The sequence below is a fragment of the Amblyomma mixtum genome, chromosome 9 (genome assembly GCF_055824585.1).
Source record: "Amblyomma mixtum isolate Tamu chromosome 9, ASM5582458v1, whole genome shotgun sequence".
Taxonomy (NCBI): domain Eukaryota; kingdom Metazoa; phylum Arthropoda; class Arachnida; order Ixodida; family Ixodidae; genus Amblyomma; species Amblyomma mixtum.
The window spans coordinates 89790430-89857403 of record NC_143020.1 but is presented as its reverse complement, the minus strand read 5'-3'; the positions used below and the strand labels follow the sequence as shown (position 1 = coordinate 89857403).

Genomic DNA, 66974 nt, shown 5'->3' with positions numbered 1-66974 from the left:
TACAGTGTAATTAAGCGTAACTAACACTAAGATCCCCGAAATATTTATAACTTGGGTATATAGAAAGCCACGGGAAGGGTGTGATGTTACATTCACCGGAAGCCGTCACGAAATAGCGTTCTCGGCTTTCCCCTCTCAACACTTCAGTTGGCAAAGTGTCCTGGCAATTTTCTTTATATGTAGCCGAGTCTCAAAGTGCGCCAAATATGGGTTGACGTTCGCTTAAGTCTAACGCCACTATTTTTCGCGTCCTAAACGAAGAATTGATAGCAAAGTACAATGCAGTGTCAAACCTCGGCTTACGTGCTATCGGTGGAGTAACGGCACAAGGAGCAGCGGTGCCTTCGTTGCTGCATCTTCGGATGCTTGCTCAGCCGGTGCTCATCCAAAGCCTCTTTTCTGGGGAACAGGTCGCCGCATGTCTCGCAGGGGAACAAAACATGTGAAGCAGTTGAAGGGGTTCCATTCTTGGAGGGCAAACTCCCGCGAGTAAGAAGATCGAACGGACGACGAATATTCGACTGCTCTTTCATCACAGCCTGCATGCACTCTCAATGGCCAACGGCCCCAGGCGGCACATGCACGACAGAAGGCGCGCAATACTCGCCACTGCCTCTTTCCTCTCTTTATAATTTTAATGTTTCCTCTATCATATTACTACCAAAAGTACACGCGTATACTAGGAAAAGAACCGCAGATGGTCGAAATGCTTTGTCTTATCTATAGTGTCCAATTTTTCACAGTCGTCGTTTTCATTTCCAGACAAAAATTTTATCAAGTTATGAACAGTTTGTGTTGTCAGATGTTATCTATTGCATCATCAAAATCCCTTCCCCCGCTGTAACGCCTCAGCGCTCCAAGGTGGAATGAAAAGGAAACTCCTCAATGTTTGCTCTTTTATCTGCCGATATCAATTTTTAATGACTATGTGAAAGGGTCTATGCGATCAAGATGGCTGGCCGTTTAGATCTTCCAAACTATCGGGATACCGCTTAAAACTGCTCATTGTAAGAAGAAGATGGGGACAACTCAGCACTCTCGCGCCTCATCGTCGCCGCTGGAGGCTAGAGCGCGAGTCTCTGGCTTACCCTGCTACTGTGGCTGGCTGTATTCTACAGGTGCTACCTGACTGCTGCCTGCGTTGCTCGCCTTGACCCACCAACAATCAACTATTCACTTGGTGAAGGCGCCACGATCCGCACCTCCGACACCGCCCTGGAACTCCGCAGTCGCACGGTGTCCGTTCCCGTGGCGGTGAGAAGTCAGCAGCGCCGGGCCCCGCATCCGCCTGTCGCCTGTTCTTACGCCTTACGTCAGCGAGATTCCACTATCTTCAGTACCAGCTACGGCCAAGGTGTCTAGGACAGGCTTTCAGCGTCCGAACGGGGGATCCGGCAATACAACTGTGATGATACTCTCAGGCTTAAGCCCGTAATATTCTACTTAACTGATGTTGGCAAAAACGTCCTATTGGAACCGTGATTCAGGCATCACCACCTGGCCTACCTTCAAGACCAACTTTCCTGGAGTATCCGGCCGTCCTGCCGTTCGCAAATTTCGTGCTTCGAAGCGTCTACGCTCGTGATCACAGCATGCAGGCAGGAGAAAGCTTCAACAGTTACATCGAGGACAGCGTGGACTTATGGAAACGCTTCAACGCAAATATAGCGGGCGTAGATAAGATTAGGCACGTACTGAAAGGTACCGATGATGACGCCTTCAACACGGCCATTGCAAGAAGTCCGACTGCCATTGCGAAGGTCTACGAACTTTGTAGAGATTTGAGGAGCTACCCAAGTGGCGTGTTTTGATCCACCATGGACATTAAATCACATCGCCTTTCTGCCGAAATCAAGCAGTTTGTGTGCCAGGAAGTCGGCCGTCACTTGTGTCTGCTGCCCTGTCCACCGGAACCGCGATCATTCCTTGCGCCGCATTTCAGGCAGGAAATACAGCGACAGGTCTCGGAAGCTCTCCCTTCAGGCCATCTTTCGGATCCGTTGCGTGGGGCTTATGCGGCGTGCTGTTGTGGGTTCAACGATATATAAAACTTCTTAAAAGGTGCAGGAATTGAGCCCGAAACTTTAAGATTGCGAGGCGTGCATGCCATCCATAGGCTGCAATACAGCTTTGCTTCTTGGCGAACAAAAGTGAACACAGGATATTGGTATCGTTACAAGAGTAGCTTACAACAGCATGAGTCATTATCAAGGTAGATAAAAGATAAAACCAAATGAAATAAAAATATACCTCTAAAAATATACGTCATGAGTAGTTGAAGGAAGCAGAGATTGCAAATTAATATCAATGATGACTTCTTTTCTTGCTGCATATCATTCACCGTGATGGGAATGATATAGATGTGTGACATTTAGTTTTATTAGAGGGGCCATGAAATCAGTACTGCGCATTGTGCATCTGTAGGTTAACCAATAATATAATGTTCTTCATGTCCCCAGGTGTTTATTACAGCATGTCAGCATGTAAACTTGCTTACTTCCTCAGAAACTGAAAGCTCGCGCTCTAACAACCAGCGATGACGACGAAGCACGGGAGTGCGAATTCGTCCCTATCTTCTTCTTACAATAATTTTTTTAACTGGTATCGCGGTAATTTGGGGCATATAAACAGCCAGGCGTCTTGCTGGCTTATGTAACTTCGCATAGTCATTACAAAATTGATATGGGTAGAGAAAAAAATCAAACACTGTGCGAACAGCAGTACTTTTATTGTAGTTTTTGCTACAGCGCACCTCGGAGTGCTGACCTGCTACAGGAGGAGACACGATTTTGATGATGCAATAGTTAATATAAGACAACAGAAACTAATCATTCCTTGCAAGAATTTTTAACTGAAAATGGCAAACACGGCTGCGAAAAATTGCAAACTACAGATAAGACAAAGCGTCTCAAACATCTGTTGTTCTTTTTTCTATTATACGTGTGCAGTTATGGTAGTAACATTATACACGAAATATTACAAAGTATAAAGAAAGGAACGAGCGAGTGGCGACCACAATTGCGCTCCTTCTGTCGTCCTTTGAGTGCCTAGGATGATTGGCGATGCAAAGTTCAGGCTGTGATGAAAGAGCAGCCGAATGTTCTGCGTCCGTTAGATGTTCGTGCTTCTGTGCGTTTGCCTTCCATGAATGAAATCATTTCATCCGGTTCACCCACGGTGTTCCGCTGCGACACATGCGGCGACCTGTTCCCTAAAAAATGTCGTTTTGGAGGAGCAGCGGCTGAACAAGCATCCGCTGAGGCAGCAACGAAGGCACCGCTGCTCCTCGGGCCCTTTCTCCACCGATAACAAGTAAGCCGAAGTTTTACTCTGTATTGCGCTTTGCTTCTGGTTTTTCGTATAAGAAGCCTATAGTAATGGCGTCAGACTCAAGCGAACATCAACCAATATTTGGCACTTTCACGCACACGCTAGAAACCAATAAACCCACAGTACCAAGCGTTTTCAAGCATTTCGATTGCCCAAGCAAGTGCAGGCGTCTTATAACTTAGTCATCCTTTCGTTCGCGAGGGAAACGCGCTGTTAAATCTGATTTCATGTAACCGTTTTCCACAGTGCAGCTGTAGTGGCTATCGCCTTTCTTCAAAAGGAACAAACGATTGGACCTGTGTTTATACGGCTGCGATGGTTCGCATCGTTACTGAGACGCATCGACCAGCACTAATGGGGAGATCCCAGAAGGAACCGGAAATCGCACTCAGAAAGGAAAGTAGTGAAGTGGTGCCCGGGTGCTACACAAAGGGGCACCACTAGTGTTACTGCGCATGGAATCGAATCCGTTCTACCCTTGCCAGATAAGGTACACCATTCCTGCTGTTGACCGCAGCGCTATAGCACAAGCAGCCGACGCCATGATCTTCAGAATCATCCTAGGCATTGTGCTCTTCGTGGGCTTCAGTATATCGCTCATCGGGCTGTGCGTGGTGTTCAAGCGCTTCTGCTCGAATGCCAAGGGCTACGGCATGATCAACGCTAACTCCACCATCGGCCACCTCAACCCGGTGCTCAACTACAAGCACTGCGACGATGACGTGCGCAGTGGCTCCAGCTCGGCCACACGGTGCCTGGACAACCACGACCTGGACGTGCCGGAGATCAAGGTGCTCGAGAGTCCGGGCGCCGACCCCAATGAAGACCTAAGCTACATGTTGCTGACGGCGGTGAAGGAGCCGTACTACGCGACGCCCGTAAGCCTGGCCAAGCCGTACGGCGCGCCGCCGGCCTCGATGTCTTCGCAGGACCATGGTACTCAGGCCGCTGCGGCCACATCTTCGTCCTAGAACCCGCCCGAGGTGACAAACGCCGTGAGCCACGTCAACGAGGGCTTCCATGAAGGTCCACCCGAGTCCTCGACCGGCAGCGGAGGTCTCGGGTTCGGAGCTCGCGCAGAAATCACGACGCGGGCGCTGACGGCGAGGAGCGAATTCATCGAACGGAAGACACGTGGCGCGTACTAGTGGGTACGGATAAAGCGATTTTCATGTCTTTGTGTGGCGACCTTGAAAAGCTGTTGCATCATCCGATCGGAGCTAGGTGACCGGAGGCAACACACACCTGGGCCAATTTGGGCGTCCTCAGACAGGCGGGATACTCTGTCCTAATTATTTCGTTTTGACCATGCACACACCACCAGAAGCTGTTTGCCCTAAATGTATGCGAGTGGTTACGTCACCCAGCCGAGTTATCTCCTTGGCCGAAGCGGTGGCCTTGTAGTAGAGCATCCTCCTCGCATCCGCCTCGCGTTCGAACCCCGATAACGCCGGGTACCCACCGGCTTTCTACTGGGTACAAAATTTCCCCCGACCAGGTACTCGGCACTAGCGTCGCTGCGCATGGAAGCTAATCAGCTAATAGAGGTTCGTGTGTTCGCGTTCCCCCTCGCTTCTAAGTCCAATGGCTTGGCAAAGAACTCGAGCGCCCGACATATTTCGGCGGTTTCTAAGCACCAATAGATGCGTTGTGACTTATTTTGTAATTTTATCGGATACGTACGGTAAGAGAAGAGACAAATTTTTAAGCGCTGATCAGGGCTTCATTATCCTACGTCTTGTCAGTGGCCGCTGGGCCAACTGGCTGCAGTATACGCTTCTTTCGCTCCATATCAACGCTGCTACGCATAGGTTAACGGCCTCGTGTGTTTATGGAGCGGTTCCTCTTCCTCCTCTGAGCCGGCTATGAGGCTGTCTTGCTGAGTGTGCTACTTCTCCTCATTCTGTTCTCTTTTCCCTTACAGAGGCCATTTAAAAAGGCATGCACTGACCCACACTCGCGAGCGGCTTTTCCAGGGCGACCAATGCGGCCGGAAATTCAAACGGCGAGACCATCTCCTCCTCCACCAGCTGGTTCACTTAGGGGTGAAGCCACACCAGTGCGCTGTTTGTAGATGCCACTTAAGCAGTGCGGCCAAGCTGAGTCATCACCGCACACAGCAGCACACTTTATGTGGCACGTCTAGCTCATTAGTTTGTCGTCACTGCGGAAAGGAAAACGCGTCCCGAGGAGAGACCCCACGCCAGCTCGAATGCCGCTCCGGAAGAGGTTCCCCGCACCAGAGCCAAGCGAAGAAGTACGAGAGTGGGAAGTGTAGCCTCCGGTAGGCTCTGCAGAGGGCACACTATGATATGCGCTTATATGAAATCAAGGATCAGTGACGCCATACACGTGCGCTTGCTCCTCGGTTCGACCGGAAAAAAAAGGAAATGCAACGACCAGCAACGAAGAAGCCCGCGCATCGGAACCTCCGAAAAAAGATTGTGCTAGTGAAAGAGATAGTTAACGGAAAGATAGTGAACGAAATAAAATAAAACGCAAGAAACAACGGAGTGAAGCTGTGGTATTTTCTTTGCTGGCACAGAGAGTAATTCTAGAGGAACAGAAAGCGAGTCGAAGCCCATGTCTGCGCCTTTGGAGCACTTTGCCGCCTATAGGGTGTATGCACGAAAGGCGGCAGCGCGGTCCATTGTGGGTGAGCGGCCATCTCGTAGTACTCCTCAGCAGACGCCTGCTACCCGCTACAGTCACCGCAGCCGCTACGGCAGCATGCTGCGCCGATGCACGCATGATCGTGATAAGTTCTCGTAAATGACGCGTTACAAGTAGCCTTACCGTTTGGAAACAGGACGACTCGGGTTCGTGGAGATCATGCAGCGACGCTATCAGAATGCGATAGGCGACGTTATGAGTAGACAACAAAAACAATCGGTATGGACCCTTGCACGCTGCAGCGGGCAAGCGTCTGCGTGACTGCGTCAGCACATAGGCTTGTGGCCATGAGTGGATGCTTCGGACGTCCACGAATTCCTGCGGTTGAGGACATGCTTTACCATCCATTAGCAACTGAATTCTCGAAAGGAGCTGGAGGACCCTAAACTTGAAATGAGCGGCTGGGTGCACGGCGAAGGAAGCGTCGGCCGACACCGTACCATGATAACAAAGTCAAGGCTGCTGCTTTTGCATTTTAGCTAATGTTCTAGTTCACTATAAGTTTAACGTGCGGTGACTGCGCGTTTCATTCGCTGGTAAATCATTCGCAAAGCCTAAACCAGGCTCCTCTTACACCTTGGGGGCTTACCAAGAGCGACGGCGACATAATCGCTGCGCGCTGCTCCTGAACGGCGAAGCCTGCTCCTATGTTGATGCGATCCTTTTCTTCGCAGAGTACCGCTTGAGTGCGCAGCAAGAGTGTTCTTGCACCGACAGCGCGAACGCCAGGCTGGAGTCACCCATGAAAAGTGGAAGTTCTGCCCACTGCTGCCATGGATTTCCCGTCCTGTGCGCTGAAGAAACGTCGACTTGACAGTGAAGGCATCTCAGCTTGTGTGCCGATTGTGGCTTCTACTTTTCGTACACGGGCTTAAGCCAGGCGTTTGCGTCGCCGGTGCGAGAAAGCGTTTACTGCGCACGCACTCGGCGAAGAAAAGTACGGCAGTGCGGTGGTGGCGCTGCTGCAGTGGCCGGTGTGGCGAAGATGACGACGGTGTAGTGCGCGTGGAGTGCGCGTTAGTGTGTTCGAAAGCAGCGGTTGCGGCTGGGTCGGCTCCGGAGACCCGTGTGTGTGAGTGGACTGTGCCGCAGTGATATGACGGCTTCGGGCCGCCATCTCTCCTGGGTCTTCCTTCACCAACGCGTCGACATCGGTTCCCGCCTTCTTGACCACCGCCTCGCTTGGGCGACCACTGACCAGTGTCGCCGGCAGCGTGTTCGCCAAATGCAGCCGGTACAGCCAGCGATGACAGCGCAGCCCACCGGCAGGTAGCAGCCACATTAAGGCTGGTTATAAATATTCATTCAGAACGACGGCTTGACATCGCCGCTATGGCGCAGTGGATTAGAGGCACGTGTTGCGTATGGAAGGTCGGCCGTTCGACTCCGCTCTCTGTGCTGTAATTTTATTGTTTTTTTAATTTCATTTTTTTCCATTTTTTCCCTTTTAGGTCGCAAATCGTGATGCTTAGAATCATATAACGCCATTTAATAGGATTTATTATCCCTTTTAGGTAAGCCGTTGTGACAATTTTCAGTCACCGTGGTCAATTCACCGTGGTTTCAAGCCTTGTAGCTGTACAGGCTGCAGTTGGCGAATACGCCGCCGGGCAGACCAGCGCTCGGACCATCGACTCTGCCGTGTACTCAAATCGTGAGTGGCACGGGACATTTGTGGCCGCGCAGGCTTTGGGCCATTGACTTGAACGCCGTCGTGTTCCGTACGAGCCCCGCCTGCGTCTGTGAACACTCCTCGCGGTTTTGGTGTTGATGCGCAGCGACATATAAAAGTGTAATAGCTAACGGGCCCATTGGTGTCTTCTTTGACGGGCGCGGCGAACCACCACAGGCAGCAACATGGGAACAGACTGCGCCGTTCAGGTGCAGTAAGCAGCGATTATGTCGTCGTCGCTCTTGGTCAGCACCCACGCTGTTAGAGGAGCCTGGTTCAGGCTTTGATAATAGTTCACCTGCGAATAAAGCGCGCAGTCAGCACATATTACGGTGCAAAAGAAGCCGTCTTACCCTTGTTATCGTGACTACAGTGTCGCCCTGCGCTTCCTTCACCGACGGCTTGTGCACCGAGCCGCTCGTTTCGAAGTTGTGGTTCTCCAGTCCCTTCCGCGACTTCTGCGGCTTACGAGCGGTGAAGTTTGTCCTCAACACAAAGATTTCGTGGACCTTGAAAGTATCTACGCATGCCCACATGCCTATATGCTGGATGCACTCGCTTACCCGTGAAAGGGTGCATCCCGATTGTTTTTGTTTTCTCCCCATGACGTCATTTGTCGCATTCGGATAGCATCACTGCGTAATCTCTAGGAAACGGAGTCGTCCTTGCAAAAGGTAAGCCTACTTGTGACGCGTCATTTACGTGCAGTTATCACGTTCATGCGAGCATCAGCTCAGCATGCAGCCGTAGCGGCTGCGGCGACTGTAGCAGGCGTCCTCTAGGGACTACTACAAGATCGCCGCTCACCCATAATGCACCGCGTCACCGCCTTTCGTGCATACACCCTATATGTATGAGGCATGCAGAGGCCTGAGGTAATATAGGCAGACCAAAAGAACGGTGCCGGTATCCCCGACAGCACACTCTGGCAGAGCGGGCATGCTGTCCAGATAAACGCACAGTGCACCCTCCATTATATGCTGGCCTGTTCGCACACGCGTTTCTCTCGCGTGAGGCTTTTGCGAAAATTAAGCCGCAAGGAACCGCCACTCACTTCCGCTGCGGTAGGCATTGTGGGCGAGCGAGTCAGCGCGTGCCTGAGCCGTTTTATCAGTATATTTCTATTGCAAACCGCTAGGACGAGACGCTTTTGCACCCGCGTTCTGCTGGTGGTTCTGCGCGACTAATCCATGAAAGGCCGGGGTGGCGTAATATGTTCACGCTGTGTGCCACAGGGCAAACTGAGTTCAACGACACTATAGTTAATTAGTTCACAGGCACAGGCCTCGAGTTTTGCAGAAGTCAAAAGCTGTGCACGACAAACTGTCGCATTTATCTTTACTGAGTAGCACTGTCACTTCGGAATAACTCAAGTCAAACGGAAACCATGGGTTGCTTTAAGAAGCATGCAAAACCTACGCCCAAAGAGGTGCTATTTGAGCAATTTGCGGTACAGCCTGACTAATCAGCTCGCCTGTGCTAACTGCTGATGTAGACAGGCTGTACCGCAGATTGCTCAAGTAGCACACTACATCAAATAGAACCCTATCACTTATTCCTTTACGCGTGGGCAAGCTGTGCGAAATAAAAGCGAACCGCTACCATTTTTGCGAGCAATTGCGTCGAGGAATCCAGCGGTGACATGTATTTATTCCGAAGTGGGTGAGCTGGGCGCCGCCATCCTGTCAACGTATCCCGTAGCTTTTTTCATTTTTTTTCGTTTTTATTTTGTTTGTTGCCGTTCCTTTTAACTTGAATACTTCCACCAAACAGACACACTTGTGTAGAATGTTTTCTTTTCAACCCTGGCTAATAGTGCGACGGCAGAGCAGCACAGAATACAGGTTTGGGGTGGGAGGGAGGTGGTGGAGTACGGAGCTAGCTTTCTATTTACAGGAGTGCCATATAATTTAGAAAAGAGAACCGCTCCCACTGCTACGCTAATCGCCCTTGTCGTGCTTTTCACCTATGCACAGAATGACGACGCCCTCAGAATGCGCGTCTGCGGTTCCTTCAATCAAGGAAACTGCGTGCAAGCTTCGTGTGTGCAAAGCCTGAGTACATTGCGTCCGTGCAGAGCCCAGTATTTTTTTTTTTTGCAGACTCCGATTTCAAGAAGCGCTTTTGATCTTTTATCTGGAACGCGTGACGAACCTTCTTACCAGTGAGAAAAAAAATTGCCGCAATGACCCTCTCAGTACAGGCCAGCAACCGAAGGCAGTGCGAATGCGCAAGCGCCTCGGCGAGACCATTTTATTTTTGAAGTTTTATGCGTTATAGGGAAAAGGTTCTCGATCTACGCTGATTTCCTTCCGCCGTATTGCATTAACGGTTACGAAAGCGGTTTTCGGTGCAACTTGTGGTACTCTGAAAACTCCGTTCAGACTCTGTCATCCGAAAGGGTTCAGATATGTACTAACAAGTGTATAAGTTACTGTGTACTGCTTTAGCTAATGTTTTGCCCTGCAAAGTTTTTAAACTTCAACAATGCGTATCTTATGGAAAAATTTCCTCTGAATACTTTGTGCAAACTTAACTTAGATTAGACTTGAAACACCTGATACACCAATCTTTGAGGTGTAATTGCTTGTGCGCGCTTACGTTCTTTTTCTAATATTTCTTTCAGAAGGAGCCTCCTTTGTCGTCGTGCCTTCTAACCAACGATAGCATGATATTTTTGATACTGACAACGAAGTTTTTCAAGGCGCCCTCCTTGCCTGCTTGCAACAGTGGCATCTCTATTTTCATTCATTTGCGAGTTCCAAATTGGATAACCAAAGAGAGCGCGGGTCAAGGAAACACTGTTCTTCCCTACGGGGGACAAGGCGTTGGTTCTCCGAAAACATCGAAAGCAACATGCCGGACACTTGGCATGCCGGACAATTTTTTGTACACAATAAAAGTACTGTTTGAAATTCGTCACTGTAATTTCATTGACGCATTCATTCTTGAACACAAAGATCTAAATGAGGCTTCCACAGTAGTACTGCATTTCAAAATTGGCTTCTTCACCAAGTAAGGTTTACTGCTCTGGAAATCATAAATGCCACCTTATACTAAGGCAAACTGCTCCAGAAATTTGGAGTAAAAGCTACTTAAAAAGAACAGGCACACACTCCTGAAATGTACTATAAAGTCAGCTGCAAAAGAGTATATAATACTTCTATTATTGTAATGCTCATTCCCATGAGAGCTCAACATTTATTAAAAGATCAACTTCTCTAGAGAACGGTAGCACTTTACTCCTTCTAGCGCTGCCCCAATACATCCTAAACTTAGGAGTAGACTGTATACTCCTGTTTTGAAGAGTAGCTAACCACCCCTTCGGGATTGCGCTACGTCACGAGCCAGTTACTGCTATACGGGTGCTTTTCTGTTTACAGTTTAGCACTTAGTTTCGTGTCGGTTCTGCATGCCGTCTAAAGCAACCTGCGACTTCCGTTTCAATGTAGTTATCCCAACGTTAAAAAAGCTACTCAGTGAAATCTATATTCGACAGAGCCTCGTGGAGAGCTGTCGTCTCCTGTGAAAATCGAGGCCTGTGCCCGAGAAATAACTCTTTTGTCGATGGTCTCAGTTTGCGATGTAGCTCAAAGCGCGAACATTTTGCACCGCACCAGCCTCTTGCGGATTAGTAACGCAGAATTACAGGCAGCATATGCGTGCAACTTAGGTGTGACGTGCTAGAGATTTGTACAACAGGTATACTAATAAAACGGCTCGCGCGCGCTAACTTATTTTCCATCAAAGCCTGCCAAAGAAGGACGTGAGAGGCGGTTCCTTGCATCTTATTCTCGAAAACGCCGCACCCGAGGGAAATGCGCGTGCGTACAGGCCCGAATATTATGAAGGGTGCACCGTGCCTCTATCTGCACACCTTACACGCTCTGTCAATGTGTTGTCAGTACCGTGTTTGTGGTCTGCCCATTTTTCCTCAGGCCTGCCCATGCGTCATACATACAGTAGGCAGAGCGCTCCAACAGCGTAGGACTTCGATACGCTTTCTACTCGTCTACAATTACTCCCCATGCCAGCGAAGAAAATAGCAGGGCTTCACTCCGCCCTTTGTTGCATGTTTTTTTTTTATTTCGTTCATGTTGGCTTCGCAACCAACGCACTTGAGCACTGCTTCTTAATTGCCGCTTGTTGCGTATGGGTTCAGTTTGTTCGATGGAATCACGGTGCAATCACAGGACGTCATCTGCGGAAGCTACCGGAGACTGCAGTTCCCACTCTCGTACTTCTTCGCTTGGCTCTGGTGCGGGTACCTCTTCCGGAGCGGCATGGGAGCTGGTGTGGGGTCTCTCCTGCGGGTGCGTCTTCATGTGTCTCTTAAGGTGGTCCTTCCGGGAAAAGCTTTTTTTGCAGCGAGAACAAAAGGGCCTAGACGTGTCTTTAGAAGGGTGCTGTTCACTGCGGTGACGACGGAGGCTGCCAGAATCGCTGAAACGGAGACTGCAGACTGGGCACTCGTACGGCTTCTCCCCTGTGTGGACCACCTTGTGGGCGACGAGTACGTCTCGCCGTTTGAAACCCTTCTCGCAGATGTCGCACAGGAAAGGCCGCTCGCCAGTGTGGATCCGTGCGTGTCTCTTGAAATGGGTTCTATGAGGGCAAAGACAACAGAAGGAGGCGAAGTGGCACACTCAGCAAAACAGGCTCATCGCTGGCTAAGAGGAGGAAGTGTGAAATACCCATTCCATCATACAAACACCACAGCAAGCCGTTCACCTGCTTGTATTAAAGCATTCACGGCTACGGAAGAAGCTTATTGCAGCCAGATAGTGCAGAAGCGACTGCCGTGCAGCAGCATAATAAATTTTTGATCAGCGCTGTCACACGCATTTCTTTGCTTTTACATTACGTATAAGATTAAAGGACAAGATGCGGTGCACACATGTACTGGTACTTAGAAACTGCCGATACATGTAGAGCACTCAGTTCACTGCCAAGCACTGCACATCGCACCGCCAGACAACGCCAACAAGTGAACACATTATTCGCCGCTTCGCTTTCATGAGTAGCTAACGGGCGCTGCTTAACCACTTGCGTTTCTTGCTGCGGTTTACGGAGTCTTCTCAAATCGCTTTATTAGTGCTGGTCGACGCGTCTGCGCTACGACGGAAACCGCCGCTGCCATATAAGCGCTGCTGAAATGACATTCCTTTTGAATGAAGACGAAAGTATAAGACTGCTTCGCCATGGAATGCGGAAACATGCAATCGGATTTAACAGCGCATTTTCCTCTTGAACGAACTGAACACCAAGTTATCGCACTCTCTTCCTCTTGCTTAGAGAAGCGAAATGCTTGAAAACGCTCGGTGTTTCGGGCAGATCAAGGCAAAAGCCTTTAATGGCTCATACTGTCGTCTGTACGTTAAAAACCGCGTCACACGCGTTTAACTGGGGACTAAAAAAGATAGAACAAAGCAAATGATTACTTGAGATAGAGGAGGAAAAAGGGACCTAGAAGCAAAGTTAGGCGACTTATTTATTTTTATTTATTTATTTATTCAATACTGCAGGCATTTACGGCCCAAGCAGGAGGGGCATACAAATGACATCAGCGTATAGAACGAAGATAGCAAATAATAATTTCAAAACACTTTTTCTATGGGCAATAGAACATGAGCAAAACAAGGACTAAACGAAATGCAAACCGAGCTCTTCATTTGGGAAAGTGAAACATAAACAAACAGAAGTAAGCCAATGAATGAAATGAAATGTCAAACTTGCAGTAAGGCAAAAACACGATCAGTTTGGGCAACCAAAAAGCAGACAAGAAAAATATTCAAGAGCAATTCAAGGTTTCAATTGAATCAACGCTGGTTAGAAGAGGCAGAGGTAAGTTGTTCCAATCTGTTATCGTGCGAGGAAAAAAAGAATATTTAAAAACATTAGTTCTGGTGCTGTATGGCGTTAGAGAGTCATCGTGTCGATGTCGTGTTCGGCGTGCAGTAAGTGGTGTTATGTACGGATCAGGAGTTAGAGCAAGAAGGTTATTTTTAAGAAGGAACATAAATTTTAAGCGCTGAATTTTTCTTCTCAGTTCCAGTGTCGGTATACCATGTTGTTTCATTAGTGCTGTCGGGGAATCAGTTGTACGGTACTTCGAAAAAATAAACCTGACTGCCTTACGCTGGATTCTTTCGACAGCGTCAATGTTAGTTTTGGTATAAGGGTCCCATACTACGCATGCATATTCAAGTTTTGGTCTTATTAATGATGTATAAGCTAAAAGTTTAGTTTCGGCGGTGGCATGCTTCAATTTATGACGGAGAAGGCAAAGTTTCCGAAAAGGTGTGTCACATACGTTAGTTATGTGAGTGTTCCAGTTTAGGCTGTTTGTTAGTGTGACGCCAAGATATTTATACTCGCTGACTTCGGTTAGTGGTTCTGTCCCGAGGGCATAGGGAAAAGAAAGGTTATTAAGTTTCTTGGTTATTTTCATATACACTGTTTTGTCAGCGTTCAATTGCATATCCCAACAATGACACCAGGAAAGAATATTTTGTAGATTATTATTAAGAGTTATCTGGTCATCCTCGCTTGACACTTCCCTGAACAGCACGCAGTCGTCTGCAAACAATCGTATTTGGACGGGTTCGGTAATAACGCTCACAATGTCATTAATATTAACCAATTACTTTAGAGTAATTGGTTAATTATAGGGAAAAATGTCGCAATTGCGTCGAAATAGTGAGGACATTGATATAGCCATGGGAACGGTGTGGCGTCACACACACAAGAAGCCGTCACGGAATAGTGGAAATTGTCAAAGAATGGTCGGAAAAACGTCGGATTTGTGTCAAATTAGATGGAACAATGTGTAATTAAGCGTAATTGACACTTAAGATCCCCGAAATATTCATAATTTGGGTATCGATATAGCCACGGGAACAGTGTGACGTCGCGTCCACCGGAAGTCGTCACGGCATAGTGTTCTCGGCTTTCCCCTCAACACTTCAGTTGCCAAAGTGTCCTCGCAATTTTTTCGTATGTAGCCAAGCGCCAAAGAGCGCCAAATATTCGTTGATGGTCGCTTAAGTCTAACGCCACTATTTGTCGCGTCCTATACGAAGAATCAATAGCAAAGTACAATGCAGTGTCAAACTTCAGCTTACGTGCTATCGGTGGAGTAAGAGCACAAGGTGCAGCGGTGCCTTCGTTGCTGCATCTGCGGATGCTTGCTCAGCCGGTGCTCATCCAAAGCCTCTTTTCTAGGGAACAGGTCGCCGCATGTTTCGCAGGGGAACAACGCGCGTGAAGCGGTTGAAGGGGTTCCATTATCAGAGGGCAAACGCACGCGAGTACGAAGATCTAACGGACGACAAATATTCGACTGCTCTTCCATCACAGCCTGCATTCTTAATGGCCAATGATACCACACGCACCAAGCACGACAAAAGGCGGGTAATTTTTGCCGCCATTGCCTCTTTCCTCTCTTTACAATTTTAATGTTTCCTCTATCATGTTACTACCAAAAGTGCACACGTATACTAGAAAAAAGAACAGCAGATGGTCGAGATGATTAGCCTTAGCTATAGTTTCCAATTTTTCGCAGTCGTGTTTGCCATTTGCAGATAAAAATTCTATCAAGCCACGAAAAATTTGTGTTGGCTTATATTGTGTTATCTATTGCATCATCAAGATCCCGTCCCCCGCTGTAACGCCTCAGCGCTCCAAAGTAGACTTTAAAAATAAAAGCACTCCTTCTTGCAAAATGTTTGATCTTTTATCTGCCCATATCAATTTTTAATGACTATTTGAAGGGATCTATGCGCAGAAGAAGGCGTGCCGTTTAGATGTTCAGTACTATCGGGATACCACTAAAAATGCTCATTGGAAGAAGAACATGCGGGCAGCTCAGCACTCCGGTGACTCATCGTCATCGCCGGTGGCTAGAGCGTGAGTCTCGGGCTGTACCTGCTGCCTCCGGCTGGCTGGTGTGTCCTCTTGGGACCTGAGTGCTGCCTGCGGTGGTCGCCATGACCAAGACTTTGGCTACTTGGTGGAGGTGCCACGATTCCCACCTCGGACAACGCCCTGAACTCCGCAGTCGCTCGGTGTCCGTTCCCATGGCGGTGACAAGCCAGCAGCGCTAGGCACCGCATCCACCGGTCGCCTGTTCTGACGCCTTACGTCAACGAGATTCCACAACTTCAGTATCGAGTACGGCCAAAATATCTAGGACAGGTTTAAAGCGTCCGAACGGGTGAGCCGCCAAACAACTGAGATGATACTCTCTAGCTTAAGCACGTAATATTCTACTCAACTGATGTTGGCAAAAAGGTCTTATCGGAACCATGATTCAGGCATCACCACCTAGCCTGCCTTCAAGACCACATTTGCTGCAGTATCCGGCCGTCCTGCCGTTCGCAAACCTCGTGCTGAGCAGCTTCTAAGCTGGCGATCGCAGCATGCAGGCAGGAGAAGGCCTGAAAGATTACATCAGAGACATCGTGGACTGATGGAAACGCATCAACCTAACTATTGCGAAAGAAGATGATTCGGCACATCTTGAAGGGCATCAGTTACGGCGCTTTCAACATGGTCATTTAAAACTCCGAGCACCATCGTCAAGTTCTACAAACTTTCTAGAGCTTTCAGATGCTTCGCATGAAGCGTGTTTTAGTTCGCCATCCACCTAACTCGTCGCTCACAAGACTGGCCCCGGACATCGAGGCCTCTTATCACTACGCCGAAATCAAAGTTTGTGTGCGAGGAGGTCGCCTGTCAGCTGTCCCTGCTGCCCTGTCCACCGGGGCCATGATCATTCCTTGCGCCCCATTTCAGGCACGAAATAGGGCGATAGTTCTCAGATGCTCTCCCTTCTGGCCATCTTCCGGATCCTGTTGCGTGACGCTGATGTAGGGCGAGCTGTTGTGGGATCAAAGATATATAAAACTTCTTAAAAGGTGCACGGAATTGAGACCGAAACTTTCAGACTGCGAGGCATGCATGCCACGCATAGGCTACAAAACAGCTCTGCTTCTTGACAAAGAATGGTCAACATAGGATATGCGTAGCGCTACAAGAGTAGCTTACAAGCATGTGCGTCACTATAAAGGTAGGCAAAAGAAATTAAAACCAAATACAATAAAAAATTCGATTTTAAGCCACGTAAGCAGTATTAAATGCCTTGAGTAGTTTAAGGAAGCAGGCATTGCCACTTAAGATCAATGATAACTTCTTTTCTTGTTGCATATCCTTGCTCGGTGATGTGAATGATATAGCTCTGTGGCATTTATTTTTATTAGCCAGGCCACGAAATCAGTACTGCGCATTGTGCATATGTCGGGTAACCAATAATGTAATGTTCTTCATGTCCTCAGATGTTTACTACAGTATGTCAGCATGTAAACTTGCTTACTTCATTAGAAACTGAGAGATCGCGCTCTAACCACCAGCGATGACGTCGATGCACGGGAGTGCTGATTCGTCCTTATCTTTTTCTTGCAATGAGCATTTTTAAGCGGTATGATGATAACTTGGGATATCTAAACAGCCAGGCGTCTTGTTGGCATAGGTCACTTCGCATAGTCATTACAAAATTGATATGGTTAGAGAAACGATCAAACACTGTCCAAGCAGTAGTACTTTTTATTATAGTTTTAGTTACAGCGTACCTTGGAGTGCTGATCCGCTACAGCAGGGGACGCGATTTTGATGGTACAGTATTTAACATAATATAAGACAACACAAACTGTTCATGCTTCAAGAATTTTTAACTGAAAACGACAAACACGACTGCGAAAAAATGTTAACTACAGATAATACAAAGCACCTCGAACATATCTGCTGTTCCTTTTTCCACTATGCATGTGCCTTTTTGTTAATAACATGATACAGGCAATATTACAAAGTATAAAGAGGGGAATGAGTGTGTGGCGACCACAACTGCGCGCATTGTGTCGTGCTTTGATGCCTCGAATGATTGGCGATTAAAAGTGGCGATTAAAAGATTAAATGCCCCAACGGCGCTAACTCCTCTTGCCTTCTACGCCGCCTTGGCAAGCATGTATACGCAGTTGCAAGAGATGTTTCCAGATGGGGCTTGGCGCGACATAACAGCATCCAGGCTTTGTGAGGCCCTTTGTTTCTCCGAGTTACCGCTGGACATTCGCCAGACGTGCGCGCCCCACCCGAAGTGGGTGGACGTCCATTCTAGCAATCTACCGCACGTGGTGAGGGATTTCCAGTGGCTCGTCGAGGGGGGCGTGCTCCCCCCCAAAGAGAGGCTCCACTCCTGGGGTGTGATTCCAGATTCGCGCGACGTAAACTGTGGCCAGGTTGAGTCACAAACGCATGTTCTTGAAGTGTGTGCTGTGGCTAGGACATTCCCGCGTTTGGCTTCACGCGCTTTTTCCATCCTTGTGTCGCGCGAAGGGAAACCATGTGGGGCGTTCGAGCGACTCTGGATGCACTCCCTTGGCGTGATTCTTTGTCAGATAGGAACGTATCCGTACACTCGCGGCAACCCCATCGGTTCATGCTCCCGATGCTAGCACGTCTCTCAGTGCTTTAATGGGGCTACCTAGATAGCCAACTTCTTACCCTTGGTGAGCAAAGCTTCCTCCGCAGGGGGTCGACCCGCCACATCCAACTTAGAAAGGGTACCGTGGCAATAGTGACAGCATACTAATCTATCCATTTGCCACACTTCAGGCGATTTTTCTCTCAGCTGCCCACCCACAGTGTGTGTTGGAAATTTAGGTCTGTACTGCTAATTTTGTTTTGCTTGCGAATTCGCAGGCCCACATCTCTGCTTATACATGTGAGCCCAAAGCACCACTGACTGCACAGTATTAAACATGCTGCGTGGCCGGAGCTCCCGCGGAAGTTTATTTCATTTCGTACCCCTTCATTTCAGTTTGCATCAATGACGTTCATACAAAGTGATTGTATATATTTGTAAATTCTAATTTCGAGGCTTTTTCCTCTTGTGCCACACTGCCTCAGCACGGCCCGTGTCCTCTGTTCCCTCGACTCATATATGAGCCTTTGTAAGCTACGTATTTCGTTTTTTCAATAAATTTTCTTCGAAGCCTCGGATGATTGGCGATTAAAAGTTCAGGCAGTGATGGCAGAGCAGCCGAATGTTCTTCGTCCGTTAGATGTTCGTGCTCCTGTGCGTTTGCCTTCCATGAATGGAACCATTTCATACGGTTCACCCACGGTGTCCCGCTGCGACACATGCGGCGACCTGTTCCCTAAAAAAAGTGGATTTTGAGGAGCAGCGGCTGAACAAGCATCCGCAGAGGCAGCAACGAAGGCACCGCTGCATTTTGGGCCCTTACTCCACCGATAACAAGTAAGCCGAGGTTTTACTCTGTATTGCGATTTGCTTCGGGTTTTCAGTATAAGAAGCCTACAGTAATGGCGTTAGACTCAAGCGAACATCAACCAGTATTTGGCACTCTTACGCACACGCTACAAACAAATAAACCCAGAGTACCAAGCGTTTTCAAGCATTTCGATTGCCCAAGCAAGTGGAGGCGTCCGATAACTTAGCAATCTGTTCGATCGAGAGGGAAACGCGCTGTTAAATCTGATTGCAAGTAATCGCATTCCACGGCGAAGCTGTCAAACCTATAGTCTTTCTTCAATAGGAACAAACGATTGGAGCGGCGTTTACACGACTGCGACAGTTCACATCATTACCCAGACGCATCGACCAGTACTAATGGGGAGATCCCAGAAGGAACCGGAAATCGCAAGCAGAAACGCAAATGGTGAAAAAGTGCGCGGGTGTTACACGTAGGGGCGCCACTAGCATAACTGCGCATGGAAGCGAATCCGTTCTACCGTTGCCAGATAAGGCGCACCATTCCTCCTGTTCACCACAGCGCTATAGCATAGAAGCCACCGCCATGATCTTCAGAATCATCCTAGGCATCGTGCTCTTCGTGGCCATCAGTATCACGCTCATCGGCCTGTGCGTGGTGTTTAAGCGTCTCTGCTCGAACGCAAACTCCACCAGGAACCACGACCGCCTGTACCCGGTGCTCAACTACAAGCACTGCGTTGGGTCCGGCTCGACCACCCAGTGCCTGGACAAGCACGACCTGGACGTACCGGAGATCAAGGTGCTCGGGAGTCCCGGCGCTGACCCCATCGAAGACCTGAGCTACATGCCGCTGACGGCGGTGAAGGAGCCGTACTACGCGACCCCCGTAAGCCTGGCCAAGCCGCATGGCGCGCCGCCGGCCTCGATGTCTTCGCAGGACCATGGTACTCAGGCCGCTGTGGCCACATCTTCGTCCTAGAAGCCGCCGGAAGAGCACAACGCCGTGAGCCACGTCAACGAGGGCTTCCATGGAGGTCCACCCGAGTCCTCGAGCGGCAGCGGAGGTGTCGGGTTCGGAGCCCGCGCTGCAGTTCACGACGCGGGCGCTGAAGGCGAGGAGTGAATTAATCGAACAAAAGACACGTGAGGCGTGGTAGTGGGTACTACAGGACGGACAGTGTGAAGAGCTTATGTAGTTTCACGAATCTGTGACATCATGGGCGTGGGCTTTCACCACGGTTCCGGAAAAAAATCCCTGCCCCCAATGCAGCGACTAGCAAAGAAGCAGATGCATAGGCCACCCACGAAAAAGGCAGTGCGGAAATGCGTTGGTTTCAAAGCCGACATGGAGGAAATAAAGAAAAACCTACAGCAACCTGCGAGGTGAAGACCTGATATTGTTTTCACTGGTACGGGGGATTAATTGCCGACGAGTTGAAAACGCGTCAAACCCCTGCGAGGTTGGAGCACTCAGCCGTTTGTGTGTATGACGGATGCCCAGCTGTGAGGAAAAATGCTCCGACCACGGAAACGGTGCGAGATCTGCTAATGGAGCGTGGATGTTATGGAGATAAGCGCCCAGTGCCGCCGAGGGTAAGTGTATGAGTTATGTGTAATAGTTTGGCATGTATTGTAGTAGTGAAGTGCCACCCTCAGTCCTTCTTTCACAGTAGCGGTTGAAGTTGCCGGCATTCACAATTGGCGGATAGGTTTCCCTGCGCTGTCGCTCTTATCAGCGGTAGAAAATATCTTCTGGGCGGAGAGGCCGAGAACAGTGACATGTGCACTTGATGTGCACGTGACATGTGCACTTGAGTGACATGTGTATTGACGACGGCGCGTCATCAAGTTTCGTACTAGATGAAGTGATATCAAGACTGCTTGAGACGAGCAAGTTCCAGCATATGTTTCAGCATGGCGACGCTTTCCGTGTTACTCTTTCCTCCGCACTTTAAACAAGCAGACTGAAAGGATAGGAATAATTTTCACATCCCTTCGTTTTAATTCAAAAGCCTAATGGGCTCTAACTTCCGCAACTATGCTGAGGCCCCTTTCAGAGCCCTGTTAACGATAAAAAAAAGAAGAACTTTGAAGGTGATATGGTCATTTAGTAAGGACTGCCTTGTTTAAGGCACCCCTGAGTGATAGGAAGATCGTTAAATTAGCTTGGTAACCTTGCTCTGCAAGTCCTTTATTTTATGATTACAGAACATTAGCTAATACGTCCGCAGTGCTGTTTTTTTGAAAGACATTTGCAGCCCAAGAAAAGTCTGAGTGCGGACTAAGCGTCCGGAAAACAGCTGTAAGTTGTCTGTGAAATTATTTGTCGTTAGATGAATTGCTTATATTTCCTGTTATTCTACTTGTCGCTGTGTTGCGTAATGCTAAAGCAGGTCAGTATTGCAATGGGTGCTGAAATGCGTTTCAAACAATTTTCAGACGCGAGCTAGTCCTTAGCCGTAACATCAGCCAATGCCACAGTGCAATAGGTTCTAGTAAGGTTGTAATTAATCTTCAGCAACCGTTCTACCCTTATTCAATTGCACGAGGCGTAGGCTTCAGATGAGCGAGCGTACAATGTTTCCTCTCCTGTTGTCCAAGCCTTTGGCGTGGTTTTTCTTCAAATATGTAACTAACTTGCCTGTTTTGCTGTAATCCCTATTATGCACATAAATGGACAAAGGGGCAAAAAACAGTAAGCTGGACGGTCTCAGGCTAGCGTGCATGTTACGAAGTTTGGAATTTGAGCGGTAAAAATGTATTTAATTTGTTGGTGCTGGTTAGTCTAGTTTCGGTCGCTGTATCATCGTTTCGCACAGATTTAAGGTTCGAAAGTGGCTGTTGTTAAGAAGTACTGAATTTGAGTGCAGGTATTGCTAAAACGAAAGACACAGGAGCGAACTGGGGAGAAACAGACAGACCGCCACCGTACAAGCTGCGTGACCGTTATTTGCTCATGACTGCGCAATGCCATTTGATTGTAAAACATTTTATTCGCCGGGAAGAGCTTGGCAAGAGGTCGCGTTAAGTGGTCGAGAGTACATAGCCCTCGACGACTTTGTCAGCCCACTCCACCGCCAAAACTTGCGTTCTGGGGTCAGAGCTAGCCAGCACGGTCTCCCACCGCTCGAGAGAAGGAGCTGTAACTAGATCACCCGGAGGTGGCTCTATTTTGCAGTCCCACAGGATGTGATCGTAGGTAGCACGTTGGCCACAGTGTTTGCAGTTTGGGTTGTAAAGATCTGGATAAATGTGCGCGAGGAGTGATGGGGTGCGTATCGATCTCGTCTGTAGACGACGCCACGTAACCTCTTGTTCTTTAGTAAGTCTTTTGTCTGGAGGGGAGAAAATTCTCCTCTCTAGTTTAAAATGATTGGTGAGATCATGATATGTGATCATGGAGTCCTTCGTGAAATTCAGGGAGCCAGACTCATCCACTGCCCGGTCGACGAAACCTCGGGCTTTATTGTGGGCTGCCTCGTTCCCCGGATTCCCCGAATGGGCTGGGACCCATATCAATTCGGAATAATTTGGTGAGAATTTGGTTGCGTTAAGGATTCTAAGGGAGGTGTTTGTAATTCGCCCTTTAGCGAAATTATTAATACCCATTTTGGAATCGCTGAAGATGATGCTCCCTTGGGTATGCGCTAGGGCGAGGGCTATAGCCGCCTCTTCTGCCGTTTCAGAGGATTTCGTTTTGATTGTCGCCGAGACGATGTGGTCATCATTCTCGTTCACAACCACAATTGCAAAGGCATTGGTATTTTTGTATTCTGCCGCATCTACATAAAGTGTTCCAGCGCACTGTCTGTATTTGTTATGTAAGGCTTTGGCTCTTGCTTGTCTTCTACCCTCATGGTGTAAGGGGTGCATGTTTTTGGGGAGTGGTTTGATTAGTAGGGCCGTCCTATAGTGGGGGGGTAAGTCTACTTTAGCATCGTTATTCGTAGGTTGAAAGTTAATTCCGAGCCTGGTAAGAATACTCCTGCCAGTTCTAGAATTGGCTAATCGCGCTGTTTGAGCCATTAAATGGGCTTATTTCAGTTCATTGTAGGTGTTATGTATTCCTAACCTCATAAGCCTTTCAGTTGAGGCATTTAGTGGGAGTCCTAACGCAGCCTTATAGGCCTGCCGTATCATACTATCCAATTTGTCCTTTTCTGCTTTCGAAAATTTGAGATAAGGGGTGGCATAGAGTATCCTGCTTAGCGCAAAGGCCTGCACTAGTCGGCATAAATCCCTTTCCCTCACTCCTTGTCTGCGGTTAGCTATGCGACGGATTAATCGCGCCGTCGCTTCTACCGTGCCTTTAGCTTAGTGAGTGTGTCAGTATTCTTTCCATTTGTTTGTAAATACAACCCCAGTATTCTCATGGTCTGTACCTCTTTGACAGATCGTCCTTTAACATAGACGTTTATTTTCGGGGGGGATGTCGTGGTACGCCTACCTCTTTGTTTACGACGGATCACGAAGAGTTCAGATTTTTGCTCAGAACAAGTGAGGCCGGATTCCCATGCGCATGCCTCAATGATGTCCACTTTTGCTTGGAGTGTGTCTTCTATGTAGCCTTCGCATCCTTTGGTTACCCAAAGTGTGATGTCATCTGCATAGAACGTGTGATGTAGGTCTGGTATTTGTGCCAGTTTGGGGGGAATTTTGATGAGGGAGAGGTTAAAAAGGAAAGGGGACAGGACGGAGCCCTGTGGCGTTCCTTTACTTCCTAGTGTGATTGGGGCATACTCTATTGTTCCGACCGTTATCACTGCTGTTCTGTTAGTGAGGAAGGATCGGATGTAGTTGTACGTCCTTTCTCCGGGGTTGATTTCTGACAAGTTTGTCAAAATGGCTTTGTGGGTGACGTTGTCGAAAGCTTTAACAAGGTCTAAACCCAATATTGCTTTCGTTCCTATTCCCTCGTCAGCTTCAATTATGTCCTTGTTAAGCTGCAAGAGTATGTCCTGGGTAGATAGTTGGGCCCTGAATCCTAACATTGTTTCAGGTAGGAGGTTCATGTCCGCCGCATAGATTTGGAGCCTATTGAGGATGACATGCTCCATGAGTTTGCCTAGGCATGATGTTAATGAAATTGGGCGTAGATTCTCAGTGCTGAGTTTCTTACCCGCTTTAGGAATAAAAGTGATTTTCGCGTGTTTCCACTCTGGTGGTATGTTGCCTGCATGCCAGTATTTGTTCATAAGGTCTGTAACCGCCGCGATCGACGTTGCGTCTAAGTTCCTGAGAGTCTTATTTGTTACTTTGTCTGGTCCTGCCGCAGATGTTGTCCGCAGTTTTCCAATTGCGTACCAGACCTCTGCGTCTGTGATGTCTGCGTCTAAATTTGGATTAGGAGTCCCCCGGTAGTCTGGTTGAGTGGTACCATCATCCGTGTTTAGATAACGCTCTGCTAGCTCTTTGATTAGGTCTTCAGTTGTACCCTCATATTTATGTATGAGTCTGTACAGTTGACTTTGTTGCACGGGACGTGTTTGTTCTGGGTCGAGCAGGTGTCTTAGAAGATGCCATGTCTTCTTATTTCCGAGCTGCCCATTGACGCTTTGACATATTTGGTTCCATTGTTGTTTTTGGAGAGTAAGTGTATGTTCCTCGATTCGCCTCTCGATTTCAGCTATCTTTTTGCGTAGTCGATTGTTGTGTTTTTGCTTCTTCCAGCGTTTTTGGAGGCCTTTTTGTGCCTGCCACAGGTGTAACAGTTTTGAGTCTGCAATCTGCTCCTCCTTCTCAACTGGCACCACAACGCTAGTGGAGCTGACATCCTCATTCAGGGAGATAACCCAGTCGCTAAGGTTAGAGATCTCCTTTGGAGCTGTTTTGTCGCGAAGTTGCCTGAACTTGTCCCAATCCGTGGTTCGTATTTCTTTTGCTTTGTTTTTAAGTTTTGTCGTGGGGAAGGTGATGCTAAGGATGAAGTGATCACTACCAAGGTTTTGCCCGGTGTTGACCCACTTTGCGTCCTTGACGTTTTTAGAGAGGGATAAGTCTGGAGATGTGTCGACACATACACTGTTACCCATGCGTGTGTGGTCGCTCGGGTTGTTTAGCGTTATGAGCCCTAGTGACTGTATGATTTGCCAGAGCAGGTTCCCTTTCGGAGTTGCTTTGGTATATCCCCATGCTGGGTGTTGAGCGTTGAAGTCTCCCACAATTATTAGTTGAGCCCTAGCAGCCAGCTTTACTGTGTTTATCAACAAGTGTGGGAGTCCGTTGCCTTTGTTTCTGGGCGGGTTGTATACATTAAGGATGAAGAGATTTGAGTCTCCTTTTTGCCTTGGTACTATTTCAAGTAGGGTGTAATCTTCTTCCGAATCATTTATAAAATGTTGAATTGCGGTGATATTTCTATGCACCAGAGTGGCTGTGAAGGAGCCGGCTGCGTTACTAGTATCATAATGAGGTGGCAGATATGCTTTATAGCCTGGCAGTGTAGCCCTGCCGCTAGCTTCTTGCAATGCAATCACGTCTGGGGTTGTAACAGACGGTGCTTGTTGGATGTGGAGCTGCAAGTGGGCCCGCTTGCGGCGGAAGCCTCTGCAGTTCCATTGCCAAATTTCAAATTTTTGGCGTGGTGCCATGTTGGGTTATAGATGGTTGTGGCGTCGTGGATAGATCCAAGATGGGGGGTAGGCGGGCCTCGATAGTTGTAAGCCTATCCATTATTTGCTGCATGCACGTGGCTATTTGGGATACTTGTTCCTCTAGTGTTGCAAAGCGAATATCTATCTCTGCAAATTTGGTAGTAACGAGGCCTTGGAAGGTTGCTTGTTCTGTTGATATAGCGCTAGTTCTCTCTGACAGAGTATTGATGTCTGCCCTGAGTTTGGTAGGCGCTTTCGACGGCTGCGGGGTGTCGGCTTCCGAAGCCTCGGCCTTTCGTTTGGATTCCTCGCCTTCTTTTGTAGGAAGCGGTCTTTTAGTTGCTATTCTGGCGTCTGTGTCCGTCGCGTTATGGGCCGAAGACTGGGACGCGGTGGAGGGAGTGTGGCAAATGGCGTCTGTTTCCATCGCATTATTGGTCGAAGCCTGGGACGCGGTGGGTGGCGTTCTAGCCGCAGTGGCATTCTGTACCTGATGCGCTTGTAACAGGCGTTTAATGTCAGCCAACTCTTTTTTAAGGCTGGCAATTTCTCTGTCTCGGGATTGTAGTTGTATCTGAAACTCCTTCTCTCGAGCGTCAATAGATTGGGAGGCCTCTGCTGGCCAGCTCACCTTTTTGTTGGAGCGGCTATCGCTGCGTCCGCGGCTCGAGCTTCGCTTGTCGTTGCCTGCAGGGTTCCCCAGGGGCGGGAAGGAGCTGGAGTTGTTCCGGCTGTGGCTGCCTCCTTTTCCGGTAGCACCCTGTTCCTTCTTCCTGGGCCTAGACTGGTGTCCGTGTAGTGATGAGTCGTTGTCCCCTTGCTTGGGTGCCTGGTTGCCATGGGGCGTTCCTTGTTTGTTCTTGTTGATCAGCCGGAATTTGCAGTTCCGGCTGCCTGTGTTGTGGCCCCCGTTGCAGACGATGCAGACGGGTTGGCAGGTTGGCTGTTCTCCCTCAGGTGGAGGCGAGTGATTTTCTCCGCAGCGGCGGCAAAGGTTCGTTGTAGGTTTGTAGCAGACGTCGGCCCGGTGTCCTACCCTCCTGCAGTTGTAGCATACTTCATGTTGCTCCCTGAAGGGGTGGACCCGAAAGACGCCGCACTGATAGATTACTTGGCTGGGTAGCTTCTTTCCAAAAAAGGTGATTTGTATTGTTCTGGACTGTCCGATCCTTCGGGCATCCACAACTTCTATTCCTTCGTTTCTGTTTCCGAAGCCTTGGCGAACCGCTTGGGGCGAGTCTCCCGCGTAGGCGTTGTAAATGACCCCTTTTACCGAGTCTTCGGGCGCCGCCACGTACGACGTAACGTTGTAGGTTTGACCTTGGAGGTTCAGTTTTTCAATCTTGGCGTATGCAGTCGCCCGTTGACGATCGGGCGTGCATAGCGTGAAGGTGTTGTTGGCCGTATTGGCTCTGATAATGTCTTCATTCTTCACCGTATCATACGGCAGCCTGGACACCTCGCAGGCGCAGAAGAGTAGTAGTAGTAGAAGAGTAGTAGAAGAGTAGAAGAGTAGTGCGCAATGCCAACCTTCACAGCCACCGCTCCATTCAAATCAAGCGCGCTGTTAAGGCACACTGCGGCGTGTGGAAGGGTGGTGACATCTTGTGGTAAGCAGCAAAGCTGTTTTGCGTTGTTTTAAAGCAAGGCACTAGATAGAGCGAGAGTAGCTAAGAAAACGCATGGAGGAAGGAAAGACCTGTGAAAATGTGAAGCAAGGGAATGGAGAAAACTAGAAGAATGATTTATTTTGCGCGCGGTTTACAGTAGTAGCAATCGTAGCGCAAACGAGTCCTGACAGCTTTGTAGTTCAATAGTATTTGTAGGGACCATACTACTGCGTGTTCCGCAATTAAGCGCGCGCCATAGAATGCGAGAGAGAGAGAGAAACAACTATTTACCCGAACTAAATACGACGTCGGCTTAGACGCCGTCGATGGGAGTGGTTCCCTCTTCACGGAACCCATATGCGTCCCTGGCCGCCTGGCCCCTGGAGATCAGGACGAGCTGGTCTTCCACGGCGGGGCTGGTTAGCAAGGTCTTCCATCGTAAGCAAGCGATCTACAGGCAGATACAGGCAGGATCCTTCCCGCACCCTTACCTTCAACACACGATGTACCCGGGAAGGTACCAGAGGGAGTGTGATTTCTGCAAGACTGAGTTAGGCACGCTCCAACATGTCATCGGAGTATGCAACTTCATCAAGGAAATCCCCCCACCTCTTACCTGCCATAGAAAGCACCTGACAGCTTAATCGGTGAACTGTTCGAGCTTCAATTTCGCACAGAAATGGCATTTGGTCGGCAGAATTGTTTTATACCACATTTGTTCTGGATAATTGGCTGAATTATAAGAAAAAGTCGGATATTTGCACCTACTGCGGCGACGACGAACGAAACAGGGCGCTTTCTCAGCGATTGCCCCGGTGGCGCCATCTCGTTTGTCGGCCATGGAGATGAGGCACAGGAGGTGGGAGAGTGTTTTTCGGATTTGGTGATGCTGCAACGCGAAAGTCTTCAAACTTAGTGCACTTTTAACCTAACTAAGCTTTCTGTAAATATTGATAAAGCAGTTGCAGAAGTGGCGCCAAACATTCCGCAAGAGATCCCCTTCCTTCACCTACTTTCCGCAGCCGACCAAAGAGATGGCGCCAACGGTAGAATTGCCGAGAGGGAGACCTGTTTCGTTTCTCCGGCGCCACTGATATGCCACACACGGTGCGAATATCTGACTTTTTCTTATTGGCTCAGGCAAGTACCCCGCACAAATGTGGTATTAAACAAATCTGCCTACACAGAATCCACTATTAATGGCCAATCATCCCAGACGCACGAACCACGACAGAAGGCGCGCAATTGTGCTCGCTACTGCCTCATTCCTCTATTTACCCTTTGTAATGTTGCCTGTTTGTTGTTACTACCAGAACTGAACATGTATACTGCAAAAAAGAAGATTTGATGCTCGAGGTGCTTTGCCATATCTGTAGTTTCCTATCTGTGAAACTTGTGTGTGTCGTTCTCAGTTAATAATTTTTTCAAAGCATGAACAGTTCGTGTTGTCGTAGATTGTGTTATCTATTGGATAATCAAATTCGTGCCCCTGCTGTAAAAGCTCAGCGGCCCAAGGTGCACTGTAAATATAACGAAATTAAAGAACTACTGCGTGCAAAATGTTTGATCTTTTATCTGCCCATATTACTTTTGTAATGGCTATGTGAAGTGATCTACATGAACAAGACAGCTGGCTGTTTATAGCAACATATCATAGTGGGCGAGTTGGTATTGCATCTTTAAGGAACGAAACAGCGCAACTAAAACGAAGGACCAAGAAAAAGAGAGACACGAACACGCGCGTGTTCGTGTCTCTCTTTTTCTTGGTCCTTCGTTTTAGTTGGCTGTTTATGTCCCAAATCATCGGCTTACCGCTTAAAATGGTCGTGAACATAATCAGTTTCCACGCAAGCTAACAGGATTACATGTTGACACGCTGGTGGTAAGCATCTGGGACATGAATATTATTGGTTGACTGCCATATGCACAATGCGCAGTACTTGTTTCATGGCCACATCAATAAATATAAATATGCCATATAGCTATAACATTCTCATCTCAGATGAAGAATACACACCAAGAAAAGAAATGAACCATCGATCTTCATGTGCAATACCTACGTTCTTAAGATAATGAGAGCACTTAAGAGTCCTTACGTGCTTATAAAGTGAGATAACTTTTAATGTTATTTCTTTCATATCTTTTATTTTTGGTCTTCCTTTCAAATGACACACATTTTCTTCAAATCCGAAGCCGGATTTTGTTGAGGAACATCGCATTAAAACCCTCTTGGGACTGAGTTGCAGGCGCGTTAATCTATAAAAGTCACGAAGAACATTAAGTAAATCAGCTTTGATTCCTGCTCATTTGGCATAGCTGAGACTATATAGTGCCAGAATGCTTGAAGTGGATCTGCAAGGAATAGCTTTTTCTTTCGTCTACAAAATATATAGGTGTTGTAAATAACAGATACAGATAACAATGAAGGAAACAATAACTCGTGTTTCGTAGAAAACACCGACGAACACCTTGACGGATTACAAAGCAGTTACATAATCCGAAACTAATTACTTAGCTAATCTGCGAGCGCACGATATATCTCCAAACATGCACGACGTTCTTCGAAGATAAGATATATCTGATCCCTTTCTAAAGAGTTCACTTTAAAGATATTAAAGGACTACCGGATCAGACGCATAAAAAATCGATGACCCTCTCCAACGAATGGCGATAAGGGTTCATACCGCCCGCCATAAATAGAAAACAAGCAAAAAAGCATAGCATACATGTAGTGTGTCGTCGTGAACTACCATCACGAGTTTATTTCTTTATAACTCTCCATTCACCCCGATATCCGCCATGGCATCTATGGAGAAAATATGCAAAGAGTTTTTTCTTCGTACAAAATTTTGGCGGCTGCTGACAAGCGTTAAAATTTCCACCATATCCCATACTTCATCTTGGTATCGTTCCTTTCAGCGCTGTGAAGGCTATAAGCGTGCATTAGGATGTTCTTGCGCTGCGTAATTTAGTACAAGAAAAAATGTGCTCCTTCTACAAAAATGTACACACACATACGCGCGCGCGCACGCACACACACACACACACGCATGCACGCACACGCAACGCACAAATAGAAAAAAACAAGCACGAAAATGAGCACAATAGATCACACTAGCGGTCTGAACAAACTGAAAAAGTAGCTTATATGCAACGTGGCTTCAATCGATTAGGCTTGTCGCATGTAAGTGGTACCGTCGGGAAGAAGTCACTTCCGCTGTTTATTCGTGACAAAGTTACATGTTCACTTTAGAAACGCTGATGTGATATTGACGTCCTTGTTTTAAGCCTAACATTAATTTCCTTTTATTATGAACGCAGCCATCACCATAACTCATATGTACGTCTTCGTCTTGCGTAAGCCGTATGCGTGCAGCTGAAACAAGTTTTGCGGTGATGATCTGGAATTCGCCGAAATACGTCTTACGGTAGTACTGCATACGTCTCCGGCAGTTCCCAAATACACGAAGACGAGGCGGCGCCATCCGGAGTGAAACATCGCACAGTGCTGACGCCAGGTAATTGTAATTGAAAGAGGCGCGCGATAGCATACTTTCATGCCTCACTTATGGTTGGTAAGTGAGCCCCACAGCACAAGGTCGCAAGCACAAAGGTAACCACCACATCTACTGTCGTCGACTGTAACAAGCTGACACGCAAGAGTTCACGGCGGCAGACTATCGATACAAGTGCAGAGGTGGGGGGGGGGGGGGGGGGCACGAGAGTGGGGTGGTGTCAACGTTCACGAAAACTCTGTCGAAGCTGTTGCACTCAAGTTACTAACACATGAAGGGACGCAATGCCAAAGTGACTCACGGTGCAGAACGGGCGACAGCGACTGAGACAACGCCAAGGACGTGCGCAGTTTTCTACGGCACAATTAACAGCAACGTGCAATTCACAACAGATAGAGAGAGCCGAGAGAGTGTGGTACACTGGATGAAGGGGGAAGGCCAAAATACAAAAAAAAAACTCAAGCGCCGTACTCGCCGAGCTCGGCCATGCTCAAACTTTACCCCCCCCCCCCCCCCCCCCCTTCAAACGCAGTACGCCCTTCAGCCTCCCCCTACGTTTTAATTCGACACGTTCGACGGATTCATAGCCGCGCAAGCCGCTTTTGTGACGTTTTTCTGCAGAGATACGGGCCGCTAGTACGGGAGACGAGGTGAAAGAACCTGCCCCGCGGCAAGGCACAGCACTGCAGAGGAGAGAAGGCGAGACACGCGTGAAAGGCAAAAAAAAAGCATCGCACCCCTCTTCCCAGAAAAGGGACTCCCCGCGCCTGGGACCCTTCGATTCTCCTTCACAGCAGTAAAGAACAGAAATCTGCTTTGTGCCGTTCACCGAGCTGCAGTACGTACTGCACCCGACTAAACGTGAAGACAAGGATAGTATTCAGCCACGAAGCATTGAACACCTGTAGTGTGACGTATGCATCGCTCACTGCCTCGTTGGGCGCTATAAACGGCGCAATCACGTCATCCCTCTCGCCTGGGAAGGAAAGTGCAGGCCATTTCCGTGCCGACTTATTCGGCGACCCTGTTCCCATTAGTGTTCCGCTTACGTGTTCTTCGCCAGTCTTCACTGCTGCTCGTGCCGGGAGTGCTTCGATGGGTGCGCGAGCTCAGTGCTGGCTAGTGCGTGTCGAAGAGCATTGAAGAGGGCATGGAGCTTCGAACGTCACGGCGCCGTATGTCTGCTCGGCCTCGGATGCGTGTCGAGCTTCCCAACTGCAGCGACGCGACAACCGGTGAGCTTGTCAACCGAGTGCTTGATGCGCTGGCTGCCGGCGAATTTGCCGAACTTTTCCCGCCGCCGCTTCACGCGAATTTTTGAGCCAGTTCCGCGGTGTGTGGAAGCATGCCTTCAATAGACCTCTCCCTGATGTAAACAGTGTGACAGAAAAAAGGTGTTCCCCGATGGGAAAAATCGTCGACTTTCGGTTCTGGACCGGTTTTTCTGGTGCCGAGCACTCCCCCACCACCTTTGTGCGATTCGAAACGCCTCACAGACTTTCTTCTCTCGGTGTGAGCCTTCTCGGTACGGCGCATGTTTTGCCACATCGGACCAGAAACACGTGCGCTGATGATGTAGGTCGGGAGAGGTCTATTGTTGCCTTAGGCGTGCACAGTGGGCATCATCATAGTGGGAGAAGGGGAAATGTTCGTAGTGGCGCCCGTTTATACCTCGTGGGTAGCCTATAACAATATGGGACAAAATTCACGCCCCCTTCACAATGTAAAATAGAGTGGCCATGACCCCCCCCCCCCCCCCCCCCCCCTCCTCTGCGCACGCGTGTGACTGCGGTGCGTATGTGAGTCTCGAATGTTGAGTACATGTGTCAACGAGGCAAGAGCTAACCAGAAGTTCCTGCACGCACGACATGGCCATCCTGTCGCGCCATCTAGCGATCAAAGCTGGCGTCATTAGCCCCGCGCTGCCTCGACCGGAGTAGAGAATCTTCTAGAACACTGTCGTTGTCACCGGAGGCAGCGGAGGCCCAAAGACGATGCGCGCTCACCTCGAAACCGGCCTAGCCGTTGCCCATGTGCGCGGCGCTGTCCCGCGGACTTGTCTGTGTTTTTGCGTGGAGGACAGGCCATCAGTGTTGCGATGGTGCAGATTTGCTTAGATTTGAAGCTTTAAAACCTCGCAGAGTTCGTGCAAGCGCTTAGAGATTTTCAAGTGAGAACGAGCACATGGTGTATAAAGTCGCGTCGAGATTGCGCGCATTATAATACATGGATTATCACGTGTTAATGTCCTATCACCGCTAAATAGTTTATAATTGATTTCCTTTCACGGGCAGTTTCGGTTTCAGCAGCCGAATGACGACTGTGACGTAATGTGTGGTTATAGATCATGTGAGGCATGAAAAAGTTCAATATAATCGCTGCTTCTACATTCGTTGTCATTCCGGCTGTTGAGGAAGACATTGTGCCTCTCCCCCTATCTTTTCTACCTGTCCCCTTCACTGTTCCATTTCATTTCTCCAGACTGCCTGATATCCCTTTATTTCCGCTGCCCCAGCTCAGGTGCTTCCCGTAGCGATGTCAGATGCCTGCGATAGCGGAAATCTTTTCCTTCATTTTGTTATTATTTTTAAATAAAACTACTGCCACTGCTACTTGAGGAAGCCTCTTCAGCACTGTAGATGGCGCAGAAGAACTTCTTGTTGGGCTAGATGGTGCATGTTGTAACAAAAGAACTATAGCGCAACCAAGACGAACACAAGAAAGGATCACATTGGACTTTAGCGCTAGTCCTGTCTGGTCCTTTCTTGTGTTCGTCTTGTTTACGCTATAGTTATTTTATTACCACATGGTGATTCACGCATAGTAGTGTCTTCAGCATCATTGTACAGAAGAAAACATGCCACCAAAATTAGGTGTCTAAACTACTTTTAAGTTCGCAAATGCAACATACATATGCAAAGAGGACGGTGGGGGCTACTGACCAAGTCCGGAGTTCTGTACTCAGGCGGACAAGCCTTGTGCATACCGTATTGTGCGTTTTTATAGTAAAGACTCAAAATTTTTCTTACCTCAACCGCTCGCCCGTTTACGGTGAAACTGCACACAGAGCTTGCGTATTATGGTAACTTTTGTATCGTGGCAAGGTTTACAACGGTACTTACTTAGTTGAGCCGTGGATGATGCAAAAGCGTAATCGTCTGCGTCGAGATCGGCTTACCGAAACCCAAAACACCGAGTTTTTGCTCAAGGGCGGCAGTAGCGCCATCTGTCTGATGCAGTGGAAAGCGTCACATGGAAGGCAAGCGTTGCAAGGAGCGCGGGCCCTTTGAATACGCCGTTCTGGCCTTTTCGTGTACTTCAACTGAAGCGTTTCGAACATTTTCGGCCAACTGAGCGGAAAAAATGCCAGAAACAACTATTTTGACGAGGTTGTGCCACTAAAAGAATATTGTTTGACGTCTTGTTTTCGTCCAATGACTATATCCAATTCAGCTTATATCGTCTGCTTTCGTGGCTCTCCTAAAGCGTCGAAGGATGACGTCGCGAAGTCCTGAGTTGTGTTTTTCTTGTTTAATTTCGTTGTGGAAGACAGATGGCGCTACTGCCGCCCTTCAGCAAAAACTCGGTGTTTTGTGTTTCGGTACGCAGACGATTACGCTTTTGCATCATGCACGGCTAAACTAAGTAAGTACCGTTGCAAAACTTGCTACGATACAAAGTTACCATAATACGCAAGCTCTGTGTGCAGTTTTACCGCAAACGAGCCAGCGGTTGAGGTAAGAAAAATTTTGAAAGTCTTTACGATAAATACGCACAATACCGTATGTCTGCTAAACATCTTCTTCTGCTCTTTGAACGGGCGCGTCATGTACTACGTAGAACGAGCTAGTTAGTTCACGAAATTACTACGCGCGCAGCGAAATGTAAGGATGGGATATGGCGAGGGGAAGAAAAACTTAACGTGAAAAATCAAAAGCAACACGAAGGGCCTTCTAACTTTGTTCCCACCAGCAGCCTCCGAATTGTTCTCTGCGCATGTGCTTACGCGAAGAGTTTATCTCGCATGGTTTTGAAGAGAGAACCAGCTTGTCATTGCTGAAGCGTCTAAAAAAATCCGGTCAAACATGTGCGAATGGCAGCACAAAAGGGCACATGTTCCAGGATATAAAGTGAGGTGGCAACTGGAAACTGCAAATAACCAAGGGGAGAAGCGGAGACTCACCTGCAAAGTGCCACCTTAGCGGGTGGAAGAAGCATGAACAAAATCAAAGCATGTCCTTGGTAATGCCAGACGTGAAACAGCGAAGCTGGTAAAAAAGAGGGGAGGGAATTAACAAAAAATTAGTCTGTTGTTTTGTCCAAACATGGGAGCGGAGGAAGTAGTATGGAACCACGGCCTCCGCCACACCTTTGCTTCGAAGCAAACCAAAATGTCCGAGATTTTAAGGGAGCCAATTCCTACGAACTTCACAACGTGAAATTTGCCTGCCTCTACTTAAGTGTCATTATCACCTTTTGACTTTTTTGCGCATCCTGCGGCACAGGCTGAATGTTTTTGGCTTGCCTTCTAATTCAACTTTTATCGTGATGAACGGTAGAATGATACCCTCAACCTAATCAGTACAGCTATAATAGGATACAACTAAAAAAAACAACAGTTGCTAGCCAATCACAACAGTAAACGAAATCGGCTTTTTAATGTTTCACTTTAACGAGACAGGTGTCAAAATTCTAGTGCTTATAATTTGTTTCTTGCGATTAGCTTCTTGTTAGGTAACGAAACGAAAAAAAGTTTAACTATGGACCACTCTTTGTCCTGGCACAATTTTCTGTGCGGTGGTCCTAAATGCTGCCTATACTTCCGGTGATTCTTTGTCACATAGATGCTGCCTCAACAAAAAATTACAGGAATCGGCGCACGGGAACGGAAATTATTCAGTGAACAAGTTTCAAAATACAAGTAAACAAAATGCTGCCCTCAAATCGATTTTCGCGCTGCTTCCTATTCCCATTTCTGTTTCCCATGACGAAGTTGAGTGGGACCTATCAGAACACTCTATCAGAGCAGGTCGCGGATGTTTTTACACCATGGTTGCTGGCAGCGTCGTTTTCATGGTCTCAACACCCATGTGGACGCTCAGCTAGCCCAGCGATGCTTCATCGTCACGTCGATGGCGCAGAAGAAAACATTAATCAATGGCCTTCCTCGATTTATCCGAACTCGAGCACGAGATATGGCCACGGAGTGACTACGTACTTATTAGCGCAGCGCGTACCGCCACCATGTACCGTGCCCTCCCACTGCGCGCAGTTCACTAGGGTGCGTCGATGCGCGCCCGCTGGGAGTGCTGACTAGGGTGCCTCGATGCAAGCGCACTGGCATCAAGACACCCTAGTGCTGACGAGAACGTGGCGCCATCTGGCGCCGCCGCACGATGATCCTGCTGACGATGTGCACTGGTAAATATGAAACCAATGTCTTTTTTCTTTCTGTCCTTCCTTGGGACTGAAATGAACGTTTGTAGAATGCAATGGCTCGGCCACATCGCTTCTGCCAAGCCGTTCTCAGTTACTCTCATAGTGAGTAGACTTAAGTGATGTGTGCTAGGTCACAGATGCATCTGTACAGACAGAGAGGTGCAAACTCTTTCGATGTAAAACAATAGTCAAAGCCTCTGGTGTTATTCATTTGTTTCAGTTGCTTTGCAGTACTTTTACGTAAGAAAAAAGTATTGGTTTTGTTGATCTAATATATGACCTGAAAATATGACAAAACATATCTTCATTCATTAACGCAGTTTTCAGTATATTTACGGTTAGTCCAATCATCAAGCTCCCACCCGGTGATCTCATATTCACTGTTAAAAACCGCCATTATGCGGTGACATCGTCAGCGTGTCAGAATTTGTTTCTGCCAGCTAATTAAAATATTAAAAAACGAAATATGCGCGGTGCGAACGATGCTAATATGATTACTATAACTACTTCTATGCAACCAACAGGCAAAACAATCGGGGCCCCTTTAAGTTCTATCCGATGTTATGGGCCGGGTAGCAGCATCCCACCGCTGCCAACAGTTGTTATGGCTCTGGTAGCATGACCAGTTGTTGTGATGCAGGGTAGCGTGGTTGGGCCGGAGAAGAGACGAGGAAGTATGGAAGTTGACATTTGGGAACGAAAACAAACAGGTTTACTAAGCCTTTGGAGAAACTTATTTACATATTCTATAAAAGAGCAAAAACTCGAGTTAAAAGTTCATAGCGTCGAGCCACTGGATGAGTATTGTCGCCAGGGCCCAGAGCATTCGTTCTCACTTAGGACGCTGGTTAAGTACCCTAAGGCTCCGCCCCTTCACAAGGCGGGGGCCAATTCAACACGAGACATAGATAGGAAGAGTTAGACAGCACAGCAAGCGGAGGCACTCGTTGCAGAGTCCACGCGGGGGAACTGGCGAGGAGGAAATGAAAGCCCGCAGCATTTCCGCGCTGTGCTGCAAAATTACTGCAAGCAGCACGTGTCTATCGAACACAGGTGAGGCGTGTGAGCGCCGCGGGCAGCAACTGCGGCTAGCTCTCTACAATTCGAAGACACTGTTCCCCTCTTACCCTGTCGTCTGTTCATCGTCGGTCACTTCTTGCGAGATCCAAAGGGAAGGTCGTTCGCACCGAGCCGAGCGTGGGAAGAAATCCACAGGCTACTTCCCATCCAGTCATCCTTTTTTCGTTTTGGTGGGGTCATCGTGGGGTCAAACGACCTGTCGAAATTGCCGCTGCTGTTGCCGTCACCGTGGAAATCCCGGTCGATGGAATCTATGCCTTAATCCTCTTCGGCTGGTGTGCATCTCGTTCATAACACCGGCTATAGCTGTCCCTAGAATGCGTGAACAGCTTGATCGATATGCAAAGCTACTGGACTTCCGCAGTCTTTACAACTGGCGTGCACTCATGGGACGTTGTAACTCCTAATGTCCCATCTTATTCGCCCTCAGGAACTGGCGCAACTGGAGCTCATGGCAGACGCTACCCGAAGCGCTCCACCAAGAAGGCCAGCTACGCAGAGGGCAACGACGACTGTGGCCAGAGGTCGTCTGGCCATCCCTCCTGTGAGTGTGGTGGCTCCTGGGACGAAGCGCAGAGCTTTAGAATAGGGCGATTTTTTTTTTATGCGAAGCATATTAACGTAGGTTTCGGGCCTTCGCGCGACGCCCGGCGGTGGCCACCATTGACCTTGAAGTGAGATCACATGATGTGACATCACGTGATGACGTCACACCGGCTGCAGATGGGGCCTCATATCGCGCCGTCGGACGTCGCCCGGCGTAGGCCTCCACGCTTCGGTTCGCGCCGTCGCGCGCGACGCGGCGGCGGCGCCACCATCGCTGCATCACCTGATATGTGACGTCACGCCAGGGATGAATAAGCGGCGCGCGCCCGCCGTCGCGTCAGTCTCTGTGCCCGCAACCGCGCCAGCGTCTTTGCGCCGGGCGTGTATGCGGTCAGGATGCCTCCAAACGCTAAGGACGTTAATAATAAGAATGCAAAACGAAGGCTGCTTCGCATCCACGGGGCTTAACCTTGATAAGCCTCCAACTTTTTTCTGGATAGAGGGACAGGGGACTGGAGAGGGCGAATGCGCATGCGCAGGCGCGGAACAAATATGCTCCTTGCGTCTATGGGATAGCGGGCAACGCTAGCGCAAAACCGGCGAAGTAGAATGGAAAAATGAAAATTGGTCTTTGAGGAAAGGAGATGACTGAGTAACTGCTTCACACATCTTCTAATAGCATGACCCCCTAACGCTGAATAGAGTCGGGCAATGTGACAGCGTCCAGCGAGGCGAAAGCGGCTAGCCTCAATATCAATTCGCCGGTGCCACTTTACTACTCGTGACAAACGAGCGGTGGTGGTGGTGAAAAACTTTAATCAAAGAGAGCTTGAGGGTTAAAAAAAAATAATAATAAAAAAATAAAAAAAATAACCCTGCTGCATGGTCGGTATCCTTAGTCCGGGACACCGCATGACGAGGCCCCGTCTCACGCCCGCTTGACCAGAGCCAGGACTCCAGTGTGGAGCAGTTGAGGAGGGCAGTCTCCCATGCCTCTCGGGTGGGGGTGGGGGAGGGGGGAAGGTGAGGATTCTGAGTACATGCCCACACCATGTGAAAGATATCGCAGATCTCTCCACAGTGCGGGCAGCGCCCATCTGTGTTCGGATCGAAGTGTTTTGCTATTGCAGGACAGAGAAGGGTTCCTGTCTGCAGGCGCCGCAGAGTTCGCTCCTCCGCCTTACTCAGCCCCTTGGCAGGTGCCGGGTAGAGACGGTGGCTGTCGCAATAATAAACTAGGATTTCGCGGAACCGCAGAAGCGGTTTATGAGCTTCTGAGCCATGAGAGCTAGGATGAGGAGCCCGGTGTGTGAGCGCTCGGGCGGCCGCATCAGCGGCCTCATTGCCTCGTAGACCCTGGTGGCCAGGAGCCCAGATCACTTTTGTGCTAGTTGGATCGGCGAGAGCGCGTCTTAGAATTTGCGAGGCCAGAGGTGATATTTCGCCTGCAAGATAATGTTCACAGGCCCGGCGAGAGTCTGTGATAACCGTTTTCGATTTTGGATCGGCGGCAGCGAGAGCTATTGCGACTTCCTCCGCTCGTGTTGAATTTGGGGCCCGAAAAGATAGCCCATCGACATTCATTCCCCGGTGGACTACGGCGGGCACAAGGCTTTTTATCCTAGTGACAAAACAGCTTGAATTTTAAGATACTTAAATGCATAAAGACGAAAAAAATAAATTGTTGATGTTTGCGCTAAATGGCGCTACAAGCGGCTAACGTAATCCAGATGCCGCCAGCCCCCTATTCCAATGCTCCCGCGCCGATTCGCCGCAAAGCTGCCACACGCTGCGTAAACAGGGGCTCTACCCTCGGTTCTCCTCTCTAAATGGAGACAATAAGTTTTCTCTTGATTAAGCTAGTCCAGAGCGAATGGCATTATCGCCAATTTCGCGCCCGGCATGCAGTCCGCGGGAGCACACAGTTCTCGCTGTCTGTTCTCGATGGAAAAGGGAGAAGAAGAAGTTATTTTGGGATGCGATGCTATACAGGCCTTTAGTCTGGTTATTACAACAGTGGCAATCCATGGTCTTCGTTCGGCTGCAGTTGTAAACAGCCCAGCAATGCAGGCCCTCCAGCGAACGGCGTAAACAGTGTCTTGACGTCGCGCTTAATCCCCTTTCCTACTCGTAGCCAGGTGGGTAACAGGTGAAAAGAGATTAACCAGGACGTCATCATAATCAATCGACGCTATTAGCTTCGGACCCTCCACTTAAGGGCATCCACCACTGAATTCTGGAGTTGTATCCTTCTATTCTTTTTCCGCAGACTAAGCCTTTCGAGAGGTTTTTGCGGCGACAGGTCTTCATGGGACACCTTCCAAGAACACTGCTGATGAAGCCTAACCTACTCTGATAGAATGATGGAAAGCGGCTGAGGTCAGGCAGAAAAAAGGAGGGGAAGGGAATTGGCAGCGCCCAACATGCTCGGATCTCTCGGCAGGGATGGGTGCGGGAAAGTCGAAGCTGGGAGGAGAGGTTCTAGCAGAAATAGAGCTCTCAAATGTCGCACGAAGCCGCAAAAAGCTACACACCGCGCACATGCGCCGCGAAGCTCGTGCTGAGCTAAATGCATTATGCGGCATTGCGTGAACATGAAATTTTGCACATATACAAGGAGGTTTGACCTAAGCTCTCTTAGTGTATCCCACTACTGTGATCCATTACAGGACACTGGGTAGTCACGCAATAATACCGGCAACGTCTTCCCAATGTGGCCATTAGTATTAATTACTTTCAACAAAGTGTTCAGCGAAAGTTTTCAAATGGCAGTTGCCTGTAAGTGGGATTTGACCTTGTATGGTGTACGGGGCAGGTATTTCTTCTTTCTCTCTTATAATTGAGTCTTTCATGAAAGAGACCCGACCTGATGATGGGTTGCACCCTGCCGTCATGACGTTAGCATGACATCGCAGTGTGCTCTTGAAAGTGATGGTGGCATTCTTTGCAAAGCAACGCTCGCGGTAACTTTCCTGCATTAATTGCAGCCTCCTCTGCGGAGCATTCCGACAAGACCCGCCTCCCGAGACGCCAACGAAAGACTGGGAACTTCATGGACTGCGAACAGTATTCCGATGAATACCTGTGTGAGCTGTCCACGAAAACCGCTTCTTGGCTTCCATCACGATAGAAAACACGCACACCTCGTTGTGTAAAAGTTTTCAACACGCTACTAACAGCATGGGTATGGGCTACGAGAGGTGGAATTTCCTGAACGACAGGACGTCTTCAGTACCAGAATTTTTTTGGCTGGTCTTTCTGGCTGTTTGTTTATGATGCTATTATCTCCTTATGATGCTAATATCTCACGCTTTGAATGAGCTCGTCGCATGATGCCTTCTATATTGACGGCATGATGAGGCTTCAACACAGAGAGATACGCATATTTCTTGTTAATTCCTACTCATCCCTCATACTGCACCTAGCCTTCATTTGAGTGAACGAGTACTGCATGCAAAATGTTGGCCCCTTCATTGCCTTCTCCTAAACACCGGCATGAACACTGCTTGCAGTTTGTGACGACTGTCGGACCGATTACCCCGGAGACTGCCCCGAACACGGGCCATTAACACATGTGAGGGACACCGAGGTGAGTGCAAAACACGTGCATTCTGAATGTGAAAGGCTACTTCGGGTCCCGTTGGTATCCACCTGTTTTCAATCCGCATGCGAGGCGCCGCAAAATATGGAAATTAATGAAGCAGTAACTGTATCGCTTCTCGGGAGGGAAAAAAGAGATGCCGTTGTGGAAGCCTAGCTTCAGAATGATTTCGTACACCTGGAGATCGTACCCTGACATCGCAGAACAATGGGCGTCTTTACTCTGCGGCCGCCGTGGGTGGGTTCGAACCCGGATACTTGGGCTCATAACCTGAAAGTTCTAACCACTGAGCGACCGTGAGAAGTTCGTGTGCGATTCGGTAACCCCCTTTCGAGTAGGGTAGCACGCATGCATCATGATATTACAACTAATTACAAATTGGAAAAACACAAATTTCGACCACCTCACAAAACGTTGGATAAGGCACAAGAGACCACCTGGAGGAGACTCCAAACGAGGTCCTTTCTTACCCCCTATCTATTATCAAAAATGTACCCGGATGACTATATCCCCGAGTGCAGGTTCTGTGGCGAAACAGCCACGTATGACCATATACTATGGCAATGTAAAGAAGAACCTCCACCGGAGGGACTAGTACAAATTCCTTCTGTTGAGCGATGGGAGGCCGTGCTGGTCAGCTCGGACCCGGGCATTCAAGCCTTGGCCACCGAGTGGGCCGCTCAGGTCGCAGCCAGCCATGGTTTGGTGGCCATCTAGCACGGACCGTCTGCATCAGCATTTTTGACGGAATAAATGTTTTCCAATCCAATCATGGGAGCTCCACAGTGGCAACTCTCCATCTGTCCTCTTCTGTTCTTTTCCCTGTCTAAACATGTATCGCTCTTTCGAACCATTTCGCCTCCAACGAAATTCGGCCGCCGCGGCCGGGATCGAACCCGTGTCTTTCGGGTCAGCAGCCGAGCGCCGTAACTACCGAACCACCGAGGCGGGGCTCGAACCATGTTTCGAAACCGTCATTACTCTCGGCTCTGTGGCCCAACAAAATCTGGCTACATCCTACCCTAATACACGCGCATTCAAAGATCATGCAGGCAAAGCAAACCCTCCAGTGCACGTTACTATTCGAAATAGCCCAAAATTTCTCGAGCTATAGCACCGAGGGTAATCGCATTTCCGAAATTTTAAAAGCTAGTATGGTGGTTACCAACGACCGGCTAGAAAACTGTAATTGCAATTAGACGCCTACCTCTAATACTTAAACAGTTAATTATTGGAAATTAGTTAACCATCGTACTAGTTCAGATGATTCACGGGTTTTCTGGTGTCCGCTAACCCCGGCAATACCGTGCCGCTAAATCCATATTTTTACCTCAAAAATCCTATTTTTGAAAATTCCTTGAAGTGATCCCAGAAACACCTGTTATATCTGTGTGTTTCAAGCTCTACGAGTTTCTCCATGACGCATCAGCTCACTCGAACGACCACAATATTCTCCTTTTCATTTCGTCGCACCCTTGACGTCTTACCTCACCACGTTGTTCACCGGACAACCATGGGTGTTAGAATTAGTGCGCCTTTCCTTTTATCATGTTTACCACCACCCGCATATCAGGGCACCTTTCAATTCACCGTATGTTTCTAGAACGCAAAAGGCACCCGTGTGTCATGCGATGTGACTGCACGTTAAAGATCCCCAGTGGTAGAATTTATTCTGGTGACCTCTAGTATTCTGCTCCTATCTCTCTCTTCTTTTATTCCCACCTTCCCTTCCCTCAAGGCGCGGTTAAGCTGTACACCAAGAAGCCACACAATTAGTCCCCCTTTACTTTCCAAAAAAACAAAAACGCAAACCCGATTTTTCAGGACTGCAGAGTGCATGCAAATGTACATGAACAGAGTCCACTAGTCTAGCTAAACAGAGCCGGAATGCTCCAGTTCATGTGCTTTCCCAGTGCTAAGCTGGGAACACTGGAGTCATCTACTAGACGATGTGACGCTCTCAGGTGGAAGCCGGGGACCCGCTGCGCGCCAACAAGACCCTCCCCGACGGCCTGTCCCTCCGCCGCTGCGACCTCAAGTGCTCCCAGTTTGGAGTGTTCACATTAAAACCGCTGCCCAAGAGGGTCTACTTCGGCCCCTACCAGGGCGTGAAGGTAGAGGGCAACGGAGAGGGCAACGCCTACGCCTGGCAGGTACGTCTGACATTAGGCGTATTTCAAATTCAAATTCAAATTCAAATTTTATTTTGCCACCATGGTACAGATGATGGCGGGGACCCGTAGTAAAAGCTGCCGTTTGACAGCTTGACAAGGCCACGGGCCCCCACTTTGACAGCAATGCAGTGGCTTTTTTTTTTCACACACACGAAAAAAAAGAAAATACAGGAAATACAGATCAAAGGAAAAAAATACATATAGTAGAGCTGTTATCAGGTTACAGTAGTCAGCATAAAATCATCAGCATTGTCCTGGCTGGAAAGAAAACTTACAATGATGGTGAAAGAAAGAAGAATTAGGTAAACAAATCACAGAAAAAAAAGGTTAGGTGTAGTGTAAAAAATACTCGAACAGTTTGTGGCGTGTTGTGTTTTGGAGATCCATATCGTTTTGTGCGAGTTTGTTAAGAAGTCGTGGTAGTTTATTTTCTAATGTTTGATTACCATAGAAAGTTCTGTATGTTTTTACGTTCCATTGTGCTATATTTCTTGTGTTGTACATTGCATCTCGTTTTTCTAAACCAGCTAATTTGGATAGAAAAGATATATTCTTCAACACCTCGTTTTTCACACACTTGCTCAGACGATAGTCATAAAGCTTAGTAATTGGAAGTAAGTTATACTTTAAGAAAAGTGCGGCCGTATGGTAGGTATGCGAAACATTTTCAACAATTCTGAGAAATTTTTTCTGTAACAAGTGTAGTTTCTGAAGATTGCCTGCTGTTGTTGCACGTGGTTAAATGGCAATAGCTGAAATGAGATTGTATCAATGAATTATATAGCATTAGCATTACATTTCGCGGCAGTATCTCACGGTTCTTGTAAAGAAGACCAATAATACGTGAACATTTATTTATTACAAAGCTAACATGATCATCCCATGACATTCTTTCATTAAATATTATACCTAATGTTTTAAAGGAAGACACAACTTCTAAGGGTACGGACTGAACACCCAAGGCAGCGATTAGAGCGCTGGGCTCTTTATTCATCCACAATAACTGCTGTCGCGTCCCTCGTAGCCAGAGCCGCTTTGGAACGTTAAACACCCCTAAACCAAACAATAACTACTATCTCCGTAATCATCAACCTGAATACGCCCACTGCAGGGCAATGGCCTCTCCCATATCTCTCCCATTAACCCTCTCATGCTCCAGCCGCGGCCACATTAAGCCCGTAAACTAAATCTCATTCGCCCACCTAACTTTCTGCCGGCCCTACTATGCTTGCCTAATCTTGGAACTAAGTGCGTTACCCATAATGACGACGGGATACGTTGCCTTCGCATTACATGTCCTGCACAAGCCCATTTCTTTGTCTTGAATAACAACTCTAAAGCTAAAATATCTTCTTTTCAATGGCGTTATCCTCTTCTCATGAGATGCGGTGAAACTTCTCAGTGTCTAGTCCAGCTCCATCCGGTAATTCTAAAAGCGAATCGTATCATGCGCACTGCCAGTGAAGTGCTTATACCGAAGCTCTCTCGGGTCTCATTTACTTCTGACACTGAATATACGGCCCCTGCACATACTTTAAGCTACCAGCTAGATAGCGGTGTCCAACTTAAACGAAAAGGAAAAATGTACACCATCATCAGAAGTTTAACGGCGCTCTTAGCTAAAGCTGATGACTGAACCCACAGCTGAGTGTCTTCGTGGTGTCCCCAGGTTCGCAAAAATGGCAAGGTGTTCCTGGTGGATGGTCGTTCACTCGGCAGTTCCAACTGGATGCGCTACGTGAACTGTGCGGCAAGCCCGCGGGAAGAGAACTTGATGGCATTCATGCGCCACGACAACATTTATTACCGGACATCCAAGGCTGTTGCCGCGGGCGAGGAGCTCTTCGTGTCATGCGACCCATTGTGCGCCCGGGAGCGAGGGCTGGTCAGCAAGCCACAAAGTTCGCGGTCATCCATGAACGGTGAGGGCTTTGTCATTTACCGTCGAGGTGAACCGCCTCAGGTGGACAGGTTACTCGATAAATCGATAAATTGATGATCCGCCTATCGGACACGATGCCTATGGTTTTAGGATGCCCCTGTGACGTGCTTAAGTACGCGACAACCTATACTTGACTACCGAATCTTGCTGCGTAGTAGGTTATGCCACTCACATGTCGGATATGGGTCGATATGTTTATCCCATTTCGCATGCACAAAAAGGTGACAAAGAAGAATGTGTCGGCCTCAAAATAAAATGTTCTGATCGTATAACTGCCATTCCATGTTCAAGAGGCGATTTTCTTATTGTTTACAGGACTGTGTGGTGGCATAATTACTCATTTCAAGTTTAAATAATCTGTACCAACTGCGAAAAAGTCTCTAAGAATAAAGGTATTGCACGTTGAAAACTTTTCGGCCTCTTGACAGTCCTAACAAGGGCAGCGGAAGCAAAATAGAAATAAATTTGCACTCACCGTTTCGTGTCATAAATTACGTAGGCATAACCAACAATTCTGGGAAACAGCGTTTGTGAACGGGAAAAAGTTTATGAACGCAATTTTTTCATACAGTTCAAGATTTCACTATAACAATCAATATATTCTTGGGTCTTCCATTGGCAGGCTTCCATTTTTTTTGCTATTAGCGTTTTTGTTTTCGTCAAATGAGTTCTCCATTAGTTTTCTATTTCAGTCTTAACTGCTCGATGCGAGCAATGGAAACACTAGAAAAGAAAGATTTCATTAGATATCTGAAGAATAGACCATAATCTTAACATATCAGTATCTTAGAGTTCTCCAATATTCAAAATTTCCGTCCAAGAGTGTTGGACATGTTTTCGGCCTCTTGGCCGCACTAGCAAAGGCAGCGGTGCTACATATCGTAAATTACAGCTATAATCCTATTCAAAAACATCATCTACGGATACAGCAGGCTCCCACAAATAAGTCCAACCGTTCGAGTTTTTTTTTAATACCTCTGATGACTTCTTGTTTTTACACATAACGCATTATTCTTTCTTTACCTTTCCTGTTCAAATCGCTGAATTTAAGTAATGACGCAAAACGGCCTATTCTTTGTTATACTGGTCACTTGCAGACTAGTAGAGCTATCCAGTATGTTGCAAAAGAACTTTAGTTTTGGATGCGGCTGTTTGGTCAGACATCTCAGGGAGTGTATTTAAACTTTCAGGGAAACCTGTCGATTCGGAGACATCATGGCGAGCATGGCGTCCAACGTGGCTCAGCAACGGCTCGGTTATTGCGATTCTGCAGCATCGACACTCGATTTTATAGATGCGAGGGACAGTTTTTTGTGAACGAGGGGATGCCCATTCCTGGTGTTTTACATCGGACAGAGATTGCTGCTACCCCCAGCCCGGGCTTTTAATAGGCGCCCGTTTGTAACATTCTCTTTCGTAGTTGTCTGGGGGGGGGGGGGGGGGGGGGGGGGGGGGAGGCAGCCAATAGCAGCCCTTATTGACTGGCCTCATGCAGGGCACACGACCTCTCGAGGCACTATTAGGGCGAGAGTCCGGCACTGGATGTCGCTGCAAGGCGCGGGAATACAAATTTGAAAACATTATTGTAAAATTATCGGATCCCTTTTGAGGATTTGTACGCGCCATGAACTCCTATCTATCATAATATAATACAAGCATTTCATTGTCACCATGAAAAACCTTTTATGGACCCTTTAACTTTTGTAGAAAAGACTGAGATGAACTAATTTTCTTACGGTAGCAAGATCAAAAACCGGTCAACGCCATCTTTTCTAAGTAGTTGTAAATCGAAGAGGTAAACAAGTTGGATTATTTCACTTCCCTCATATTTAGTTTGTTGTGTTAAATCTGGCCAAGTCTAAATAAAGATGCGTTACCAACTGATGGAGCATGGGTAATGTCGGTTACATTGGTAATTCATTGAATGGAACGAGGTGGTAGTGTAAGGCATTAAAAAAATTGCGCTTGAAAGAAACTACCGATGGGCTTGTCATCTGAAAGAGAGCAGATCTTGAAGTAGCTTTTTCCGTAGGGAATATTCATAAGAGAAGCAGTAGCCCTCCTACCGGCGTACACGGAACGCTGTGAGACCCAGCGTGGTGTGTCTAATCGGCTTATCGCCACCTGCGGCGGCCTGCACCGTTGAAACCACGGGTTGTACAAAATGGCGTCTATGACGTAGCCTAAATAGTTTCTAAAGATGAGCCGTCGTAACTGTTTTACGAGCAAAAGCATCGTTTGAAAGAGCTGTGAGAAACTATTCCACCCTATTGGTTGTCGTGCATTTCTGATTACTGAGTGTTTAGAGCCAACTCTGTGCTGAAATTAGTGCTCTCAAGTATGCGCTCTTCGCAAGCATATCTCTCTCTACTTTGTTTTAAGGCGAAAGCTTTTAATGCCTCATCGTTGTCGAGAGAAGGTCGTCAGCAGACGGGTGTCCACCGAAGTGAGGCAGCTACTGCTTAATTTCCTTTCCTCAAATACAATTTTAATTTTTTAATTACGGCCCCTCTTTCTCCTTCTTCTTTCTCTCCATCTTCCTCCCTTCCTCTACAAATGGATGACGGGTGTCCACCAAGGTATGTGAGACAGTTACTGCTTAATTTCCTTTCCTCAAATACAATTTTAATTTTCTTCATTACGGCCCCTCTTTATCTTTCACTCCCACTTCCTCCCTTCCTGTAGGGTGCGGTTCGGGTGTACACCGAGATGACAGAGAATTATTGCTCCAGTTCCTTTCCTCAAAAAGTGTTGGGTTCGAAAAGCAAGGCATTGCACCGAAAGGGTGGTGGCGTTCCGTGGACTCCCTGGCAGCGCTACAACACGCTGTTGCGTTCCACTCCTAAAGGCGAAGCTTAAGCGTATATAATAAGCAGTTAATTAGTATTTAGTCATTAATTAGTAATGTGTAATTCATTAGCAATTAGTCATTAATTATGTGTGACATCATCCAGTGGCGACGTCACCAGTGCCACAAAGGCAGTTTTCGCCTCTACGCACTTTAGACAGCCAAAGTGACGCCTGAACTTTTTTATTCTCAGAGGACAGAAACAGCAAGCTCACCCCGGTCCCGTTCTTCCCCTGCGAGATATGCGGTGACCATTTCTCTGCAGAAGACATCTTGGCGGAGCACCGTCGCAGCAAGCACCCGCCAAAGCCGGAAGGGAGGTTAAGCTGCAGATACTGCCCCTACTCCACCAATCACAAGTAAGCGGAAGCCTGGCCTCTCGTCGTTGTTTAACGTCGATGATAGGTAGATCACTCCCTAGAGATATGGTTTCTCTGAATATTTTTATTTTTGAACTGAAATAAACTGGGTGCAGGAAGAAATCTGATAGTTTCTTGTTACAAGATGAAGTGCGAAGCTTAACTCAATGTCGTTCGGAAAACAAAAAGTTGGAGGCTTATCAAGGTTAAGCCCAGTGGATACGAAGCAGCCTTCGTTTTGCATTCTTATTATTAACGTCCTTAGCGTTTGGAGGCATCTTGGCCGCATACACGCCCGGCGCAAAGACGCTGGCGCGGTTGCGGGCACAGAGACTGACGCGACGGCGGGCGTGCGCCGCTTCATCCCTGGCGTGACGTCACATATCACATGATGCAGCATGGTGGCGCCGCCGCCGCGTCGCGCGCGACGGCGCGAACCGAAGCGTGGAGGCCTCCGCCGGGCGACGTCCGACGGCGCGATATGAGGCCCCATCTGCAGCCGGTGTGACGTCATTACGTGACGTCACATCATGTGATCTCACTTCAAGGTCAATGGTGGCCACCGCCGGGCGTCGCGCGAAGGCCCGAAACCTACGTTAATATGCTTCGCATAAAAAACTCAGATTCTGTCCATCCTTCCGGGTGGCCCCAGCACCACAGGAGGTCAAAATTTCTGGAACCCTTCGCTACAGTTTCTCCGTCATAGCCTGAATCGCTTTGGAATGTTAAGAGAGAGAGAGAGAGAAACAACTTTATTGCCATAGAAAGGCGGGATTTAGGGTAGGTGGGCTTGGTGTGGCCCCCAGGTGGGGGCGACTTCTTGGGCCCATGAAATGAGTGCCAGATGGATGCTCTTGTGTGGCCTTCTGAGGAGTTGGTTCCATCCTTCTTCGGAGGAAGCTGGCAGTAGGGTTCGAGGGGGCGGATTTCCCGCGCAACCCCAGAGGATGTGTGCCTGGGTGGCGATTTCTCCCGGGTAACAATTTTGGCAGACGGGGTCATATTTCCCGTCTGTGATGAGTGAAAGTCTAGAATGGCTAAGGATGGAGTGTGTCTGCAACCTGCGGAGCAAGGTGGCTTGCGCTCGATTCAAGTCGGGGCGTGGAGGCGGGAACTGGCGTCTCATCTCTCTGTGGAGGTTGGTAATTTCGGCAAAGGTCTGGGGAGCCTCGGCAAGAGCGTCTGGGTTCGTGAGGCCGGCCGCCCGGTTGGTTAGTCCTCGGGCTAGTCGGTCGACCCCTTCGTAAACCCCCCAACACTAAAGCAGCAAGGGGCGTATCCCTTACAAAAAAGTTTTAGACAGTGTCTTAGACTGCTGTCAGCAAAATTTATAAATTGTCTATAGACAAATCCTAGACAACAGTCTATAGGCAATACAAATGCCATAGACAAAGATTTATGGCCATACACTTTTTATAGACTTTTTTCGATAGACAGTCTATAGCCATGACTAGACAAAAAGCAATATCTATAGTAAGTCAATACAGTCAATAAGAAGTCTGTAGGCTGTCAATAGACCATTTCTGTAAGGGTATATTTTATGCGATGGGTATTCCCGCTCTTCCCCTTCTCAGCCATCAGTGATTGGTCAAGATGTGCCCTCTCTCTTCCTCCTTTCACCCCTTCCCAAACAGAACCTGCCACACCAGACACGAGCGCACCCACACGGGCGAGCGGCCCTTCGTGTGCAAGGAGTGCGGCAAAGGCTTCAAGGCGCGATGGGATCTCAACAACCACCTGACGGTCCACACGGGGGAGAAGCCGTACGAATGCAGCGACTGCGGACAGCGCTTTTGCCGAGCCACTGTCCTGAGGCGCCACCGCAAAACACGACACCCTATTGGCGACAGGCCTACTCCATTCGTGTGCCGCACTTGCGGAAAGGCTTTCTCCTGTCGCTACAGCCTAAAGAAGCACATGCTGACTCACTCGGGAGAGAAACCCCATGCCTGCTCGCTGTGTGGGAAAAGGTTCACGCTACGAAGCTATGCCCTAAGGCACGAGCGAACGATGCACGGTCGCCAGTACAGGCTGCAATGCCCGCACTGTGGGATGGGATTGTTTGACATGTACGGTTTGCGAAGGCACGTCCGAGCTCTACACGGCTCCTATGGAGAAGAGGAACAGCATTGCGGCGAGTGACGACGGCGCGGTATTAGACAGCTTTAGCATAACGTGTACCGTGTTAGCGTTACCGGTACCGGAGTACCGGGAGCCTGCGCGCAGCCAATGCGCATGCGCAAATTGCCTTGACGGTACCAGATGGCGCCACATACCCGGCAGCTGTGCTCGAAGCCGCAGCGTCGGAGCCAATCAGCGCGTACTCACCGCCGGTGAGCGGGCTCCCGCTAGTCCGGTAACGGTACCGGTAACACGGTACACGGTATGCTAAAGGTGTCTATATTTTTTACTTCGAAAATGGGGCCGTTCTTTCCCACGGACTTTTTTTCCAGGGGCATTTTATTTTTCGGGGACATTTTATCCTGGGACGTTTCTACCAGACCGCGCACCTACACACAAGCGACGGGTAGGTGTTTAATTTGCGATACCGACATAAAAGACAGATAATCGATTGCAGAATAGCGAAGCGAATCTAAGTTAGGCTCCTGCGATATCAAGGAAAGCTTCAGGAGGGCCAACACACACGATGAAGTCCAGCGAAGGTGAGAAGCATCCGCAGAACCGATGTACGTCTCAAGGCGAGAAAAAAGTGCAAGAACAATCTGGGGAGAAATAAACAAAAGCTATAACAGGAAAAAAGAATTACTGTCTTAGGAGCAGCCATCTGTCTTTGCCAGTACTTATTGTCCAAGAGAAACAAAAAAAAGTGCGAAATTTCGTTTACTGTAATTTCTCACACAACCATGCTTCTGCACATCAAGAGGGCACAGAAGTCGTTTTGGTGCCCGCAGATGAGCGGCAAATGGATGCTGTTGCTGCGGTTCGCATTCGAACGCTGTTCCATTCGTTCTTATCCTGCTGTTGACTTGCTTGGGCACCGGTGCTTGCCGTCGCTTTTACTGTTCCTTGAAGTGGCGTAGTTCTGCTAGCGCCGGAAATAAAGAATGGGAAAGTAGGGTGTCAAATCATCTGCATCAAACTGAGTTTTTCTTTTTTCGCATGTGATTAGAGAGCTACTATCGGGTGCTGCTGTCACAGCAGTAATTTTCATTCTTGTGCCACTTTCTTTCTCTAATGACCTGAGCACAAAACTTGTTTCGTGTGAGTACTGGGTCTTGAATGTGTTTGCGCTGTATTTGCTCCTGCTAGCCGCATTTCACACACAATGCGACTGCGTTGCGGCTTTTGGCATAATCGTGGGCTTATTTTCGTACCCCTTTAATATTGTTTCTGCTTCTGGCTATCAACACTGCCTGAGATGGATTACTGTGTTCGCGTTTTTAAACGGGCCTGTCAGTTGCTTGCGCCTAAAAATATCAATAAGTGAACAGACAAATAAACAAGTGTACTCACTATGGTGAGCTGTCAATGAGTCAGGCTACGATGAATTTGTCCACTGCATGAGGTATTTCGACATGGAGCAAGGAAGCAATTATTCTTTAGCGTAAATCCCGAGTAGAAGGGCAACGATGGGACAGAGGTAGAGCATCCGCGTCGCGTTCAAGAAGACCGGAGTTCGAATCCCGGTGCCGCGCCATTCCCCACCGTGTTTTAAAAAAAATGCCCTCATGTCGATGAACTTGAATAAGCAAGCCTAGGGTGCGGTCTGACCTCGGTGAGATCCAACAATGCACTCCCTCACCAGAGCAGGATATGGCCACCTTGGTGCAGTACGCCGCAACCTTCTGTGAACGAACCAACTAGGACAATAAGTATTGTGGGACAGTAAAAAGAATAAAAATAAAGTCACTGCCCGTGCCTGTAAGTATAACGGGCTTAATCCAATTTGCAGATAAAAGAAAAGACCCAAGGGCCTACCCGTCGGTGGGGAAAAATGAAAAAAAAAAACACTCCTCTCCCCAGTCCCAGTCACGAACCAACTAGGACAGGGTTAATTGGAGAGACATGGGAGAGGCCTTTGCCCTGCAGTGGGTGTAGTCAGGCTGATTATGATGCTGTATCAACCGTGCGCAGTCATATGCCTACAAAGGAAAGCTTGCACAGAACCCCGTGCCTGAGAAAAATTAGAGCTGGTCCGGGATTTGGGTCCGGGACTGCCATAATTACGGGGTTGTCGCTATACATAGTTAGCTAACCCGGACGGCCAGCACATACCAGGATGAGGCCGAATTGATCAAAAATACTAAACTGGAACAATGCGGGTTGAATTTAAACACCTTTAGATCTATTTAGATACTTTTCTTTTGTACGAAAGAAAAAGATCGGAAGACAGAGAAGCCTTTGTCCTGCAGTGGGCGTAGTCAAGTTGATGATGATGGAGATCTTTTGCAATAAAGGCGGCGGTCCCTCAACGGCACGCATTATTCGAGTATTACTGTGAGAGCATTACTGGCTAGTTGAGCAAAAACCCCACCGTCGTCAGAAAGCGGTGGCAGGCGCACGTGGCAGAAACGCTGCCCGCGAATGACGTCAATAGCTCTCCTGGAGCAATAGGACATCACAAGGCAGAAGTAGATCGAGAAAGGCAAGTCGACATTCGCGCGAATGGAAACTGGTTTGGAGGCGCCCCTCCCTCCTCCTCCTTGCAGTGGCTATACAATACGTTCCACATGGATAACAAAGCTGGCTCCTTCCTCGCGCGCACTGGGGCGAGGGCTCACCTTCCCGACAGACTCGATGTGCTTCATGTACACAGTAGCCGCGTTTACATGAATGAGAAAAAAAAAACTTCGACCCACTTTTTGAGTGCAAATCCAAGAACTTCGAGGAATAGAGCAGAGGGCGGGTGACGCCTTTCCTTCTGAAAACCTTCTATTACCTCATAAAAGAGCTGGAGTCGACTTCTCTCGCATTCATGTAACTGCGGCTAGTGGCAGTGTCCGCTCGGTGAGATACGCTCGGAAATACGGTGTCCAATGCTCTATTAATCTAAGCGTGGCTTATGGATCGCTAGCGTCACCATCATCATCAGGCGAGATTGCAAAGCGTGGCCGGAGGCACCAGTTCACTGCGGACGACGTACTGTACCATCGCAACGCAGCGAAACAACGTTCAACCCCCAAGCCCCCAACAACAACTCGGCGACGCAGACACTATAAGTGCTGTATAATGTAGTATAAATGCTGTCGCACTTACACTTCATAGGAATTGCTTAGATGCCCCCATAATTTTTATTTTATTATTGTATCAGCAGTGTATTTCATGTCCCTAACTGAATGACCGCAACACAGCCTGGTTCCAGCTATTGCAACTATATTTGCGCTGTTTATCCTAGTTCTAAATAATGTTCTTTGCTCTAGGTACGAACACTTGCTGATGTTATTGTCAAGTGTTTGACCTCACCGTGTGTCCTGCGTCTAAGGATGTTCATAAATAAGCGAAAAGACAAAGCAGATGCCTGCACTGTGATCAGCATACTCCAGGGGTTTGATCACTATGAACATGTGAGTTGCGTAAGCTATATATGTGCATACTTCCTTTCCGAATAGACCAGTGGTAGTAACCAAAACGACATGCTTGCCGGATTGCCAACCCACACATTCTGCTCACAAGGCTGCCTTCTCAACGGGCTGCTAGCAGCATTTCAGCAATAGAATAACAATAGTCATCATCATCATCATCAGCCTGACTACGCCCACTGCAGGGCAAAGGCCTCTCCCATGTCTCTCCAATTAACGCTCTCCTTTGGAAGCTGCGGGCACAGCATCTGCAAACTTCCTTATCTCATCCGCCCACTAACTTTCTGCCGTCCCTTGCTACGCTTGCCTTCGCTTGGAATCCACTCCGTTACCCTTAAGGACCATCGGTTATCTTTCCTTCGCATCACATGCTCTGCCGAAGCCCATTTCTTACTCTTGATTTCCACTAGGATGTCATTAACCCGCGTTTGTTCCGTCACCCACTCCGCCCGCTTCCGATCTCTTAACGTTACACCTATCATTTTTTCTTTCCATGGATCGCTGCGTTGTCCTTAACTAAAGCTGAACCTACCTCCACGTTTGTTCCCCGTAAGTGAGTGCCTGTAATATACAGCTGTTGTATACTTTTCCTCATTTTTCGAAAGCGCTAGAACAACACGGGCAACACAGTTCCCTCTTTGCTCGTGGTATTTTAGCGCTTTCGAAAAATGTCAAACGTGCACCACCTATAGCCCGATCCGCCACCCTTCTGACACTTTTTCCCTTGAGGGCGCTGTGTGCTCTCAACCATGCAGGGCTTCGACAAGGTCTCTACTCGTCTATAATTACTTCCGTACCAACGCAAAAATCGCAGGCTAAGGCTACGCTGTTCTTGCAGGGTTTCCTTTATTGCAGTCAAGTCAGTTTTGAAGATAACGCAGTTGTCCACTGCCCTTTCTGCGAGTGTCCATACACTTGCGTCTTCGTCGCCAGTGGCTGTATTGAGGTGAGCATCTTTCATCGAAACCGTGGTGAGAGCGCACGGGCATGGCGTCTCAGATAATTGACGTTACACAAGCCCGCCCTGCAATGGGTCCTGTGGAGAGGGTACCGGTGTCGGCGCATTCAGCTCTCGCGCTTGTGGACTTGCCTTTCCTGCGGGAACCTCTCCCGGTGCGGGATGCGAGCTGGCGGGGGGTCTCTCCCCCGTATGCGTCAGCGTGTGTCTCTCTAGGTTGCGTCTGCGGCGAAACCCTTTTCCGCAGTCAGGACACGTGACTACCGCAGACCTGCCCCCTACAAAGTGCATCGTTGTGCGGTGACGCATCAGGCTGCCAGCTTGGCTGAAGCTCTCTCCGCAGTCCATGCATTCGTGCGGCTTCTCGCCAGAGTGGACCAGCAGGTGCGTGTTGAGATTGCACCGTACTGTGAAGCTCTGGCCGCAGACTCGGCACACGAAGGGCCGCTCACCCGTGTGGATCCGCTCGTGTTCGATGACATGGTATCTGGGCAAGAAAAGACGAAAAAATTAGGCTGGTTTAAGCACGGCTCGAAACTAGTTATACGAGCGATAGCTCTGTTAAGCATGGTTATCCTGCCGCCTAGGGCGAAGAGCTGACGCCGTCGGACCGGCTCGCGCTTTTTCAATGGCGAGACTGAGCGACCAGCGTGGTACCGCGGCGGAGAGGCAAAGAGCGAGCGCAGCTGTGACCTCTCTCCGCAGCGGGTCATGTGGCATGACGTCACAGGACGCACCTCTGCTTCAGCGGCTGAAGGTCAAACTCCAGCCATGTTTCGCCTTGGGAGTTACCTCAAGGAGTAGAGCTTTCGCTTCAAAAAGCAGATGAGCAGGCACAATGTGAGCATGACAAACTTATTGTCGTGACAGAAGAGGACGAGTGAAATAACCATTGCGTCATACTAGCACCGCATGCCCTTCTTAAGCTATCGAGTGGTTACATTAGGTGTGACAGAAGCGTGTGCAGCCAACCGGCGCTGCACACGCTTCTGTCACACCTAATGTACGTTGAGCCAGTTGAATTACGGTTTTGAAGAGCGTTGAAAGCGCTATCTTTTCCTTTACATAACATATGAAAAAATATTACAAAATAAGGTTACCCGCCATGTTGGCTCAGAGGTTAGCGCATTGGCTACTGAGCCAGAGTTCCCGGGTTTGAATCCGGCCGTGGCGGCCATGTTTCGATGGAGGCGAAAGGCAAAGGCTCCCGTGTACTGTGCGACATCAGTGCTCGTTAAAGATCCCCAGGTTGTTGCTGCCTCTCAAGCAATGGCATATATCCACGGTCAGGAACTGGCCAGAGTTTGGTGCGGATGCAAACAGGAGAATACTTCGTCCAGACTTATCTCAAATTGTGCATAACTAGAAAAGCTGAGGAGTCGGGGAGACCAAATAACGAGTTTGAAGAGATTCTGAGACTGGAATGTAATTCAACGAAACAAAGAGGTGAGGGTTAAAAACAATTATTCAAAAAGTAATAGTAATGAATAAAAAGCACTTCAGTCTGCTTAAGAGCGGAAATCGGAGAGCCTTTCCCTGTCCTCTTTTTCTCCCTCCATTTTATTCTTTAGTCCTTGTTTCCAGTTTTTATTTCTGTTGTTTTGTTCTTATTTTGTATGTCTGTTTTCGGATCACTGCGGCGACCCGAAGTGGAGCAATGTGAAAACAAAACGTCCGCATACGATATCGACGCCATATCGTATGCGGAGCTCAGCTCACCAGGACACACATATGGCCTCACTATTATTAACATATACAGCAATCCTAAAGATAAAGGCAGAGTTATTCCGGGTATCCTGGGCTCCTTCCGTTCCTCAAACCTTCTTGTGGTGGGTGATTTTAATGCACGTGACACGCACTGGGGATGCAACTCGGATACCCCGAAAGGTAACCTGATTTCTACCGCAATGGCTGATTACAACCTTAGCCTGATCACAAACCCCACCGTACCCACTCGCATTGGCACAAGCGTCACCCGCGACACCACACCCGATCTCACATGGGCCACACCGAACATAATCGTTGAATCTCACACGGTGCTCCAGGATAGCCTTGGAAGTGACCACTTTCCAGTCTCCACAATTATATCTTATGATTCCAAGATTTTCAACCCTCGTTCGCAGCTTCTCACTGACTGGGATAAATTGCGCTCATATTTGGCAACTGATTCTACAGAACCCCGTACTGTCACTGACTGGACAGACCGTCTGGTGAAGGCCATCCAGGCGAACAGCAAAAGCATTAAAAATACCCCTAAGGCACCGCAGGTTGATCCGGATCTGGCTCACCTATGGGAGGCAGGGACTTCTCAAGCGCTGGCGTCACCAGCGACACAATCGTAAATTGAGACTCCGCATAGCCGCTCTCACTCGCGAGGCAGAAGAATACGCGAACACGCTAGCCCGCGCAAACTGGGCAACCTTTTGTAACGACCTCAAGGGTACATTAAGCACTAAACGCACGTGGTCCCTCCTACGCGCTCTCTTGGATCCAACAACCACTAAATCACAGACACAAGTAAACACACAACGTCTAATACAACTAGAGCTACAAAAGGGCACCGACGTAATTGGCCAACTACGGGACACTTATATACCCACATCTCTTCAGTCGGCAGATCCACCCAATCTACCTCCACCTAACCCAGAACTTGATGCCGACATCACCTTAAACGAAGTCCGCCGAGCACTGTTTAGTATTCGCCGCTCTACGGCGCCAGGGCCGGATGGCATAACGTACAAGGCAGTACTCAATCTGGACGATGTCTCCCTCCAGGAACTCACGGAGCTCTTTAATAACCACTGGCAAGCTGGGACGCTCCCATCAGCCTGGACCCATGCCAGCATGCGATTTATACCCAAACCGGGCAAAGCCCTCACTCTTCAAAATTTGCGCCCCATCTCCTTAACGAGCTGTGTCGGCAAGCTCTTCGAGCATGTCATTCTCAATCGCCTGCAACCGTTCCTAGAAACAACAGGCTTTCTCTCAAACGTTCAATTCGGCTTCCGCCCAAACATCTCGGCGCAAGACGTACTTCTCGCGCTTAAAGAGTCCCTCTTTTGCACTAAGCGTCGTACAGCCTCTACGCGAGCCATACTGGCCCTGGATATCCATAAGGCTTTCGACACAATAAGCCATGACCATATCCTCACGACATTAGCCACCACGGGGTGTGGCACCCGCATATGGCAATATATTCGGGCCTTCCTTCAGGGGCGCACAGCAGGCCTCCACCTTGGGGATATTGCCTCCCAGCCTTTCCCCCTGCCTAACCGGGGAACCCCACAAGGGGCGGTTCTATCACCTTTACTCTTTAACATTGCCCTAGCGCCACTGGCAAAGGCCCTTGCTGCTGTCCCAGGGCTCCACACAGCCATATACGCAGATGATATAACCCTTTGGACAACGGGAGGATCCCTTGGAAGAGCCCAGGATATCATGCAATCTGCCATAGACATCACCACCACTCATTTAGCAAACACAGGCCTCCGTTGCTCTCCAAATAAATCGGAACTCCTGCACCTGAAACCCCTCCCCAGTGACCCCCCGATTGAACTGCACATGTACGGGAATCCAGTTCCCATTGTGCCTCAGGTGAAGATTCTCGGCCTTCTAATTCACAACACACTCGATGCAACCGCCACACTTCAGCTCTTGCAGAGAAAGACAAAACAGGTCGCTGCACTTATCAGGCGGGTGGCAGCACGCAATCATGGGCTGTCTGAACGCGAGACCCTCAATATGACAAATGCACAAATCATTAGCCGCATTACATACCACCTTCCATACCACATACTCACTCAGCGGCAAAGACAACAGGCAGACATCCTAATACGGACGGCTGTAACCTCTGCCTTACGTCTTCCACGGACGGTTAGCACGAAACATCTCTTGGCCACTGGTACCCACAATACAGTGATCGAATTAATAGAGGCTCAACGCACCAACCAATTAGTCCGCCTGAGTCGCACGGAAACCGGACAATGCCTACTGCGACAGCTACGTCTCAATCCACCAATTCCCACCCCAACAAGTCCTACACCTTACATGATTTCTCTGCGCACGCAGGATCACATATATCAGAAGCCCCTACCGCGCAATATGAGTGCTAGTCTCCATCACGGTAGGCGGCAGGCACGAGCAAGCTATTACACCAAAACATACAGCAACCGCTCCGATATCCTTTATGTCGACGCGGCACAAAATTCTAAACCAGGATATTTCACGGCAGTCGCATCCTATGAAGACGGCACAGTGGGGGCCGCCGCCACTATCCGAACTAATTCGCCTGCAGAGGCGGAAGGAGCCGCCATCGCACTTGCTCTGGCCCACTCCATCATTGACAAAAACATAACCGAAATTTGCACAGATTCACAGGCCGCGTACCGCCACTACCTAAAGGGCGTGGCGACTCCGGCAACACACCGCATTCTTACCACGGCCGCCTCTCTCGACCGAACGGTTACTCTGTCGTGGGTCCCTGGGCATGCCTCGATCCCCGGTAATGAGCGCGTTCATGCGCTGGCCCGAGAACTCTCCTCCCGGACCCCGGAGGATCAGGCACCCAACCCTGCGCAAGAAGACCCATCGGTCCTCTCTACATATCCCTAAATCACCACATTTTACCAATTCAGCCGCATGACACTGCCACCACCCCACGGTACCTTGGATGGATGGATGGATGGATGGATAGGAGCGCCCCCTTTGAAACGGGGTGGTGGCAATTGCCACCATGCTCAGCTTTTCTTTATTTATTATTTTTTTTGTTTACTGTGTTGGCAATTCTCATTAAGATTCTCCATCAACTTACGGTTTCCTACTATTCTAACCTTATGCCACATCTCTGCTTTTCAGCCACCAATCCTCCAATCGCTTTTTGCTGACTTCCACTGCAGATTTATTTACATGACCATTGTTATCTTTAAACCCTAGGGCCTCAGAAAGAGTGACTGTGCCTGCATCGACATCCGGATGGATACCATCACATTTGATTATGAGGTGTTCAATTGTTTCCACAGATCTACCACACACTGCACATGTGTCATCTTCTTCGTTAAATTTCTTTTTGTAGCTGCGCGTTCTAAGACACCCTGATCTAGCTTCAAAAAGTAGGGCACTGCCTCTTGAGTTATCATAGAAAAATTCTTTCCTGATCTGCCTTTTCCAGAATCGATATAGTTCTACACTATGTTTTTTTTCCATTGAATTCATCCAATTTTTAACTTCCGCGTTTTTAACCTGTCGTTTAATGCTCTTTCTTTCTCCGTCCTCATGGCCGGCATACTTACTGGTTAGTTTTCTAGTTCTTTTCCTTGTCGCCTTGTCGCCCTTATCCAGCGCCACATGGCGGCAATTACAGACAGGCTGCTTTATTTCACCCCACCGTCTCTCATGCTTTCAGCCCACCTTTCCTCCTGATTGTAACACCTGTGGCGTGCCCAAATCCACACTTTTTCACTACCTTTGGGAATATCCTTTCCCAAAGGCGGTACCCCCCATCCCCAATCCCACTCATTCTTCCTGGGAGGCTGTTTTAGGGACCGCTCAGCCCGCCGGCCAGAAATGGCTAGTGCATCGGACTTTACGTGAAGCACAAGCCCGTGGACTCCTGGACCAGTAGGGGACCACCCTGGAAGATTTTTTTTTGTGTGTGTAATAAAGTTGTTTCCATCCATCCATCGACGCCATGGCTATTCTGACGTCCAAGTGCTACATCGACGTCCATGCCTACTGCGACGTCTAAGTGTGTTTTTTGCGTCTAATTAACTAATTGATCCAGATCAACCAAGCTTGGAATTTAGCGAGATTTTTTCACCCACTACCCAATGCAATAAAACTTTTTTCATATATCTTTATAGAACAACATGAACTTGCGGAAAAAAATTTGTGGACACATTTTGATGTCTACATAGCCATATAATAGTCTCGCATTGATAAATTTTTGAGAGAAAAGTAAAGGAAGTGTTTCAAATAATCTTTTGGTCTTGATAACATACCTATGAAGAAGCTTTCCACTACGGCACCTCTTTCTGTCTTTCTTCGTTCACTCTCCCCGCCCTCTCTCCCCTTGCGGCTCGGTTCGGGTGTCCACCGAGATGTGAGACAATTGCTGTGCCATTTCCTTTCCTCAAAAACCAGTGTTCATTTTTTTTAAGGCAACCACATTGTGCTTCTCATACGTGTGTTGGTGACTCGAAACGGTTCGCGCGCGCAAGGTTTTTGTCAGACGCACGACTTGGTAGGGGCAGCAAAATTAGGCAGTGGCTTAGCTCTGGTTAAGCCTGGATATACAAGCGAAAAGCTGCAGTTACGCCTGGTTTGACGTTGTGGCTGTCACAGTTCGCGCACAGTGCACTGGGAGCACGACGATAACGGTGGAGGCGTTCGGCCGTCCACCCACTGCCTGTACGGAGGCGGGGGAGGAGACGGAAATCGGCGCGGTTAAAAAGGCGCGTATAATGAATACGGTGCTGTCTGAGAAGGTTGCTTTAGAGACATGTACTGGTGTGTGCATTCCTTTCGGGTGTACACCCAGATATGAGAGACAGGCATTTGCTTTCCTTAAAAGCAATTTTCATTTCATTTCATTTTCATTAAGGCCCTTACGGCGCGGTTCGGGTGTCCACCCAGACATCAGAGATACAGGCGTCGTTTCTTTTCCGTGACGTCACTCGGTCGCGAATTACGGCATACGCGAAGCTCGGCTCCGACCCTCGTAGTGAAGGTTTTCGCTTCAAAACACGAGTGTGTAAAGTGTGAATACTCTTCTCGCAGAATTCTCCGAATCGCTTCCTTGCGAACCGACGCCAGGGGTGCCCCCTTGTGCTGCAGCTGGAATTTAGCGCACTGCTTCACAACGCTTTTCGATGGTTTTGGAAACAATGCGTCTCCGTAACAAAGTTAACAGTTTACAATACGCCTACCCGAGAAAAATTGGTCTTGCTGCATCCAATCACGGTCATATAAACGACGCGTCAATCACTTCTTCCTTCTGAAGGAAGGAGGAAGGCATAATACGTTCATCCTGGAATGCGACGACATGCATCCTGGTGTAGCGGCGCATTTACCTCCTTAATTAACAGAACATTCGCTTATCGCCCTCATCCCCATGTTTAGATATGCGGAATGCTTGAAAATCCTTCGTATTGCGGTTTTACTTATATGTAGCTGTGTGATCAAAGGGCGTCAAACATGGTTTTATGTTCGCTACGATCTAACGCCACCGCTGCCGGCGACCTATCCGAAATATCAAGTCCAAGGAGCACAGCATCGTAAAGCCTCGACTTACTTGCGATCACTGGAGTAGCTGCAGTAGGCACAGCGATGCCTTCTCAGCGGTTTGTCCTCCGGCATGCTCCTCAGGTGCACCTTCAAAAGCACTGTGGGTGAATTCAAGAACACCGTGGGTGAAGCAGGCGAACTGTGTCCATCCTCAGAGGTAAAAACGAGCTTAGTATACGAAGATCTAACGGTCTAAGAATATTAATTGCTCTTCTATGACACCCTGCACTCTTAAAGGTCAATCATCAGAGAAACACTATGTACGAAAATAGGCGTGCGATTCTTTCCGCCACTGCGTCATTCCTCTTTTTACAATTTGTAATGTTGCTTGTGTCACGTTACTACAACAGCGCACACATGCACTAGAAACAATTGGCTGGAGGCTTAGCATTGCCAAGCCCGAAATACAGTGCGAAAGCACACTTTTTTGCAGGTGAACACCACTGCCACGTACCTGAAAACGCGATGGAGGGTGCCTGTTATTGAAGTCTTCAACTTCTTCATCGTCAGTGCCAATTTGCCCAACATACGCCGGAGGCCTATGCTCAAGTGACGGATTTCTGCACCAATATTGTCAACGCGAACGCGTTTTGCTGCAGTGCCGTGTTTCTGCCACAACGTTGTTCACGCCAACACATGCAGCGCATATCTCTCTGTTACTACCGCCGCAAAGCTCAAAGCGCGAACAGCCGCCGCGGTGGCTCAGTGGTTATGGTGCTCGGCTGCTGACCGGAAAGACGCGGGTTCGATCCCGGCCACGGCGGTTGAATTTCTTTGGAGGAGAAATTTAGAGGCCCGTGTACTGTGCGATGTCAGTGCACGTTAAAGAACCCCAGGTGGTCAAAATTTCCGGAGCCCTCCACTACTGCGTCTCTCATAGCCTTAGTCGCTTTGGGACATTAAACCCAATAAAACCAAACCAATCAAAGCCCGAACATTAGCTTGATGGTCGTATGATTTGATGAAGAGCACGGTGTGGAATGCACACAGTGAGAGCGTGTTGCCGTTTAACATGAGGATTAGCACCCTGGCCAATCCTCCACTGTGGGCATGCCACTCTACCTGAGGCGATCAACGACAACAACACGAGGCGAGTTCACCTGCGGCGGTAGCCTAGTGGGAGACAGTTGATGACGCAGTCCTCTTCGGTAGCGCTCCTCAATGTTCTCCGCACGAAAGGTTCGATCGGCCTTTGACCGAGGCACTGGTCCGGGTAACGCCGGTAGTAACGAGCTGGAAACTACCGTACATGAAATGAGGACAATATTTACGAATGGCATTTTGAAAGCATAGAATCGCCCTTCTGGCCAGTTTGGAATGCGCAGAGTTGAAGGGTTGCGAAGGCTTGTTGAAACGCGGTTCATATATCGAGCAGGTATCACCTGGTTTAAAGACCAGGCCAACGTCCAGGAAACTAAGCCTATTGTTAGATCGTAGCTCATAGGTTCGAAACTAGCTGGTTGAACTTTTGTCTCAGTATAATATAATATGTTAACCGTTCTGGATTCAAATGACCCCTCGTCACTGAAAAAATATCATAAAGTTGTCCACATATCTAAAAGCCTTTGCTACCTTCATGTGGTCTAAGCGTTCCTTGGCGGAGTTGACTAATTTAGCTAAAAAGTGGTTACATATAGTATCGGCACGATGCAGGAGCCCATACATACGGGTATGCCTTCCTTTTGCAGGTGGGGCTTGTCATTCCACAATATATAATTAGACCTCAAGTAAAAGGATAAAAGCTCTAGAAGGCGGCCAGCTGTAACCTCTGCAGAGTTCTGAAAAGCGACCCCCAAAAAAGTAAATGCGTTCTTCAACAGATTGAAGTCTAACACAAGTCCTTGATATTGATCGAGAATGAGCACTGGCAATTTCAATTTCCAGATTGCACAAAGTCTAGCGCCTCACTTAAGTTCTTGAACATGAAAGGGTCATCTATTTTCAGTAGATTAAGCTTACATTGCAGAAATAACGACATCTCTCAAGGAAGCTGCTGCTCGTGGGGTCGGAGAAGAACGCAAAAAACTTGCGGTTGTTGCATGTGCACACTGTATCCCACGATTTGAAGCGTATTACAAAACGAATTCATGTACGAATTTTTTTCAGCCCGTGATAAGTTAGATGTACTATACAGGGTTAACAAACCAGGAAGTCGCGTGTCCAGAATGTGCAAGAAGTAGGCTAAAGTTCTCTTTGTAAATGCAAATATGGTGTGGAGTATCAGATTTTGCTATCGTGTGGGAAACAGATAGTAAGACAGACTGGTCCGTGTTTAAATGATCGACTCCGAGAGCACAAGCACAATGTGTAAAGAACAAAAATAGACAAGATGGTTTGCTAGTAGCGCATTACAATGAGTGCCAAGGGTATACACCTCTCTTTGACAAGACAGTTCTAATCGGTAAAACCAAAGGTAAGCGCACGCGGGAAATAATTGAAGCCAAAAGATTGATCTATTAGGAAGTCTCTGCGTTAGCACCCTGCTGTTAATCTGTCCCCAAAATAATTTGCGTTCATTCGGGCATCCACACAGGCCGCAAGGGTTATAAAGTCCCTTGATGTCGGCCCTCATCACGTTCACAGTACAACTGTTGGTGACAGAGTTACTGCGCCTTTCCTTTATCATGGATGGCGTACGCCACGCCATCTACGCAGACAACATTGCTATCTGGTCGTCCCGGGGCAGCGTGGGGCAGATGGAGGGAGCCCTCCGAGAGGCCGCCTCGGTAGTGCAAGATTACGCTCGGGAGTGGGGTCTGGAATGCGCTCCGAACAAATCAGAACTTCTACACATTAAAACGGATAAAAACTCAGGTGAGAACATGCAAATTTACGTTAACGACACCCAGATACCAGTGGTGGAGACACTTCGGGTATTGGGATTGGTATTGGATTGGGATTGGGTATTGGTATTGGGTCCAGAGAGCACGGGCAGCGGCAGCCAATGGCGTCCCGGAATAGGGACTGCCACCCAGGTCAACGACCATCCACACCTCCCTTTACCAATTCAGTACAGTGCAACAATAAATGTTTTCTCCTCCTCATCATCATCACCCGCATATCAGGGCATCGCTTCAACTCAGCACATCTTTCCAGAATGCTAAATGTATTCGTGTGGAGTCTAATAACGGTAATAACTGTGCTGTAAACTATACCGCTCAAGTGTGCAGGAGACTTGACTTCTGTCCCCCGACAGCACATTCCTAAAGACGAGAAGAGCCCAGAATTGTAAATCTACGAGTTTTCATTTTTTTTCCCCTTGAATTAACTTGTCGCGCCGTTACAAACCATGAGGCGTATTCAAGAAATTGATCAGAGTACCCCCTTCTGGATTTAAAACCCTTTCATCGTTCTCAAGAACGGAAGAGTGAGTCCCCCTTTTTAAATGTTTTCATCGCCCAAAGTTTTGAATGGTGAAGATGTGACAAGTTGACTAAGTTGAGGATGTATAAAGGAAGCACCTCTCTTAAAAAAAAAGGGTTGTGGTGAGCACAGCAACGAAATGTGCCTTTTGTTTTCTGTTATTTCGGTGCTGCACTCACCACGATCCAGCGGTCGACAGAGCGAAACCAGGAGAACTCAATAAGTCAATAAGTCAATAAGTTTATTTTCCAGTTTCAACTGGAGGGTTTCCTGGCTAAAAGCTGCCTGGGCAGCTTGACTGGGTCCAGGAAACCCCTACAAGCAGTAGCACACGACCGACACAAGAAATTTACAAAAACCAGTCACACATAAAGTAGTAGATTAAGTACAGAAAACACTCAACACATATATACATTGACTCGTATAATAAAAATAGAAAAGGAAAAAAAAAGATGAGAACACTGAAAATGGTCATACATATGGTGAGGGGAAAAGTAGATTAACACTCAATCAAACGTTCAAAAATCAAGAAGTGGAGGCATGGAATGGCATATGAACAAAATATTTCCGCAGCTCAGCTTTTTTATATCCTGTTGTGTGTTGATATGTGTTTAAAACATGGGGAAGATTATGAGACAACATTTGTAATTTATAATCGGTGTGAAAACGTGGTATGTTCCATGAGTTAGTACTTCTTGTATGTATGTTAGCACGACGCGTGTCCAAAGATGATAGGGCCGAGTAAAAGTTGACAATTGATGCCGTGGAAAAATACATTCTTTGCAATAACTTAAAATTATATAAAAAATCAACGCGAACAATGTTATGTGCTTGGAAGGCGTATTTGGTGGTAGTCATGTTATCAATATTGGCGATTATTCGAAGAATTTTCTTTTGCAATACTAAAAGCTTATTTATGTTAGTTTTAGTCATTGTGGCCCATACTAAGCTACAGTAGTCAAGGGTTCGACGGCATACCGTCTGGTCAGGAATCATGGCCGAAACGTCATTTTTGTTTTTGTTTGACCATGGTCAGTGACCAGTGAATCTCACTAAGCTACAGTAGTTAAGGTGAGAAAAAAATAATGCATAATAAATTTGTAATCTACATTTCAAAGGTAAGGTGTCACGGCATCGCGAAAGGGCTCCGCAAACAGAAG

At 48.2% G+C, this 66974-nt stretch overlaps 1 protein-coding gene and 2 pseudogenes across 1 annotated transcript; all 3 read left to right on the top strand.

The window, feature by feature from the left end:
• Positions 1-3872: 3872 nt before the first annotated feature.
• Positions 3873-4558, top strand: LOC149330064 (uncharacterized; annotated as a pseudogene).
• A 14990-nt stretch (positions 4559-19548) lies between these two features.
• LOC149330063 (uncharacterized) lies at positions 19549-20088 on the top strand (annotated as a pseudogene).
• An 11745-nt stretch (positions 20089-31833) lies between these two features.
• On the top strand, positions 31834-50814 carry LOC149330062 (PR domain zinc finger protein 5-like). The gene is made up of 8 exons (XM_089559358.1): positions 31834-31918; positions 37633-37746; positions 40736-40834; positions 41261-41337; positions 43314-43502; positions 45193-45445; positions 48507-48672; positions 50307-50814. Exons 1-8 carry the CDS (start codon positions 31834-31836, stop codon positions 50812-50814), a joined length of 1491 nt encoding a protein of 496 aa, XP_089415484.1.
• The last annotated feature ends 16160 nt before the right edge of the window (positions 50815-66974 follow it).

What these genes read in the sequence shown, in the direction of transcription:
- LOC149330062 (XM_089559358.1), top strand. Translation starts at nt 31,834, where the DNA reads ATGGAGCTTCGAACGTCACGGCGCCGTATGTCTGCTCGGCCTCGGATG. An exon ending in CTGCAGCGACGCGACAACCG is followed by an intron (nt 31,919 to 37,632) that starts GTGAGCTTGTCA and finishes ATTCGCCCTCAG; the next exon opens with GAACTGGCGCAACTGGAGCT. An exon ending in GCAACGCCTACGCCTGGCAG is followed by an intron (nt 43,503 to 45,192) that starts GTACGTCTGACA and finishes TGGTGTCCCCAG; the next exon opens with GTTCGCAAAAATGGCAAGGT.